Here is a 72,089-nt window from a genome sequence, read left to right as displayed (position 1 = left end):
AAACGAATTCACATATAACTGAAAGTTTCTTACCACAGGCTCAGGACCGGTGAGGATCCTTGAGGAGAAGTGTGCTACCCAAGTGCACCAGGAACTTGCTGTAGAAGATCGATCGCTGACAGAGGAAATGTTATGGAGCTGCCCACTGTTTATAGGTGACGGAAGGTTCTGCGCGCTGATGGATCGGATCTGAGAGTGCTCAAAAATAGAGTGAAAACGATCAGTTTCCATGATTACCATTTTGACATACTGATTGCAAGAGGTATGGACTTTGCTGTATACGCCCAGAGAGCCGGCCTTGGAAGGACAAGGAGTCACGCGGGCAGTTCGGACGCTGAGGGGTTTAGATGCCCGAGGTTGAGATGCTCCATCATTGAGCCGGAAAATGCAGAGAGATGCGACAAGGTGGCTCTGATGTCTGAGTTGACTACTCCCTTGGTATGGAACGACGGCTGGCTTGTGCTCACGGGATTTCCTTGGCATAGAATGAATTGTTTTCTCTGACCTGGCCGATCCTCCTTCTGACCGCTTGGTTAGCTTGCTGGTCAGCCTCCTTGTTGAAATTCCTGAGGATATGATTAAAATTGACTTCTCCTAACACTCTGACGTTCTCCATGATTCGATTCTTAATGTTGTTAAGGGCCAATTGTTTGAAGTCTCTACCTGAATTCATGGCAGCTATTATAATAGCTGAATCTCCTAAGATGAGCAGATTCTGAAGGCCTTTGCTCTTTGCAATGAGAGAGCCCAGAAGGAGGCTATAGGCCTCGGCTTTGTTGTTAGACATTTGGCCTAAGCCCCATTCAAAGGAGACCATAGTGTTCCCCTGCTCATCCTTAATGATCCCACCAGCCCCAGCTTGGCCTGGGTTCTTTTTTGAGGCTCCATCAAAATACAGGGTAGGCCTTTTTTGTTTCCTGATCCAGGTACTAATTTCTTCTTCGGTGCCGCGGAGCTTCCAATTCTGATTGCCATTCCTCTCTCTGTTGCCTACAAAAGGTCTTGGAGTAAGGTTGAATTTTCCCAGCCAGTCCTTGAGCCTTTCATCCTCGACCTCCAGGTCTTTCTCAGAAACTCCTGATGCTTCGAAAGACTCTGCAATGAGGGCAATGGATTTAGCCACGATACCTGTAATGGAAGGCTTTTGGTTGTTGAAGATGCATTTGTTACGTGCAATCCATATTTGCCAACTCAGATTTGCAGGGATGCTGTTCCAGATCCTATGCACTATGTGGTTACCTTTTTTGGGTTGATAGAGTCTTTTGTCCCAGTTTTTGTGGAGGGTCGAGATCTGAGGAGGGAGGGCTTCTGAAGAGATAGCGCCAGAGAGAAGGTACCAACAAGCTTTAGATGTCGGGCACTCAACAAAGAGATGAGTTATGGATTCTTCTGCTGACCTGCAAAGACAACACATAGATGGCCCCTGGATACCTCGCTTCCTGAGGTTCTCAGCAGTTAGAATTTTGCCGTGGAGAAGGGTCCAATTGAATAATTTGACCTTTGGGGGGCATTCAGGGCGCCATGCAGCTTTGTACAGGGGCCAATTGTTTACCACAGAGATGTCTTGGAGAGCTTTGTATCCTTCTTTAACTGAGTAATTGCCCCCATTTGGGTCCCAAACGAACTTGTCTTCATCCCTTCTGCTGGTGGGTGCTGAACCACTGAGGGAGCTTTTGAGCTCATCCCAGAGCTTGACTAAATTTAGAGGGAGATTGGGGAGGAACCAGCCAGCCCAGCTATCATGATCCCATAGAGAGATATCAGAGAGAGAGTTGAAATTCGAATCAGCCATCCATCTTTGAAGGGGGACCATGTGATGGAGGATTTCTCTAGCCTGAGACCCCATTATTTTATCTTTCCAGATGCTTATTTCTTTGCCATTCCCCGGAGCTCTAGAGATGAACGGCTTGCAAAGGGGGATCGTTTTCTTGATAAGGTTCCAAGTTGGAGTGCCTTGCCTTTCTATGATGTTTTCTGTTAGGATATTGCTGTTTGGGCCATTTAGGTATTTTTTCTTCATTATGGAAGTCCACCAAGCCCCTTTTTCATTTAAAATCCTCCAGATCAACTTGAAGCCCAATGCTAGATTTGCTAACCTAGGAACCCTTATTCCTAGCCCACCCTTTTCCACCGGAAGGATCACCTTATCCCACTTTACCAAGCTGAACTTCTTGGTATTCTGCTTACCACCTTGCCACAGAAAACTCCGAATTATCAACTCCATATGATTGTGAATGCTTGCCGGAGCAAGAGCGATAGCGAACTGATATATGGGAAGAGAGGCGAGGACTGACTTGATCAAAATCGATCTGCCTGCTAAATTCAACCAGTGCACTCCCCAACTTTGCAATTTGCCTCTGAGCTTTTCAATAATCTTGACCCAAATCCCTGAATTGATTTTCTCTTTAGCCAGTGGGAGCCCCAGATACATGAAATGGTTCCAATTCAGCTGCGCTGGAATTTCCATGATGAGGGATATGCGCTGTAAGATATGGTTAGGGATGTTCCAGGCATACAACATGCATTTGTTATTGTTGAGTTTGCCTCCTGAGGCAAGAAGAAAGAGGTCCAAGACTTTTTTAAATCTCCTCGCCATTATGCTAGATGCACCTCCTATGAGAAGGGTGTCATCCGCAAACAGAGAATGATTGATACCTTTCGATCCTCTGACAATTTCAATCCCTGTTATTTCTCTTTTCTTCCTCAGATTTTCCAGCTTCGAACTAAGAGCTTCCGCCATAAGAATGTAGAGGAAAGGAGAGAGCGGGCACCCTTGCCTCAGGCCCCTAGAGCTTTTAAAAGCTTTGCTGGGCCTTCCATTTATGAGGGGGGCGGTCCAATTGCCCGAAATGCACTCCCGGACCCTGCTTATAAAGAGCTCTGATATTCCCATCTTTTTAAGGACTGCCTGGAGGAAAGAGTGATTTACTCGGTCAAAAGCATTGGCCATGTCCAACTTCATTATCATACCCTTTTCATTCCTAGTGATGCTACTTTGAATTGCCTCCTGGATGAGAATTACATTGTCAGCAATTTGTCTCTTCGGGACAAAGCCCCCTTGGTTCTCAGAGATAAGGGTAGGAAGGATGGATTTGAGCCTGTTAGCAAGGATCTTAGTTACTATTTTGTAGGAGACGTTGCAGAGGGAGATAGGACGGAAACGATTAAAGGAGAGAGGGTTGGGATCTTTAGGAATTAAGGCAAGGAAGGAGGATTTTATTCCACTGCCCATCTTGCATCTTTGGAAGAAATTTCTAACAACTCTGATGTAATCCTTTTTGATGGTGTCCCAGTGTGTCTTGTAGAAGTCCACAGTGAAACCATCGGGTCCCGGGGCCTTGTCTGAGGCCATATTGCGCATTGTTTGCTCGATCTCTTCCTCAGTAATTTCCTTGTCCAGCTCAGAATTTTGATCTTCAGAGGTTTTACATTCCATCGTGTCAAGAATTTCCATGCCATCACTGCTTTGCTGGCCCGCGGTGAGGAGATCTTGGAAATGAGCAGACGCAGCCTCCATGATTTCCTTTTGCTCTTTTATTTCTACTCCATCAACAGAAATTTTATCTATATTATTACCTGCTCTCCTGATTTTCAAGTTGTTGTGGAAAAAGGAGGTGTTCCTATCTCCCGACTTGAGCCATAGACATCTTGACTTTTGTCTTTGTTCCTCTTCCTCTTTTCTGTTCAGCTTGTACAGTTCCTTTTGGAGTTCCATCTCTTGGATCTGCTCCTCTTCCGTGTCTTGTCTGCTGTCTTTCCCTTGATCCCACTGCATGAGTTTGGCTTGGAGTGCAGATTTGTTTCGATTTTCTTCTATTACCTTGGTTTTGACCCACTGTTTGATGGCCCAACGCAGAATCTTTATTTTGGATTCCCAGACATAGTGCGGGGACCCTCTGATCTCTGTTGACCAATGTTCTTTAATCAGAGTTCGGAAATCTTCCTGATCCTCCCACGCTTTGTTGTATCTGAATGGTAGCGGACCCAGATTTTCTCCTTTATCCAATTTAAGTGCTACAGGCTTATGGTCTGAGAAGCTCCCTTGGATAATGAGACTTTTGATGCATGCAAATTTAACCACTATTCTGTCTTGGACGAGAATTCGGTCCAGTCTTTCCTTAATATTGTTTCTACCTGCTCTCTTGTTGGACCAGGTGAATCTCCCATTCTGAGGAGGGAAGTCCACTAAATTGTGATTTAGAATGATTTCCTCAATGGCATCCCTAGAGGGATCAGCCAGGAAGTTTCCCCCCATCTTTTCATCAGCATTCCTTATTAAATTTAGGTCTCCCCCTAGAAAAAGGTTCCGTCCTTGAGTTTCTTGGAGGTCTGCTGCAATTGACTTCCAACAGGCATCCTTGTCTCGATAGTGTGGGGGGGCGTAGACATTATAGATAGTATATTCTTCTGTCTCTGTTATGTTTTGAATATCTGAGCGGATCCACCAGCTGCTTTGTTTTTTATTTAACAATTTCCATTTTTGTTTGTTCCAAATGGTCCCTATGCCCCCTGAGGCACCAGCTGCGCTAACTGCTATTCCTTCATAAGTTCTGTTATTCTTTAGGTAGTTTTTGAAGTCCTGTTCATTAATTTTGGTCTCCTGGAGGAGGAGGATGTCTGGGTGTTCTGATTTAAGAAGGTCACGGACTGCGTTGACTTTGAGGGAGGAGCCCATCCCCCTACAATTCCAAGAGACCAGATTCATTACTTAAATAATTTGTTTTGAGGACCTCCTTTCTCTTTCCCTTTCTCGCCATTTCCTTTCATCTTATCCAGATAAGTATCCATTGGCTGTTGAATCCCTGTTGTCATTTCTTTTGCTGCCGCCTCATCCCTTACTTCCTTATTTGTTTTCCTTCCGACTTTCCTTGGTGGTTCTACGGAAGTGTTGCTTTCCTTAGACTTGTTCCGGGTTAATATTCTCTCTATAGTGTGTGGGGGGGAGGAGGGAGGGGGGGAGGAAGGCGGGGGGGAGGCGGGGGTGACAGGAGGGACTCTAGGGGAGGGGGGGGGGGAAGGAGGGTCAGCTTCTGATAAGGTTTCAAATGGGTTGGAGGATGCGGGCATGGTCGGCCTTGACGGAGAAGGGGGGAGAGGGGGGGCTGTAGGGTTGATGAGTTTTCCTTTAGGAGGGTTGGGCCTCTTCTTTTTGACGGTTTCCCAGGCTTCCTCTGTTGTTTCAGGGTTAGAATCAGAAACATTTGCATTTGCTTTACTACATCTATTGGCAAAATGTCCATACTCGTGACATACCTTGCACTTGAAGGGGAGCTGTTCGTAATCGACTTGCTGAAGGTGCGTCCATTGGTCAACTCTGAGCTTGATGGCTTCTGGTAGTCCCTTCCCGAGGTCCACTTCTACACAGATTCTTGCGCATGCGTGCATGTTCTCCTTTGGTTCCGATCTGTCAATATACTTCCCTATTCCGTTTCCAATTGCCTTCACTGATTCATCTCCCCAGCAATGTAGAGGGAGATGCGGGAGCCGGACCCAGACGGGAACTGCATTGGGGACATCCATCTCCGGGTCAAAATCCGGTGTCCATCTGTTCAGGTAAAGGCCTCTAGTATCCATGAAATATGGGCCGTTCCGGAAGATTAGGTTTCTGTCTTCCACTGTTTCGAATAGGAACGTAAAAAACCCTCTTCCGCAGAAGCGGATCGCTATCTTGCCTTGCACGATTGAGTTCCAGTTTCTTTCCACCCATCGCTGAATAGTGCGTGGGGAGGGCCATAAACCTGTGAACTGACCAACCAAACCTCTATCAGCTAGAGCAACTGCCGTTCTCCGGGGAAGGGCAGGGGGGAGCGGAATTTCTGGGATCTCATCCATTTTTTTGACGAAGCGAGAAGTAACTGGTCTGATCCTCTCCGAGGAGTTCTCCTGGGTGAGGGAGGCAAAAGATTTCATAAGATCGACCTGATCCGGTCCAGAAGGGCCCAAGGCCGCCATGGTCGGGGAACAGCCAGAGGCAGGCGACCTAGCAGCAATAGCTGCTAGGCGCAGGAGCAAGGAGAGGCAGGGTCGAGGTCAGGAAAGGCGAGGGGGAGAGAGGAGACACGGGGAAGGGGGAGGGAGGGAGATGGCGGGCTCAGGGGCGGGAGGCCCGATCGCAGACAGACCTCGCAGCCAGGCTGCAAGGCACGGGGAGGCAGGAGGGGCTCAGGGCGCGGCCATGGCGAGGAGCGCGCGATCCTTTATTTATTTATTATTATTATTATTTTTTTAATTTTTATTTTTATTTTTATTTTTTTTTTAATTTTTATTTATTTATTTATTTTATTTTTATTTTTATTTTTCTATTTTATTTATTTATTTATTTATTTTTTTTTTTTTTTTTTTCTGAATTAGATTAATTCTATTAAGCAAAAATATGGTACAAGAGGATACATTCAAGAGAGACAAAAAACCGGCAACCGGAAATGATAGGACTATCAACCTCAGTTCTGGAGAAGGAGTAAAACAAACAAGGAGCTGCAACATGTGGCTTGGAGCCAAAAGAAGCACTGGCTTCTACCCTGAAAGGGTAGAGGCCTCAACACGAAGCTTTTTCCCTTTCCTTTTTTTGACTTCGACCCAACCATTTTGGGGTGGATGAGCAATAACAACTCGAAGATTGGGGTCCTCCACAGGGGAGCCCTCCTTTTCTGAATCAGAGGAGGAGGACAAATGGACGCGTTTTTGAGCAGTGGCTGTATCGGAGGAAGGCGCTAAACCATCGGTGGAAGGGACCATGAAATGAGGGGCCTGATTCAGTTCTTCATCGCTATCTTCATCTTTAGAGCTGGAGGAATAAGAATCCATGACTGGAGGTGGAGAGCAAGGCGCCCATCGTTTGGACTTAGGCTTGGAGATGTTGGCCTTATTCTTTTTTGCCAGACGAGATGGGCAGGTATTCTGCAAATGCCCAGATTGGTGGCAATGGCGGCAACGAAATGCAGTATTCTCGTAATCCAGTGTCTGGGTCCAGACAAAGTCGTTTATCTTGAGATTGATTTGTTCTCGAAGTCCTTTGCTCAAGTCTAACTCCACACATACTCTTGCATATGAGTAGAGACCTGTAGCTCCTATTCCTCAATTCACTAGGAAAATTGATATTGTGAACAAATGTATAAAAGGATATATTTGTTTATTTTCATTTGTTAACTAGACTCAATTATCAAATGGTTTCCCTTCATAAAATGGTGATACAACACATCCTTCCATACTTCATAGAAAGAGTCCCCATTTATGGTACTTCATGGCTATCATCATCCATCCATCATACCAACCTTGAGAGGAAAAGTGAAGGTTCATGCAATGGATAGCCACATAGAGCACTAAGAAGATATTCTCCAAATATTAAAGGATAATTTGGTTTTGGCACAAAATAGGATGAAATAACAAGCATATCCACATTGTAGTGAATGGGAATTTGAAGTGGGAGACTCAACATTTTTAAGGCTACAACAATACAAATTGATGTCCATCAAGAAAAATAAGGATCTAAATTATCACCCTTGTAATATTATCACTAAGAGGTATTATAAAGGCTTGCTAGTATGTCTTACAATATGGAGCACGGTAGAAACTATATGATTAGTAGTAAATCAGGTATGTCATTAACAATTGTGAGGAGGCCCACAAATAATGAAAATGGACCCAAAATGGACACCAAGGAACCTAACAAAACCCACATAGTGCAAATAAATATGCTAACATTGAATAGTCATCGATTCAATTGATTAAGAGTCAATAAGGTAAACTCATTGTCGACTATGAGGAGGAAGATTGCCTTTGAGGTCTCCAAGCTCCAAGGTAATATTGGTTCCTAGATCAAACTCTTGGATAATGAGACGAAGTTGATAGGAGAAGACCCATAGAGGGAGGACCTTAACATATGTCAAATAAATTGACATGGAATAGAGAAAGAGATGATATGAATGGATGAAGTCACGAGGTATAGTTAACACAAGGATGGTTGAGACAAAAGATCAACAAGGACTACAAATGGTCAGCTAAGGTTTAGATTTCCCTTGAACATAAAATGGCATGAGACAAATTTAACCTAGTAGAAGTGACTAATGAGAACTACATGATATCATACAATAGCACACGAGGAAATGAAGCAGACTCCATAGTGACTCGAAGAGTAAGAATCGCGAGGTGTAAAAAGACTCATATGTTTGGTATGTCTTCTACGAAATATAAAACCCAATTTTAACATAATGATGTAAACAAGTTCCATGTTTAAGGGTGACTTGACTCATGCTATCATTTTGCCTAATATAATGGAAAAAAATGGTGTCCTCACCTTTTCTCTTTTTATTAGTTGGTATCTCTGTCATAGTTTAGCAAGTATGAAAGAGAAGACAAGTAATCTCAATGGTATATTTTTTGTTCAGTTTTAACAATCACTAAAAATATATAAAATGATACTCAATAAGGTGTGTTATTATTGGTTTAACTAGGTTGAGGAATAGATAGTGGTGTGCTCGATACATGGTTTATTTTTCATTATGTTTTAATGAGCTCGAAAAAGAGATAAAAGGATGCTCAATACACTTCATTGTTTAAAAACATTGATAAGGACACAAAGGAATCTCATCTTCGAGGAATGAGTTATACAAGGGGTAACAACTTATTTTGAGCTCAGAAAACCACCCTAATCAAAGTGAAAAAAAGAGGTTTGCATGTTACCACTCATTGCAGTGGTCCGTCCATGAAAGGAAAGAACACCTAGTGAAAGTAAATGAAATGGGAAATAGTAGCATAATTGTGATGATGAAATGGGGCCAAGGCATATCAACATGCTTAAGTGAGGCTAAATGTTGTAGAAATCACAAGGTAAAAGGAGTGTGGAATATTCCCAGGGTATGGTTGGAAGATGACAAAGAGGAGGATATGAGGCTCAAATTCAAAGTCAAAGTAGGTCAAAAGGAGGGATTTGGAAGTGATAAAAGGATTTAGCATGGAAGCAAACATGGAAAATAGGTGCTAAACTAGGGAATCCATGTGATGAAGGTTCTACCACACAAACTATAGTGTGCAAATATTTAGTGGTTAATGTCGTAACCTAAAAGGATTGGACCTAAGGCATAATGAAGATGGAAATGATGGCCATACCTACCATTATATGCCATGTTAAAGAAAAATGCATCTAGGGCCATTTAAGTATTAGAACCTCGAAAAATCTCCAAGTATGATGCTCAAAATGCTCCATAATACTAAAAATACAAATTAGTTAATGACAAAATGTGATAAAAACAGGATCATGATCATGGATAAATGACTTTAGAGGAGGTAAATAGCCAATGGATAAAGGGATTCTCCACATGTGTGAACTCATATTAGGTTAATATAGGGAAAATACACCAATGTGGGGCTCATTTGCATAGAATCTCAAGGATAATTTTAGGGGCGAATGTTCGCCCTTTGGCGAAATTAAGGGGTTTTAAATTTTTAGTGGGCGAATATTTTGTATCATAGTACATTTTTACAAATCACCTCAAATAGCCCACCTTATTTTAAGGGAGAGGGTAAAAAAGGAAAATTTAGCCCTTGAAATTAGGACTTACAACCTTCCATTCGCCCATTTTCAAGAATAGGTTTTATTTAAGTGAATCCTATGGGCCAAATACCATATTTATAAAAGAGGTATGGTAAATTAATAAAAATATAAATAAATGAGAGCTATGGTAAATAAATAAAACATTTTTTATATTTACTCCATAAGTCACCTTATATACATGTAAGGGTGTAAACAAATAAAAATATAAGTAAAGTGGAGGTATGGTAAATAAATAAAACGTCTTTTTATACTTACTCAAAAGGTATGGTAAATAAATAAAAATATAGATAAACTAGACGTATCGTAAATAAATAAAACCTATTTTTATATTTAGTCCATAACCCTCGTTCTATTTATGAAGGCTCAAGAAAGAGGTTTTATTTAATTGAATCCTATGGGCCAAATACCATATTTGTAAAAGAGGTATGGTAAATTAATAAAAATATAAATAAACGAGAGGTATGGTAAACAAATAAAACATTTTTTTATATTTACTCCATAAGTCACCTTATATTTACGAACACTCAAAAAATGGGTTATATTTAGGTGAAACCTATGGCCAAAATACTATGGGACAAATACCATGGACTAGATTGTTATTAATACCATGCAAAAAACCATTATTAACGCTAATATTAGAATTAATAAAAATAAAAATGGCACATGGTATTGACCCATGGTATTCACCAAAAGGGCACATGGTATTGACCCATGGTATTCACCTGGAATGTAGACTATTTAAATGGGGGAATTAAACCAACATGTAGCCTATGCTAAGATTCACTAGGACTTTACAAAGTTTTATTATTTAGTGAAAGACTCGCCAAGATCTTACAAGATTTTATAATTGAGTAAAATATTCGCCATGCCTGGTGAGAGATTCGCCAAACAATTATATATACATATTATATTGTTGATAAAATCGCCTTCCATTTTTCCTATATACCATGGAGATTCGCCCATTTATTATATTTATAAATCTAGGGGGGTTCTTAAAATTTTCCCTTGGCATAGATACAGTTGAAGAGTGAAAACTAGTGGAGGAAACTCTCATTTTCCCTCAAACTTTCAATTGTAATTTCATCATCCATAAGAAATTATTTTGGATTCTGCTTCCATCAAGTAAGTGCTCAAACTCTCTCCTCCATTATAATTCCTTTTTTATGCAACTTCATGGACTTTACACTTCACGGAGACCCTTCTTTAGGGATTTGTGTGTTGTTATTCCCACATAGGATCCTAATAGATTATAATGTAACTAATGTGATAAGTAATCAATGATTCTTATCTATTATGAGATAAGCATGACACCCCTATGCTTAGATATGTTGTTATGATTCATAGATTGCATATTTGTGACATGTTTGACAAAATGCATGTCATGGATAGTAGAGGTATAGTTAAGTCCTTGATCAATTATTTTCATTTATAGCATTATTTTGATGTTACTTTTCATTTCTCAAAGTTTCATGAAGTTATGTGTAGTGGCCTCACTCCTAGCCCTAAAAAATTTGTACAAAATCTGAGGTCACTCTCTCTGAATTAGCTGGAAAAAAAAACCCAAACTCTTGCATGCCCTTTCTATGAGAGTGAATGGAGGGTCATAGTCACATGCATGCCCATGTCATGGGAAAGACTGAGGCACTAGGTCAATAAAATGCTAATTTGTCTCAGGGGTTAACCACGTGGAAAGGTTGGTTGGCTCCTATAGGTCATATGACATGTGTAGAAGATCAAATTGGTTGTGTTTTGCTGGTTCCACTTCCATAACTATACATGGAGAGCTGAAACATATCACAGTGACCTCTCACCACATGTTTACCATGGTGGACTAGTTAGCTTGGGTAAATGTGGGAGGAGTGCGTTACAGAGTGGTATTAGAGCATGGTTTAACCCTTGGACTGGATGGGTGGTGTGTTGGTCATGCATACATGTTAGTTGCATATGTGCTCTTTATGCTTGTGGTATATTTGTTTTTTACATATGCATGGTGGTGGTCATTGTTTTCGTTGCATTTTCATGTGGAATTTGATGATATTGTTGTTGGGATTTGTTTGTGATGATTGCATGTCAGTTGTATATGCATTTGTTATGCTTGTCAATGTTTATATGTTGTTTTGTATGCATTGTCATTGTTATGGTTATGCATGTACTGTAGGACAGACATATATCATGAGGTCATTGTATGCAATTAGTTCATCATGTTGTTATTTGATGATCCCAAGTATTGCAATAAGAATGTTTCAACTCCCAAAGTTACCAACTTAGATTATCAACTCGGGGTTTGTACAAACTTAAGAGGTGTCAACACTATATGTGCATCATACAATGTGTCCTTATTTGATGGATCTGATGTAATGAAGTGAATTTCATGAAATCAAAACCTAAACTAATTGCAGAAATGGAAATGTTACTTTCAAAAGAAATTAATCCTAGGCAAGAACAATAATTTGTAATTGAAATCATAAGAGCATGAATTCAAATAATTAAGCCTAATATAGTTTGTGAAAAGACATGTCCTAATTGGTGTTTATTCTTCCTTAATCATGGATTTAGATCTTAGGGGTCATGATTCAAGCCTAAGAGACAAAAACCAAGCTTTTGGATAAAATCTGGTCAAGTTTACATGTGCTACACAAGGTTGCTACATGCTAAACAAAATTTCTATAGGCGAAACATAATTACTATAGGAGAAGATAATTCACCGAATGACAAAGTAAATCAAATACAAGTGGGATGAGACAATTTTTTATTATCAATTAGGATGTATTAAGACATCATTCTAGGTGGAATCACTCCAAAATACCTCTATTAACACATAGTAAAAAATAGGAAAAAATTACTATAAGAACTAGAAATTCAAGAACTAGTGAGCAAGTTAACCTATCAAATGCCTAACGTAATCAAGTGAAATACATTGGGGTAAATTTTTTATTAAATTGAATTTTCTTAAGACCTAATCCAAGTGGAATAAACTCAAATGAATCTCATTAACACCTTCTAAAAATAGCATAAAATTACTACTATTTTGCTACAAGGGACTTCTAGAAATTGTAGATTTATGAACTAGTAAACCACTCCAAGTAGCTCAATGATGAAAATGACTTTTCAAAGTTGTTATAAGGATGAATCATGCTTTTGACTCTATAAATACCCTGAAAAATAACTTACTTCAATCATTTAACCCAATCCTACACAAAAATAAGTATCTTGATTTTTTAATTATTTCTTTGATTTACATTTTTTTTAGCATTGAGTATTGTAAAAAAATTATTCTAGACCCTAAAATTTATTAATCATCCATATTCATGACATTATTAATGTGTAATTTGAAATATGAGAGAATATTTTTATAAGTATAGCTTCCTTAAATTTGATTTAATATCAAATATCAAATTTCAATTACAAAAATTAAGGAAGCTATAATTGAGTAATTATTGGTTGATTTACAAAAAGTAATCCTCATTACCAAGTTGGATCTTCATTCTTGATATCATAAAATCATAATAAGGCAAGAGAAAATCCAAAAAATGGTTTTCAAAATACACAAAGGTCATTAACTTTTGGTGATATCATTTAGCTTTACTAATTCACTTCAATATTTGGATCAAATTGTATCTCATGAAGGAATTGAAGTGAACCTAACAAAATTGAAGTGATGATGTAATGAGAAATATCCAAAACCTTTAAGGATTTTTAGGCTTGATAGGATACTACCATGGTCAACATGCTTCATAAATAATTTCCACAAAACATAATTATGGCTATCATCCTCCATGAGTCACACCATTATTTAGAGGCAAAGTAAAGTTTCAAGGAATGGATGGCCATAAATAGCACCAAAAGACACTTACAAGTATTAAAGAACAACTTTATCATAATACAAAATAATATGAAACATGTAGATAAACATTACACTAAAAGGGAATTTAAAATAGGGGATTGGACATTTTTAGCCTTACAGCCATACAAATAGATGGTCTTCCAATGTAACACCCCTCTATTGTATGTAACACTATGTTAAGAAAACCTAGGTCTGATGTGTAAAAATGAAAGTAAATACTTTATTATTGAATAAATAAAGATAAATTAATAACTTGGAAAATGATACACCAAGAGATGAGATTCTTGCCAAATGAAATCCGATTGGTGAATGGGAATGGATAATTCTTTCATGATAAGATTTCTAGAAAAAATTCTAGATAAGCTTAATGGATTGGGAGATAAATATCCATTAGGTTCCTTAGCAGGAAAAAGATGCTAAGTTTAACATAAAATATTTGCAATAGAGAAAGGAAATATTTTATAGGAAAAGCCTCGCGGGAGAGAAAGGCGAGCTTTTCCATGAAAAGACCAGGCAAATGGATAAAAATATCCACCTAAAATCGGGACACCGCTAAACGAAACCATATCATGAAAGAGGGTATTAAATACCCATTGAAGAGATCAATAGGAGGTAGTTGATCTATGGTAAGAAATCTCAGCTTGGGGGTGAATTGGAGGTAGTGAGTTCTAAGTTGGGTGGCATTGATCGATTTTCCAAGTGACGGTTCTTTCAGCTAATCTAGTTTTCTTCAATTTCTTGGGATGTTCTGTATGTGGCTCCTTACTCTTTATGTTGTCGCATCTTTAAACTTATGAGTATAATTTCATTGTGCTATCTTATGGTTCATAACTCTTGATGTTGTCGAATTTTTAAGTGTATGAGTGTACTTGCATGTATAATCTTTGTTCATGAGATGATGGAATAATTATGCATGTGACGACTATTGAATCTAAATTTAATCGAAGTTAAATTGGGGGATGGGAGCCTAGTAGATAATTGTTAATACTAGGTCACTGACATATGTGAAAAATGGTATCGGAGCTTTAAGTTCAAATATTGTGGCCTAAGTGCCAACCCACCTCTATAAGATATGAATGAGTGTAGGTCCTAAACTATGTCCTACACAAATAAGAAGTTTCAATTACGGGTTCGGTTATAAATTTTTATAAGAAAAAAATTCCAGAATCCATAAAGGTGAAATTAAATCTTAAAATAATTTGGAGGACTTTGAAGCCATAGAATGTCAATATTATATTGATTACTTGAAATCAAAGGTAAGTTTGAGCTAAGGTTGTTTGAAATTAAGGATTTTGAAAGAACTACGGGTTGTTATTTTAAAGAGGAGTGAAATATCCTATATTGCTTGTCAAGCATGTAACTATTTGTGTTTCCAATTGCATACAAGGATCAATTAGAAACAAAAGTAGTCCAATGGATCACTAGATAATTAATTCAAATGGATTTAGGAATTTGTTAAAATATTTTTACAAATAAAACCCCAATAACTATTACTATTGACTTGCAACGAACTTGGACATTTAAAATAAGAAAGCATGATTGATTGAACTACACATTGGGCGAATAAACAATTGTAATTTTGAATATTTATGTAGATACATAGCCATGCCATAAGTATAAATTGTAATTTATTATTTCAATCAAATTGAAATTTCATAGGAGAATTTAATAACATTCAGAAGGATTACGATAACCCAGTGTTACACGCTATCAATTTTGTGTACCAATTATAATTTATACAAAGTTGGCAAAGTTTTTTACTAAAAATAGTCGTCGTTAGTCATTTTCATCGAAGTTTCAACCGCTATAAAAAAATAAAATATTTCCTGATTTGAAATAGAAACAATGTCCCTTAAAAATTTGTGTCAAAAAGGGATCCATGAAGATCAGCACAAAATATTACTGAGGCACGTGATTTCACATGATCAGAGTAGATGAGATGCGACTCCAATCCTGTTTGTGTTGATGCCCCCTCTGCAAGGAAATTTCCCTTTCAATTATTGGCTCTTTCATATTCCACAGGATTGTCCATTAAATAGTAAGGTGGTTTCTTTTTTGTTAGTTCATTTCCTTGTCGAGTGAGTTCCTACCTACTCAATTGAACTCTCATCTGGTCGATTTCTTATTCAACGGAACTTATTCCTTCCTACATGCCATATGGGGCCATAGAGGCTCATACGTTGTAACTGTTTCTTTGCCTGGTCGAATTCCTCCATTTCATGGTCAATTTGAAGGGATGATTTGGAGTGAGTGAACGCAGACCATCACTCAGGAAAAGACGGGTTATACGCTCTCAAATACGAAGATTCGACAGGTTGCAGAGCTCCATGCCGAGAGCGAATTAGAGGAATGAGTTACTGCCTTAGTGAAGTTGGAGGTGAATGACGAAGGTGGAGCTGACGTCCATCTCAAGGCCATGATACTCCATATTATTAATTACATTAATAATATTATGAGTCCATATTTCTATTATTAATTTTTATTGATTATATTTAAATAACTTGAGTTTAAAAATACAAATGGTTTTTAGAGTGTGTGGGTTATTGGTAGGTTTAAAGCACAAACTGCACCTTGCCAATTTGAGTGGCGACTGAGGTTTTCCTTACCAATCTATAATGCCTCCCTCTCCACTTGCCTTATCCGTTGATCTGGAGGTGTTCACTTGCGGATTGAGTTGCCACAAAATAATTCAGTGGATAATGCTCATTTAGGTTGACATGCCTTCAAATAATTTAATGGGTAAGTATTATCCTTATTTTCATCCCACATACATGTCCCATTTAGATAATGGTTATATGCTTTTGTTATTCACTAATCTAGAGATGTTTCGATAATAAGCATAATCATGGATAATGATTATCCTTAATTTCATGTGGACAAGTCATAAAATCTCTTTAACCTCATCTCCTCCATGCGCGTAATGACAATGGACGTGGATGTTTAAAGAAAGAGCATGTGAAGACTAAAATCACAACTTACCTCATAACTATTTATATCTCGCAATTGAGCTCTTCTTCTATCAACATTCAATAATAGTCCTGATGATGGATCCCTGTTGGGATTTGAATCGTTGACAGGAAAATGGTTTTTACTGTGGGTTCTCCGGTTACGAAGTTAGAAAATCAATGCTACTACATTCACTATCATGATCATACTTTCATTTATACAAGCAAATTCTTTACATAATATTATATGTTTGCTCGTGATTCATCATCTGTGTAAGAAGCCACTGGATCATGACGTGCTCATGGTATTATTACATGTATTTTGTATTACAACGCTTACAACATGTAAAAGTTTTCATTTTTTTAATTGTGTGAGATAACCTAATGCATCAAATTATTGATTAGTTGAGCAAACCAAGGACAGTTGTGGATGGATAGGCCCTATATAATTAATGTTCAAACCACCCACGATCTATTGGGAAGATGTGGGCGCCTCATCCATAAATAAATCAATCACTACCAAGATCAACCACCTCCCTTCACTGACTATCACTACCTACACAAATGTGTTTGACATGCTCAAAGGAGGTGCATCATAAGTAATGCATGGTCACGACATCCATCCATTAGAGGTAGGTATGTTCCATAGCACTAAGTGAGTTCCATATCGAGGGTAGGGTTTGAAGACAATGGGATGTTTTGCTCCTGTCCTTCTAGACCTTAGGAATATAGAATATGATATTGTCTTTGGGATTACCCATGACCAAGCATAAACATGATTGTGTACTTTTATTGTTTCTCATTTTTCCAAAATGAAGATCTTCATTCTACATAAGAGAAAAACCACCGCCCTTGACACAACGCGATTGTACTTCATTCATGGTTGGTCCCATTTTGATTTACTAGCATCCCAAAGATTAAAATACCTAGAGTTTCCCAATAAAGACCTGCTCAAGGATTCCAAGACCTTCAAAAATTGTTCGGCTCTGCAATGGTTGAATGTGTTCAAACCATTGAGAGAACGGGCAAGGCCATAGTTATAACCAACCCATTTTTTCAGAGGCATAATTTCTCCTCTTGGTGGGACACTAGAATTGTCACCAATTCTCACGTTATTTTTATTGCATTTTGTTACAAGTGATGCCTCTGCTCTTCCCGCCGAGTTTCTCAAAGATGCAGAAAGAAAATGTGGATCAAATTCAATGCCTAATCAATATTTAAATCTCTCTACACGACATAAATTTTGGTTAAAAATGCAATCTGGTTCTTGTGATGTTCAAGTGAAAGTCGGTCATAGTTAAAAGGAGTTCTCTAGATTCCATGCACCTAGATCAAGTTCGATTCTCATGATGGGTTTCTGAGTTTAGTTAGAAATTTGTTCTCTAGTAGTGTGAGGTTTGTTTGTTTCAAGAAAGATTTCCAGTAAAGACATTCATAACGAAGGAGCCTAAGAAGTTATGTTTTGGAAATTTGTGACGAACGAAACTAGTGGTTGATGGGAGTCTTCAATTTCGATCGGTAAAGTTAAATGCTTTCCATATTAGTATATGAATTAGAATATACATTTATACACGATGGGAAGACATTAGAAATTTTTCTCGTGAAGGTTAGTTTTAATTGTAGCGCAACTAAATAACTTATGTATGTGTGTCTGCATAATTATGTGAGCTATTTTTTATGCATAAAGCATCTCATAAGTATATGAATACTTTCTTCTTGGAGTTAATAATTTAAATTATGCCTGAAGGATGTATGTTATCCTTCATGTTTCATACGATGAATGGATATTGTCCTAAACACATGATGTGTTTACCTGTAGGTGCTTACATATATGTATGGTTTGCATGTACGGCTCATGTTTGTAGTTACAATGAGTTGCATTGGTATGCTTACATGCGTGGATGGATCAAATTTTTCACAAATTGCCATGATTTAAAAATTGATTTAAGATACCTTACAATGGGTATAGTTGAGCTTGATGAATAAACCAAATTTGATTTAATCTCTGCACTTTAACTTGAATTTCTCAAATTCTAAGTATGGTAGTTCATATACCATGGTGGATAGTTATAGTAGCATTGTGAGGAGAAAGGAACTGTGAAAGGTTATATGGGAACAAATAATTATGAAATACATTATATAACATACAACCTTGCAAGGTTGTAGTAGAATAAAGAGTAATGCAAAGAAATGACAACAAATGACATGATGATTATTCTAATAAGTAGGAATGGTCAACCATAAGTAGGTTGCCTTTTTAGTTATGCCTACTTATTGAATGTTAAGAATTATGTGAAGATTAAATTTGTAATTCATCATCTATGTTGTAGAAAGATCTCCAACACTTAAGTTATTATCGAATGCACTTGTGAGGGAAAGAGGCCCTATACACATGATGGACCTAGTTTTAAATGTTCATAGTAGAGCAGGAGGAATGAACAAATTTGTAGTAATTGTAAAGTATGATTATTGCAGTGAAATTTTGGATGATGGGTTTTTGTAGCATGGTCATCATGTTTTATAAATATGAATGCAAGTGTAGAGAATGGTGGATAAGGAAAGTGAATTATTCCATACTATCATCATACTACTTTAAATTATGAGTTGTATGATTACTACACAAGGGCATAGCTTAATAAAATTCCAACTAATGTCAGTAAGGATAGTCTAGTCAAGGACATAACTTAATGGAATAAATTTTATGCTTATAGAGATCCTAAGAAAGGATGATATATGAAAGAGGAAATGTTGAACTCATATAAGGTAACTCACAAACAAAAATAGATAAAATGTCAAGTTTTTTTTCTTTCCATAGATCATGGCCAACATGAGGAAAAATAAAAAATAAAAGTATATAAATGGAAACTATATACATCATCAGGAAAGAAGTTCATGACATACTATCAACATTAACAACAGTTGATGGTTAATTAAGTGGGTTTCATCCTAGAACAAATTCTGAAGGTTTTATTTAATCTATTCATGAAGGTTCCCATGAAATATCATTAAACACATGAGACTATGTATTTTTAAAATTGTCTTTCGATTTAATATGGTTGTGTTGATTGGTGCATCTACATGTAATGATGCAATCCATTTTAAATGTGGTTTTTCCATTGGTTGATCCATTAATTCGCCTTATTTGGAAAATGCTTCAAATATACATTATTGAAGGGAACTAAACCTTACCATGTTATTATTCAATATGAATATGTAATTAGAAATGCCTAGTTGGGAACCTACAAGTTTCGTTTGAGTAAAGAAATCTCATAATAATCGTAACTAAAGTAGATAGGAGACACTTGAATTATATTCCAATCTAGATGAAACTGAGGTCAGAGTTGATAAGTAAATGCACAAATGTAATACAACTCATTGTATGCATGTTGGAGAAGACATCATAAAAATTATGACTCTAATAAGAAAGTCAATGGGACTCACACCAAAAGTACATCTAGTGTAAATACATAATGGGAGTGTAAAAGAAACTCTTGGAGTTTCTCGATTAATAGTAGTAAGAAAGTATTAAATACAAACTCAAATTCCAATGTGTAAATTATTTCAACTAAAAGTATGCAACCTCAACATTCACAACATTGATGGGCATATCCATCCAGGTATACATGGGGTTCTACTAATATCTCACAAATATGAACGTTTCAAATATGTAGCAAGAAGAAGATACCTTCAGTAGAAGAATGGTAGATCCTACAAATGTACTTCTTGTGGGAAGTGATAAGATAAAAATGGTCTATGGTCTTCTACTACATATACACAAAGGATACCTGCTTTATGAAATGACAAGCAAATTAGATATGGTGGAGCTTGATGCATTTGAAAAGGAAAAACAAATAGAATAATCCAGAGCAACATTATTACACACTAGATTTGGAACATGACTGATCCGAATTAATAAAAAAATCTTGGGTAAAACAAAAAGTTTCACATTAATGCAACTCATGATGATCAAAGGATCTTAGGCTGGTAGTAAAATAATGCATGCATCAAGTGAAATGGAACATATAAAATATTCTAGATGAGGAAGAAAGAGGATAACAAATCATGCAACAACTTGTTACTAAATTAAGAAGATGATGGCTAAGTGGCACTAGTAATCAGGATTGTGGTGCACAAAGATATTGGGTATCTAGCAATCTATTCAAATAAATGGACAACCATACAATCTGAAATGCATATTTTGTACCACTACTTCCTATCAAGCAATATGGGAGAAGTCTACCTGTCAAATTGCATTGGTAGTTTTGTCGGGTTTTGAATATAACAGCATAACAATTATTTCATAAACAATTTATGAATTGTATTCTACCAGGTCATGATTTGCTGTTAAGTGGGGTATCAACATTCTAATGACTTAGGTTCACACCCTCAGTCACATAGTGACTAAAAACTTAATGGGTGTGGAATTGATAATATTGCAACCTCATTTATAACTCATGTATGGGAAATGTATGTATTTTCATACTCATTTTTCAATTGGTTTTGGACATACACTGAATTATTCATGGCCAATGAGGTGTTGGAAGAAGTGTAAAAAGAGAAACAACAAATCATATGACATGATTAGTTTAATTATGGAGTACTTTTGGGTACCAAACGATTATTTTCTTGGCTAAAGACAAAGTTAAGATTGTTATTAGAATTCAAATATAACATTGAAGTCCATACTAGACTAATTATCATATTCAATAGTCCGCTATTATTAAGACCTTGTCTAGTGACTCATTAAATTCCAAAACTCAGTTATTGATAAAATTGTATTATGCACGATTACCTCGATGGTACTATTTTTCTGAAATTATCCTGCAACCACAAGACACATGAAAAGGATTAGCTAAATAAAATCACTTGAATACTTTGACATAAAAATTATTTACTTATGCTCTGGTTTCATAAATTGAACAGGTCCATGAAATTCTTTATTCTCCAATCGATAAATTGAACACAATTTGATTATACTTTATTAAAGGTAATTTTAATAATTGAAGCAATTTTTAGCATAATACTAACATGGTTATGAAGTATATCTCATGTAGGTGATGTTGTGGACATTTTTTATTGTGTATACATTGTACAAGTGGTACTGTGTACAAATGGTATTGGTATGGATGCATGTATTGCATGATGATATATGACATGTATAATTTTATGTGTGTGATGCACACTATATGCATGGTTGGGGAGAAGGCACTCGGTGATTTCTTGGTGTGGCGATCGACCGAGAGTGCGTACCGAAAAAAAGACAAAGGTGGAAGCTAAGGAGTAATTCAAGGATAAGTATCAATGTTCTATTTCTATTTTATTTACATGTGATTTATGGTTCTTATCTATGGTTGATGGTTACATATGGTTTATGATTTTGATGGTTATGAGTTAACCTGATGTAATATTTTATACATTTTGATTGGTTAAAAGTGCTAGTTTGACTTGTTGTGACTAATGCAAGGAGATTGTAGGAAGTAAGTGTTCGGCAAGAACACAAATACATTGGAAGAACATGAAATTTCTTCATATTATAATAAAATGAAAATAAGGAATCATAGTTAAATGGCGAGAAACATTAACCCATATTTACTGAAATAGTAGTATTTTTATATCAAGTTATGACATTAATTGTGGTAAACAAAGTTGAGTTTTGTTTTTATGGCATCTAAAGTCTCTCACAGAATTGACTCAACAAATGTTGTAAGTAGCAATTGAAGGATAATTGTGGTACAAATCCTTTGTAACCTATATATCAGAAGATTTTTTTCAAGTGGCAAGGCCATGGGAACATGGAAATTTAGAAACAACTATGTGTGAATGAGGAAATAAATTGTAAAATGGAGTAATACACCAATGATGGTGTAAATTTAAAGGGGGAGTATGTAACACCCCTATGTTGTATGTATGTTAAGAAAAGTTAGGTGTGATGTGTAACAAAGAAAGTAAATACTTTATTATTAAATAAATAAAGATAAATTGATCACTTGAAAACGAGACACCAAGAGATAATATTCTTGCCAAATGAAATCCCATTGGTGAATGGGAATGGATAATTATTTCATGATAAGATTTCTAGAAAAAATTCTAAATAATATTAATGAATTCGTAGATAAATATCCATTAGGTTTCATAGCTCGAAAAAAGATGTTAATTTAACATTAAAGACTTGCAGGATAGAAAGGCAAACTTTTATGGGAAAAGCCTCATGGGAGAGAAAGGCAAACTTTTCCATGAAAAGCCTAGGAAAATAGATAAAAGTATCCACCTAAAAGCGGAACCCCACTAAAGGAAACCATATCATGAAAGAGGGTATTAAATATCCATTGAAGAGATCAACAGTAGATAGTTGATACATGGCAAGAACTCTTAGCTCGGGGTGAAGTGGAGGTAGTCATTTCTAGGTTGGGTGGTGGTGCTCTATTTTCCAAGTGATGGTTCTTTGAGCTAATATAGTTTGCTTCAATCACTTGGGATGTCTTGTATGTGGCTCCTTACTCTTATGTTGTCACATTTTTAAACTTATGAGTACAATTGCATTGTGCTATCTTATGGTTCATAACTCTTGCTTTTGTCAAATTTTTAAGTGTATGAGTGTACTTGCATGTATAATCTTTGTTCATGAGATAATGGAATAATTATGCATGTGACAACTATTGAATCTAAATTTAATCGAAGTTAAATTGGGGATGGGAGCCTAGTAGGTAATTGTAAATATTGGGGCACAGAGGTATGCGACATCCAAAAACAATACTACAACAACAAATGAAGTGCGAGTTATTTATTTTAGTTTCTATTGCAACACTAGCTTTTTCTTTCAAGTTACATTAGGTATATTCAACATTTATTATATGATTTCATATTCTAGATATGAATAACTATTTTTAAAACATATATTTGTTTTAATAAAAACATATGTCTGTTTTAATAAAAACAAATAATAGTTTATAATTCAAATTATATATGATTTGAATGATAAATACTCAATAGTAGTAAAATATAAAAAAAAAATCAACAATTAAATTATCATGGTAATCATCAATTTACATAATTTAAATCATAAACCAATTATATGTTTGTAAAATAACCAAAATATAAAAATAAACTATTTTAAAATTTAAAATTATATGTTTTAATAGATATATATATAACATTATCTTGATATTCATAATTATGTTCATCATCATTGTTGCCCTGCTCGTCATCATTATCTTCTTCCTGATCACAATGACAATTATCATCCCATGGAGTTCCACATTTATAGCAAAATTCATGACCATAACTGAAAATAAACCACTTTAATATTAGAACATAAAACACTATATAAAAAAATAAAAAACATAAACACTTTCTCATTAAGTTATGATTAAATTCTAATAAACAAAAACTCCATGGCTCAGAAATCGTGTACTTGCAAATTATTTGCATGCAACCTTCGATGCGTTCAATCATATGTTTGCAGTTCGGACACCACTTCCACTTGTTGTTCTGTGCAAGAAAATTCAACTCTACATTTACAACGCCCAACTAAGGAGCATATTCAATGTAAAACAAGCGGTAACATTTCTGACATTTTGTTCCTCATGTTGTTGTTAGGGAAGAAAAAGAAGGAACTTGTGGGAATTTATCTAATTTTGATAAAGTCATGAAAAATGAGAAATTAGGATATGGGCAATATACTTTCTCTGAATCTATAACTTGTTCCTGTTCAAACCTTTTCATAAAAATCTCAAGCCATTTAGATGACAAGAATTTCTCACAATCATATTTAGTGAGTTTGGTATTACACCTGGAATGTGGGCATTTAGGCACACCACCATAATCATCCATCCTGGACTCGACGATGACAATATCTATGATGGAAAAACATATTTTGGTGCATCTCATTCACATTCACATCCTCAAAGCACATATTACATCCCTGCTTCACGTCATCACCTATCAAGTCACACAGTGCCTATTGAAAATCTCTTTGATATTAATATTCTCTATAAACAATTTATTATATTTTATGGTTCATCTTGCCAATACAAGTCATAAATTTAGATCTATGGTTATGAATATATAAATCTTTTCTTTATTGTGTATTTACTATTTTTTTGTTTTATAGTGATTTAGTAGGAAAATAAACACACTATACAAATTTTTTAACCGAATGGAACTATAGTAAAAAGGAATCACCATAAAAATAATAATTACATTAAGAAACCAAATATGTGAAACCCTACAATAATATGGAGTATATGTTTCTTCTTAAACAAAGGAGTGTAGAAGGAAAAATATAGAAATCATCAAATATTATAGAGTTATGAGACACTCTATTCTCCTATAATCTCCCACTAAATGAGTGTTCTTCTTTGCTTTGTTCTGTCTCTACTCTTTTTAGTGATAGAGTTGCTATAATAGGAGATGAACTATTGTTCCCTCTTTCGGCTAAAGTATTCACACCCATTCTTCATCATTAGGTTTATATGTTTTTAATTCTCTAATGCTTATATAACACTAGTGTGTTCTCATATGTTACTAACTCCACATAGGACATTGATGATGAGTAGATGGAATTGCCAGTTCAACATGCAAGATATAATTAATTGTTACTTTCTAGAGGCATAACCTTATGATACTACAACTCCTTTCGAGGAAAAGAAACCCTATATTAAATATATAGGAGGGTGGGATAAGTTATTTCCATTTTTTTTAAATAAATAGATGGATAGATAGAGATACAAAAGGGTTAGGTTAATAAGCTGCATAGTATATTGAAAGCATGTTGCTGATGGAAAGGTTATGGGTTCCAAATTAGTGGAGTCCCTTGGGGCTACTAACCACTCATTTAACTAGTGGTTGTCACTAACCTCCTTTTAGATATTTTAGATAGAGGGGAGGGATCCCACAAGAGAATTTCAAGGAAACCTATATGCTAGTAATTAATTTCTTTATATCCATGCCAAATATCCTTATGGATCTCTCAAATATAGGGAAAGAAAATATAATTTTATAAAGGACAGTGCAACCTCATCATTTCCATTTCTATGTAAAGTGAATATTTTCTCAAGGCCATAACTATATAGATTGGTTCCTAAATAATATTGCAATAAGCATCCTAAATAGTTCTCGAAATATCTTGTAAACATATTGCTAACCAAACATGCCCTCAAAATAGAAAACAAGATTAACAATACTACCAACCATATCCATACAAGTGAATCCATGAAAATTAGCTCTGTCTTTTCGCGAAGGGTTATCTAAAAATAGTAAAAGTATGACCATAATATGGGTAATTTTTAAGTTGATAATCGAGGTATACAAAATTGATAGCTAATATAAAATATCACTCAATCAATGTCCTTCACACACTTTTAAAACCTTTATCAAGGTACTGGTTGAGTTAAACAAACCCTTAATCAAGATATAATCTTGATCAAGGGTTCCATGCTTGATCAATCTATTAACTCAATTGAAGGCACAAATTTTATTGAGTAGGTAGAGAGAGAGAGAAGGGGGTGGGACACTCACACATGGACCTTTTCCAACATTTCATGGATCACAAATAGTTTAAATGGATCAATCTAGCATTTAACCACCTACCTCCCTAACCAATAGAATGGAATTTGACATAAAAGTATGTAGTATTTCTAGAATTATATATATATGTATGTATGTATGTATGTATGTATGTATGTATATGCATATATTCATCATGGAAACATTAAATGTGTTGTTACATTTTAATTTTTTATTTAAGTTGTGGTAGCTAATAATGTTTGTGTTATTAGATTTATTTCCAATTATGTATTAGAAGGCATAAATATTGACATTTTTTAAATGCTTAGGTGATGCACAAATTATTGAAAACAATCCATTGATAAATGGTTGAAAATAAATCAATGGTGATACAAATTGGATCATTATATTAATTTTAATCTATATTGATGCTTTTAGAGTGGAAAATGTGTAGGGATTAGCTCATAAAACCAAATTTACTAGAGGGTACCAATTTGGCAAATTACCATCTAAAACCTTGTAGAAATAGTTTGAGGGTTAAAATGTATTTTTTTGGGTATGAACACTTTGGCACCTTTCCAAATTCCTAAGAATCACCTCAATCACAGTTCATATGCCAAATGTTTGCCACCCGTTCCTGTTTTGACCACCATGATTCAAGAAGATTCCATGTCAAGCCCCATTATGCATCGAATAGGGTCTATCGAAGTGACCAAGATGAAGAAACTATAGAAGAGTCAATATTTTAACTCTATTTAATAGTTAAAGGAATCAAACTTAACCACTAGTAGGCTATTGAGTTTTGCTATAACTGAGTCACTAGGAGCAAAAGGGGTTTCACTCTATTCAAGTGAATTTTGTTCCATAGATTAGTAGAGTAGTTAAGAGTGGATAAAGAGAGAGAAAAGAGAGAAATTTTGTGCACTATAGCATCCCAAGGGGCATAGGTCTCAATTTTTTGTACTTGTAACCATTTCTCATCAAAGAGAGAGAGTTGTGTAGTCTTACCTTCTAGCTCGATTTTCTTCATAAGGGTTTCCTATGTCATATCTTTTGTTATTGTGGTTTCTGAGTGATTGTTGTATTTTTTTCTCTTTTTTACATGTTTATGTCTTGCATGTATACACAATAAACAATAGCTTAATAATTCCATAAATCTAAGGAAAAATTAACCTTCATAGTATTGATTTTTTATTTTAAGCATAATATTATTAGATCTATTGTGAAGAATTATCTAGTTGAATATACAGGTAAGTTTAGATAATGTAAACATTTTCATTTTTTTCTTTGATTTATTTAGTTTCAAGTAAATAACTAGAAAAAAAATTAGAACCATGCAGTGGTAAGATGAAATGTTGTCAAACAAAATTTCAATCCTTTGCAAACATTAGAGGATTGAAAATTGTTAACCCCTATAAATCGTTGAAAACTAGCACTTGTGACACACTAAAATGGACATGTTATTGAGAAAAGGAAAATTAAAAAGTTGAAAACAAATATCCCTACCAATGACCATAAATTTAATGTGGAGAAAACCAACAATCAACTTTTTTATCACCAATAGTCACATAAAATGATACTTTCCTAAGAAAACAAATTATAATTGTAGTATATTGTAGTCATTGTAGCTAGAAACATCAATACATTAATAGAGACACACTAACCAAGACATTAAATAAGAGAATATTAGATATGACCCTACTCCACCTTTTATCCAAGGATTTTCCTTCTTGTCTTGCCACTGCTTTTGTAATCCCGAGTTTTCCATATGTGGAAGGATGGTGTTTAATTTACTTTCAACTTGTGCCAAGTAAGATTGGAAACCTATATTTCATTTTGTATCGTCATATATTTCTTGTAAATAGGCGGGATTTCCAATTTTGTCTCCTAGTTCTCAAAAAAGTTAAGTGATGACCAATGCTTCTCTTTATTTGAAAATATTTTTTTTCATTTTACTGATCTCTCCCTTGTTTGGGCATTCCCTCTTCTTTTCCACTCAGTTTCATCTTCCTTTTGTTGTTTTTCTTGTTCTTTTCTTAAGGTTTAATTTGAGTATCCTTTTTCTTGTTGTGCAACTTTTCTAGGCAACCCCAAGTTTTTGGTATGTTGAAGGATGGTTTTTCATTTAATATATCTCACTCATGCTAAGGAAGGTGGGAAACCCAAAATATTTTTGGTCTCCTAACATATTTGTTGTGCATGGGTAAACTTGTTAGTTTTAGCTTCCAAATCTTCTCAATAAAGTTAAGTGATGACTAATGATTCTCTTTACTTGATAATTTTGTTTTCTTATTGAGCTCACCCTTGTGTTTTCATTCTATCTTCCTTTCTGCTCACTACAATGTTTCTCCTATCATTTTTTTCCTTTTTCCATAACATTTAGTTAAGGCCTCTAGATTCTTAGAACATTTTTTTAAAAATCCTAAGTTTTTAGGAAGTTGAAGGATGGAATTTCTTTTAATTCGTGAGAAAAATTCTAAGAAAGGTAGGAAAATAAAAAATTCTTTATCTCCTCACATGTTTCCTATGCATGGCTAGGCTTAATAGTTTTGGCTACCAATTTGTCTCAAAAACTTTAAGTAGTGATCAATGCTTCTCCTTATTGGATATTACTTTTTATTCTCATGGATCCCTTCCCTACGTGGCTATAACACCCTCCTCCCACATCTACCCAAGAAACCAGCCAGTCGGGTTAAACATGTGACGAGATGCCTCTATGATATGATTCAAACTCATAAGTCATGTTAAGGAAGTGGAACCGAGAGAAACACACCATACAGACATCCAACATCAACATTAGGACCGTCAGGAACCAACCCAACCTTTATGGAAATCAACCCTTGGGTCCCACTCACATTTTGGACTACTTGACCTCTGGAGACTCTCATGTAATGGGCATGCTAGCTTCAAGGGACTTCTATATGTTATCACGGGCATGCAAGCCAACATCTAGGGACTCTTTTTGTCAGTGCTATGTTAGTGTCCCCGAGATTTGAGACACTTTTTCAGGCCCAAAGGCTAGGTTACTTATGAGAATTGAGTCACATCTTCATAACAATAAAATAACAAGTAAATGACAATATAAATGCAATCACTTGAATGAGACCTTGACTGCATCCCGACTATGACAGGAATTTTGTCAAACATATCACAAATATGTAATCTATAGGTGTAAATAACATATCTGAGCATAAGGGTCTCTTACTTACCTAAGAATTGCTAGAGACATTGATGCATCAACATATTAACTTCCATTTCATCCATTAAGTCATAGATACATTGAACATTCATTTACAAGTGAAAGCATGATGAGAGACATACATAGCTACTGTCATAAAACACATATATAACCAACATAATAGCACCAGTAATACCAATGAAATCACATCCATACAAACTACATATAATCCAATATAATACTCATAGAAATATAAGGAGAAATAACCTCATATTTTTGATGCAAAATCTAAACCTAGGATGAGACTTCCATGTTCCACCTTACCGTAGAATGGCTGAGCCAAATCTATCTTCAGGCATTCACTCCCCTGCAATATTCTAAGCATAAATGTGGGATCTCATAGAACACATCAATCAAAAACCATCCAGGGCTTCCAGAGGCCATCCACCTCAACCCATCAAACCGTGATTCCACCTCATGATCGGACATCACAAAACCATCATCAGATTGGTCTGTATCCAAGCATTCCTAGGTTTCCATAGCATTTGTCCAACCAAGGCTTATAGGACTAGTAACTCAACCCACAACTTTTATTGGGCTTCTAGAGCGTTTCTCCAACTAGGGCTTGCAGGACTAGTAACTCAACCCACCAAGGGCTTCCAAAGCGGTTTTCCAACAAAGGATTCCAAGATTAGTAACTCAACCCAAGTATTTATAGATCTTCCAAAGCGTTGTCCAATGAGGGTTTCTAGGACTAATAACTCAACCCAAGCTAAGGAAACATGAGAACCAATGAAAATAAAACAAGGAATCTAAATCCACAATTACCATGGCTATCTAGGAAATGGAAAGGCTAGGAAATCGATTGTCAATCATGGCCATCCTCCATGCCCATGACAAATCATAATCAACAAACCACATGCATATGTAATGCATTCCAAAACTAGTGAGAAAAACATACATGCAAATTGGTACCTGTAATCAAAATCTGATGTAGTTATTGATCGTGATTTACTCTCACACTTTCCTTCTCTTCCTTTGCCTTCTTGCTCCAACAATCCACGTATGCCACACCCTCCAAGAGTGCTCCATGAAAACTCTAAGTCTCTAAGAATATGAGAGAGAGAGAGAGAGAGAGAGAGAGAGAGAGAGAGAGAGAGAGAGAGAGAGAGAGAGAGAGAGAGAGAATAATGAGAGAACTCCAAAACTAAACTGACAAAAGGTTACCAACTGATCCCCAAAAGAATTTTTCTTAATGAGGCCTCTATTTTCTTCATTTTCCTCCTCACATGCAACTTGTGACCTTTCACCTTCCTTTTCTCCTAATTTCCTTTGTTTTCATAAATAAATGTGCCAAAAGTTCCACTTTGCCTTTCCAAAGCCTTAGCCATTTCCTTTACCAATTTGCTTAGCGATTAAACAATCACAAGTGATCCCCATCACTAGGATTTCCCCCAGAAATTAGCTTGGAATAAGTGTCCCATCAACCGTAATTATTATTTTTCCTTTATTAACTTTTTTACATCAAATTTTAACTAGGGCTATACAGAACCCTCCCCCTTGTGGGAACACCATCCTCAATGTTCAACGACATCTATAACCAACAATTTGTAAGAAAAACATAATGTTGATGGAGCTTTATAACATAGCTCGTTGCATTATTTGCAATGATCAACCAGCTAAGAAGTAAACCAACATGAAAACATAACAACATAACATCATAATGACATGCCACCCATACCTCTTATTGAAACTTTATAACATAGCCCATGGTGGAATTTACATCCATACACATATCTAGATATACCAAAATAACCAAAAATATATCAAAACATATACCAAGACATATACAAAAACACCATACAAAAACTTCTTTGCCTCAACTGGAAAACAAGGATACATTGCCCACATTTGATCTGCCATCTCCCATGTAACATCATAGTGACATGCCACCCATACCTCTTATTGAAGCTTTATAACATAGCTCATGGCGACATTTACATCCATATACATATGTACATATACCAAAATCACCAAACATATACCAAAACATATACCAAGACATATACCAAAACACCATAGCAAAACACCATGCCAAAAATTCTTTGCCTCAACGAGAAAACAAGGAAGGATACATAACCCACATCTGATCCACCATCTCCCATGTAGCTTCATCAAGCCCAAAGTGATTCCATTGGACCTTAACTTGCTCAATTGCTAGGTTCTAGAGCATGAGCATCTTTTTCTGTAATATACACTGATGCTTTAGATGGAATTCTCCATCTAGTTCCACCTACAATACAGACCAATCAATCACATGATCAACATCTTTAACATACTTCTTAAGAAATGACAAATGGAAAAAATCATGGAATTGCATTGTCAAAGGCAGAGCAAATCGATAGGCTACTGGCCCAATCCTCTCAATGATGTTGAAGGGTCCACAAAATCGTGGTGCTAGCTTGGCACATGATCCAATCTATAAGAAGATCTTCTTTAGTTTGATGTGCAAGTACACTTGTTCCCCAACCTAGAACTCCTTGAACAACCTGTTCCGATCTACATAGCTCTTCTACCTATCTCGTGTTGCCTTTAGATTTTTGTTGATTACCTACATTTCCTGTTCCATGTCTACCAACATGTCTAGTCCAATCAACACCTTGTTAGCTAGATCACTCCAACTGACAAGAGTATTGCAACTCCACCCATACAATGCCTCAAGAAAACTCCTCTTCAAATATTCGTGATACCCGTTGTTGTAAGTGAACTCTACCATTGGAAGGTACTCTTCCCACTTTCGTTTTTGATGCATCACATACATCCTCAACATGTCTTCTAATATCCTATTGACCCTCTTTGTATGTCCATCTATATGTGAATTATAAGTTGTACTAAAGGCCAACTATGTGCCCAAACCTACAAATAACTCCTTCCAAAACTTGGAAGTGAAATTTTCATCCCTATATGACACAATCTCCTTTGGAACACCATGCAATCTAGCCATATCTCTATTTAATACCTGTGCTACATTGCTAACTGGGAATTTAGACTTCACTGGAATGAAATGTGCAACATTTGTCAACCCGTCCACAATAACCATGTTAGAGTCATGTTTTTTCACTATCCTCGGAAAGCTTGTGATGAAGTCCATGGAAATGACTTCCCATTTCCACTCTGGATTGTGATCAGTTTTAGCAGTCCACCTAGATGTTTACACTCTGCCTTCACACATTGACAATCAAAACACCTAGCCACAAACTCTGCTACATCCCTCTTCAGGTTTGGCCAATAATAAATCTCTTCACTTTTTTAGTGTCTTTTGATAACTTAGGTGACCCTAATATTGTTTCACATGAAACTCTCTCAAGATCACCTTCTTTATCTCACTACTATCCGTCACATATATCTTGTCTCTGAATCTGATCAATTGTCTGTTATAAGGAAATAGTGCACATCATGTGCACCTGAACCTGTACCTATACCTATACTTATACTTATACCTTTACATGTATTGTCACTTATATATGTACTTGTCCCTGTACTCTACTGCAACCTGTGCATAATGTCCATATATCTGACATCCTGTTGACTTGCTTGCAAGATCCTATGCTGTAAGTATGTCCCATAGGAGCTCATAGATGCTAAGTGATTTACCTATAACTGCCTGCTAAGAGCATCTTCTAATTTGTTCTCTTTAACTTTGATGTATCTAATCTCAAAATCGAACTCACTGATCATATCCAACCACCGAGCCTACCTACCATTCAGATTCTGTTGGTCAAATAGATACTACAAAGCATTGTGGTAACTCATCAATGTAAACCTCCTGCCCAGAAGATAATATCTCCACATATTCAACACATATATAATCGCTGCCAACTCAAGATCATGTGTGGGGTAGTTTTGCATATGCTCATTCATTTTTCACGACTCATAACATACCACCTATCCATCCTACATAAGGACTCCACCAAGTCCTTTCTTGAAAGTATTTGTGCATACTACAAACTCTTTATCCGAATCTACGATATTTAACACTGGTGCATGTGCCAGCAACTGCTTGAGCTTCTCAAAACTAGCTGCACGCTCCCCTGTCCATTCAAAATTCTTACCTTTCCTTTGCAATGATGTGATATGATAAGAAATCTATGAGGAGTTCCTGATGAACCTCCTATAATAGCCTCCCAACCCCATGAAAGATCTCACCTCATCTACATTCTTAGGAGCTACCCACTCCATGATGACCCTTATCTTTTTTGGATCTACTGCAATTCCCTCCTTGGAGACAACATGTCCCAATTAATGTACGCCAGTTTGAAATAAATTACAGCTGTTGAGCTTAGCATACAATTGATGCTATCGAGCAATAGCCTCAACACTGCTACTAAATTCTCAACATGCTCTTCCTCATTTTTAGAATATACCAATATGTCCTCAATGAACACAATAATAAATTTATCCATGTACGGATGCAACACACTATTCATCAAGCATATAAAGGTAGTTGGAGAATTAGTTAAGCTAAATGGAACTACAACAAACTCATAATTCCCATACCTGATCTATAAAGTTGTCTTGTAAATGTCCTCTTTGATGTGTACTTGATGATATCCAGATCTCTGATCAATCTTTGATAACATTGTTTCTCCCTTCAACTGATTGAACAAGTCATCAATCCTCGGTAATGGATACTTGTTCTTGATGGTCACTTTGTTCAGCTGCTTGTAGTCAATGCATAATCTAAGAGTACCATATTTCTTCTTCACAACCAGTACTGGTGCACCTCATAGTGATACACTTGGACTAATGTATCCCTTGTCCAACATTTCCTTCAACCCTAGCTGCAATTCCACCAACTCAGGTGTGCTCATCCTGTAAGATGCTTTTGATGTCGGAGCTGCCCCTAGCACCAACTTAATAAAAAATTATACCTCCCTGCGAGGTGGAAACTTTGTAATATCCTTAAGAAATACATCCATGAACTATTGTAAAATTGGGTACCTACTCAACACATCTGCATTCTCAACTTCCTTACCTTTGTCACTAGAAATGTGCACTGAATATAACACACACCTTTTCCTACGACTGCTCCTTTCTTTCATAGTTGTTACCATCCTAGTTGATGTGGCTTTCTTCTTACCCTGTAAGACTCTTGGTTCCCTGTTGTCATCCAAGAACTCAATACCTTTTCCATAAAAATCTACCTTGGTTCTATGAAGGTACAACCAATGAATTCCCAACAACATATTGTGTGATCCAAATGGAAATACATTCAAATGTGTTGCGATAGACATACCATTCAAGTCAAATGCACAAACTATTATCCAATTATGCACTCGCTTCTTTGTACATGTATCCAACTACACTAACTAAGATTTTTCATGCAATTCCTTACTCAAACCACACTTATTGACCAAGTCACGACTAACATAGATATATTAGATCCAGGGTTAATCAAAATAGAATTAACTTGATCACAAATCATACTATCCATCTCAATGATAAATGCATGATGGTTTGCTTGTTTGTTATCCAATGTTGCACAAATACGAGGAACTCTCTAAACAACATCCCCAACGGTCTTTGCATCCTCCACACTATATATATGAGGCCTACCACCTTGATTCTGTGGACAATCTCTCCTATGATGATCTTTTCCACAAGTCCAACACTCTACAGGATTCGAACCTACATCCTTATTCTTCTCCTAAGATCGATGTCCATGTCATCTATTCGATGCATCGAACCTCTTAGGTGGTGTAACATTCTCTTTATCACCTAAATCATATGGTGTTACTCTCTTCTTGTCCCATTTTCCTTTGTTCTTGGAATTACCTTTCAATTCTGGTTTAGTCTTAGACTTGCACTTCAATTTTTCATACCAATGCTTTAGTTTTCAAATTTCCTCCTCCAATGATCTAGGCTCATCAAACTCAATCCTATCTTTGAATGCCATTGGTAACCCACTAGTAAAACTCTGAATCTTGGCCTTCTCCTCCTTGAGGTAAGGCACATACCTTAGTAGCTCCAAGAACTTGCTAGTGTATGCATCATCTGTCATAGATCCCATATTTAGCTCATAGAATTATTTTTCCCTGTCATCAAAGTATATCTTTGAAAAATACTTCTTGAATAGCCGCTCTAACTCACTCCAAGTCAATTCTTCCTCATGTATACCTTTGACATTCTTCACACCTTCCCACCAAATGTATGCTTTACCCTTGAGACTAAATGTCACTACCTTGGCTTTCATGTTCTCTAAATAATCATGCAACCTAAATAACTTCTTCATACCAAGCAACCATGCCTCTGCATCCTGTGATTTATTCACCTCTCCATCAAATGTAGGTAGCTTTTCTTTCTTAAAATCATCCGGAAAATACCCCTTATCGCTCCTCTTATAAGGATGATAACGATATCGATCATCATGCTTTTCATAGCCATAACTAGAATGTTATATGTATTTATCCCCTATCATATTTAGAGTGTTCAACAATCTGCCATCTCTAATTGTGTCACCACCATCTGACCTATGACCACCATGTGACCTACTACCATATGCCCCATTAGTTTTTTCCTCTTGCTCATGGTTGATCCCAAGTGGTCCCTGTCGCTGCAAATATGAAAAACTCTGAAGTATCACTACATTTACATCTACTAGCTTCTCTCATGCCTGTATAATTTGGTCATTATCTGCCTCACAACTCCTTATTTCTTCCTTTAAGCTTCTTAGTGTATCTTCCAAATCAGAAGAGTTCCCAACACCATACTACTCTTATGATTCATAGGGAGAGTCTTTGTAGTTTACCATCTTGCTATCCATTTGATATTTCTTCCTGCAAGGTATATTATGTTAGCTAAACCAAATCACAATAAGCCAACATACCTTAGTATATCTCGGGGGGGGGGGGGGGAGGATACCTTGTCTGCAAGATCAGTGTGATACATGTATAACATAATCAATGTGATACATGTTGATGAGCCCCAAAAATGGACAATTATTTGGGCTCATTCAACCTCCTAAGTTGACTTAATCCACCATTCTCATTGGTTTATTGCATGTTTTTGATTATTTTTATGTTAATAGAGTGAATTTGGTTAGTCATTATGCCAACAAGTCTAATGGGTGCTTTGTGTAGCCTTTTTGGTCCACTTGGAGACAAAATTGAAGGTCTTAATGAGCACTTGGCAGCCAAATTCGTGGGAGAACAAGCTAGAGGATTTGTAGGAAGGTGTCCCCCTCATTCATGGGCCCTTACCTCGAATTCTCCACCATTAGCTCGGAGTTCAAAGGTCACCAAATCAATGAGCACAAGGGCAGCCAAGCAACTCAAGTAGGACTGCTGTTAACTACAAGTCTTGGGCAGCCAAGTCCCTAAATTTTAGGAGGACTGTTGGGTCCTCAAATTGTATAAATAAGAAGGCTTAGGGCCTCATTTTGGTTAGCCAGTTAGTCATTTTGTTAGCCAGTGGATGTTAGCTAGTTAGCCAGTAGATAGTAGCTAGTAGTTAGTCATTTCATAGCCTTGTTGTAGTCATTTTCTAATTCGATTTGTATGCAATAGATTAGCTTTGCTTTCAGCTCATTCTCAAGCTCTCCTTGTGGACAATTTTGATGTAACTCTTCATTCTTGATTAATAAAGATGAATTCAGCTTTGCACCAGCTCTAAATCTCTCTTGGGAGGCTATAGCTCTTGGGGTTGGGCCCATCTCAAGCGCCCAGTACCTCCCTTGTTTATCTTTATGTGTGTTTGCTGCGTTCTTAAAATAAAATCTGCTCTTTAGATCTTGCTTTGTTATTTTGGTTGGTTAAAGTAGCTTTTTATGTTTGGGAATCCATTGGTAGGAGTTTGTCATGCATTTAGATCTTTCGGAATGTTCTTTCTCACGTGATGTACATGGGTCTCTTTCCAAACGAGGCTGTTGTTTATTCATTTCATTGACAGTTAGATTAAGTTAGCTAGGACTTAGTTTGTTTGCAAGCATTCATTGATTCGGTTGAATGTGCATTGTGCAGGGCATCTCTATCACTCACTCACATGGTCAAGCTTCATCAGAGCCATCTGATTCATCCCATATCTAGGCTTCTCGCTTCAAACCCATCCTCTTGCCCACGTAACCCTACCTTCTTCTCCATTGTTGTCTCAACTACCTTAAAGCCAAATCAGCCTTCCACATATCATCTCACCACTCCATCCATCATTTCTTGGGTCACTTCAGACCCCCATCCTACCTCCATAACCATCCATGCATCTTCCATCAATCACCCATCCTCAAAAATCCCATTTCGAAACATCCTGTAGAAGAATTACAGAACATCCTGTAGAAACCCCTGCAGACTTCCTGTAGAAGTTCATACACACGGTTGCATGGCATCCAGACTTTGTGAAACTCTCAGAAAGAATGTTAGGGATCCCTTAGACCCTCTCTGTACCATCCCAACCTTTCCCAAAGCATTTCATCCCTTGATCCATCCTTGCACAGTGGAAAACTAGTTAGAAGCACATGCATGATAATTTCAACAACTTAAGCAAAAATACAAAAAGATGTTTTCTTCAGATAGTGATAACGTAGACACATGCATTTTACCTTCCTAGAAGTAATGGCATCTCTTTTCGTAGTTTGCATTCTTTCCTTTGCATCAGTAGGACTAGTTGGTAGAATTAGGGTTTTCTAGGGTTTGCGTTTCTTTTTGGCTTTCATTTTCTTTCCGCAAGTAGATTAGCTTCCTTTGAGTTAGCTTTCATCCATCAGTTAAAAAGCTTCTTCTAAGAGCTCATAGAAGTTGGCTTGAGCCCCTAGCGGACTTGTGCCAGCTGACCAAGTGACAGCTGCGGCAAGAGCTAGTACTTGTGCATACATCACCGTTGCTTCCAAGTTTGTTACGAACTATCGGGTTGATAAAATTAAAGAAGGGAGTTCCAGGAGTCGTAGCATTATTGCTACAATACTGGGGCCCACCATCTTTTTGGCACCGTTGCCGGGGAAGCGTCAGAGTATTGGTGATTGCCGCTTTTCTTCTATTTTCCACTACAATCTTCTTCTAAGTAGTTTATTTCGTTTCCATTATGCAATTTCGTTTATGCAAAAGTAGATTAGCATTTCCCGCTTTCATAGATTAACATTTCAATTCCGCAAGCGTAGATTAGCATTTCAATTCCGCAATTTCAATTCTGCAAGCGTAGATTAGCATTTCAATTCTGCAAGCGTAGACTAGCATTTCATTCCTGCAATTTCATTTGAGCAAAATAGATTAGTCCTTTCCTGCTTTCATTTCAATTCCGCATTTTCATTTTAGAAAGATAGTTAGTTGCAGTTCAATCTATTTCAGTTTTGCAAGTAGAAGTAGAAAAAAGCAAAAAATCAACCAAAAAGATTTCATTACATGCCTTGTAGGAGTAGAGATAAGTTAGAAAAATGATTGCACAACACCCCCACTGCTTCACACAACCAATGTTCTCTCTTCTTCGATGGCTGTGATTAAAGAACCCCTGGGTGGACATCAAGGCATATTTAAAGAACCTCTAGGGGAGAAGAAGAAGAAAACATTCCTCTGGAGCAAATGGCTACAAGTAGAAATGTTGGGAGCAACATCTTGTCCAAAGATGAATTTGAAAATCAGATCAAAGATTTCAAGAGTGATATGAGGCAGTTTCTTGCCATGCAACTGGATACCTTGCGGATCCAACAGAAGCAAGAGGAAGCCAAGAGGGCTTTGGTCATTTTTTTTCCTAGGTGCACTAGAAAGCATCCTAGGAACGAATGTCCATTGTACTCCATAGAAGTGTGTTTTGTCTGTGAAGAATACCATCCTACAGATCAGTGCCCTTCCTTACCCAGATTCAAAGCTGCATATCAGAGAGCCAAAGGAGCCACTGAATCACTCTATTACATGAACCAAAGTTGGCCGCATAGACCTAGATCTCATCAGTGGGAACTGCAAGGGACATCCGAGACCTATTATGACCCCTATCAAGCCACTTTCATGCCTTCTTGGGGACCACCTGCTCATCCTTCTTGGTTCACACCTCCTCCTTGTTCCTTCCCAGATCCATATTATGCCCAACTAGTTGCTCATTCATTTCACTCTTATGCTCAGCCACAGCCTCAGTGGAATGCACCTCATCAGGGGTGGAGGCCCCAATACAACACTCCTCCTGCTTCGTTTCCTCCACCACCTGCTCATCCACAACCATCGACTCCTCCTCCACCAAGGCAACCCCAAATGCCTACCCAACCACAATGCCATCCATCTCCATCTCAATTTCACACCTCCACTCAACTACCCGTACCATTCCCAAAGCAATACCATGGAGCAGCTCAACCCAATTGCAAAGCTGAGGCACAACATATCCAAATGACTCCTCTTGAGCTCAATGATCTTCACCATAGCTCAGGAAAAGCATTGCAAAAAAGAGATCATCTTGAAAGCATTGAAGGATCACATCTAGCAAAAGAAGATTCAAAAGAGGAGATCAAAGAACCATGGGCTGCACTTGATGAAGAGAAGAGATTAGAATCAGAGATCGAGAGAGTTCCTTCATGGTTACCATCGAATCCTCCATGTACTCAAGAGAAAGATCAGCAAAAAGAGGAAGATGAGAAGGTCATGATAGAAGGTGACATGAAGAATGATCCAGATCAACAAAGGGACCAAAGATATCAAAGCTATATTGAGACATGGTTCCAAACAGTCACTAAGTTGCAGCAGTACTCTCTTCCTCAGCTATGTTTGATCCATTCAAAGTCAGATCATTTTGTCTCTGAAATCTGGATCGTTGTCAAAGCATGTATTTCGAGCCTTCACATCATCTTGTCTCTAATCTTGATGTGCACATGGCTCCATTGGAAGTATTCTTATACTTGAGAATGAGTTTGTTTTTCAAGTAGGGTAGGGTAGAAAAAAAAAAGAAAAAAGAAAAAAAAGAGAAAAAAGAAAAAGAAAAAATGAAAAAAGAGGAAAATAGAAATCTAAGGTGAAAACCTCCTCGGAGGCGCCTTAGATTGGCTCATTGATTGAAAACCTCCATGAGGCGGTCAATGGGTTGAAAAAAAAAGAGAAAAGAGAATAAGATCTTTGGGTGAAAACCTCCCTTGGAGGCGCCCAAGGCAGGCAATTAGGGTGAAAACCTCCATGAGGCGCCCTAGTTGTTTTTCAAAAAAAAAAAAAAGAGCAAAAGAAAAAGAAAAATAAAGCTAATCTCCATTGAATAATTTCATGTTGCAGCAATGACATTGCGGGTTGCAAGAAGGATGTTTCATGACAGTAGGAGCACTCAAATCAAGGTTAAAGGAATTTTCCTTGTGCCTTCTACAGGAAGCTCTGTATTTCTACAGGAAACATCCTGTAGAACCTTTGGACGAACCAAATTCAAGTCTAAAATGGAATCTGATGGTGGGAATCTGTTGATTAGGCCTACAAGCACTTGTGTGTCCATCCCTTGCCTTTCTCCATCAGTTTTTCCACCTCATTGTGCTTCTCATTGTGCTTCTACAGGAACTTCCTGTAGAAATTGTGGGAAACTAGACATGGATTTCAAAAAGTGGTTTGGTGAACATTGTAGCTTCCTCAAGGGTTCAGAAGCCCTCATGCAATCTTCCAACTCCTCCTCCATCATCTCCATACCTGCATCACAGCCCAAGCTCAGTTTTCCCTTCCATGCAAACACATGCAAAGTGCCTTGAAGCAAAAACACATAGGACAAAATTTGTTTTTGCCATAACTTGAAAACCATGCATCCATTTGACAAACCGTTTTATGGGGAATTGTACAAGGGTGATGGCAACATGCTTGAGCAGTTTCATGCCGTTCCGGTGCATGGTTTCCAAGAAATCAACCTCCATCACCATCAGCCATTTTTGCATTTTCTCCATATCTGTGCTTCTGTTTTAAAACCTGTTTCATGGGGAGATGCACATGGGTGATAGTAGCCTACACAAGCAGTTTCAGCCGATTCCGATGCACGGTTTCTGAGAAATCAAGCTCTGAAATCTTCAGCCATTTTCCATTTTTCTCGAAATCCATGCATCCATTGATCACGATTTTTCTATGGGAGATGCATCAAGATGATAGAAACATGCTCAGCAAGTTTCAGATCAATCCGCTTTACCGTTTGGGAGAAATGGCGAAAACAAGTTCTGGTTTTGTGACCATGCAGCAGCAGCAGCTTGAAGGTGCAGATCTGAACGTGGAAACAATTGCCTGGAGCTTAGATCTGGCCAGAGGACACCTGCACAAGAAAAAAACAATCAAAGATTAGCAGCCAAGCCACATGCAATCAGAAAAACCAATGCATGCAACAATGACAGGCCACAGCAGCTCACGACAGCCATTCAACTTCGAGGTATGTGACTGAAACTCATCCTTCTATTGCATAAATTTAATTTAAAAACTGCATGAATGAATGGAATGGTGGGATTAAGTCATGAATATAGCAAGGTTAAGTCAATTGCCTCCTCTAGCACTCAGCTGGAAGTCACGCAGTACACATGGACAACTGACTTACGTGAAAATTAAAGCAACTAGGAGTGTTGGCCGTTTAAACTTCAGTTCAATTCACGGCAGTTATTACAGGGGTAAAACATGCAGTTTTGGAACAACACTTCCAGTTGCATGTGGCCACGTACACTTGGCCACTTCACTCTCTCCCGTGAACCACACAACAATTAACGAACGCTCAGTTGAAACTCACAGACTGCTGTTAACTTGCACTTGCAACATTTTCAACTGAAGTATGCATCCTATGCTTCGACAAAATGATTAACCCATCGTCCTCCATTGAGCTTTGTGGCCTGGTTCACAATTCTCCAGCGTATCGGGCTCACTCAGAGGCGCAGGGGCACTCTACAGGCGTTTCTACAGGAAGACGTCCTACATGAAAGTATAGCAAAGTCGTCCAGAGCAGAAAAGCCCGAGTTTTTCTCCATCCAGTTTGGAGATTGAAGAAAGGTAGGCTGGAAAACACCATTCCCCTGCATAATTTTCGGAAGGTGGTGAATTAAACTGTTTTGAATAAGAATGTATGAAACAAGTCTGCTTGTGAATCTAGAATAGTAGTTTTCCTGTGTGTTACATGGAATGTTTTAGTTGGTTCTGCGTCAAATTCTCTTCCACAGTTCCTGTTAAGAAATTCCTCTGCTAGAAACGATAAACCACTATGAGGGTTAACCGATGCATGAAGAATATGAATTTTATGTGATTGTATGCATGCTGAAAATGAAGCTCTGCACTCTGTCTGTGGGAGCCTGATTCCCTTTTGACAGTCGGGTTTGGGCAGCAAAAGCATTATAACCAGGGAATTGGTGCAAAGTTGAAATACAAACACCTGAGAAATCTTGTCCTGAGGATCAAAAGAGGAAAGCATAAAAAAAAGCAGTCCCTTTCTGCTCAGAGCATTGAGACAGGGCACTCTCACCAAACCAGACCAACCAGCCTACATCCTTTTTGTAGCAAGGTCAGCCTTCAAATTGTGAAATATATTACCTGTGAAGGGCGATTAAGCATTGTGTATGGTTATCACTTCCGCTTGTTAACAGAGCTCAGGCACACGATGGATTTGCCCTCAAAACAAAAATTGAGCATTACATACTTCCTCATATAGTCATTGGTTAAGTGTAGCATGAAACTGAAGGAGGAAACACCAGACCAGCTGGCCCATCATGGGCTTATCAAGCTCCTTGTAGAAGATGCTCTCCATACTTATACTCTCCCTATTTCTTGGGAGTTTTTCCACAATATGTCTAAGGGTGATGACATCCAGACCCTGGCCGAAGAGTTCACCTCATCCAGCAGCAAGGACCTGGAGCACATCGAGGCAGAGAGGAAAATAGAGGGGAAGAAAGCTAAGGGTAAGAAAACCTAGGGAAGACCCTCATAGGAAAAATCACAGGAGAAGCCACAGGAAAAGCAAGAAACAGGACAAGCTGTTGAGGCCAAAGCTGCAGGTGAGATAAAGACACAAACACCCCGGAAGAAACAATTGCAAAGCGGGGCAGTAATCCAAAGCTCGAACAAGAAGTTATTGACATACCTCCAACTCCAACAGGAGAAGGAAAATATGGTGCATTTCCTGTGTCCCAGACTATTACAACAACTCTCATTATTGCAGCTTGGTACTCTTCCAATATTGGTGTGCTATTGCTTAACAAATGCCTACTTAGTTTTTTGGATGCAGATACCCAATATTCCTCACAATGTTGCACATGTGTGCCTGTTCATTTTATGGTTTTCTGGCAATTTCATGGTTAGAGATTGTACCAATGCAGTTCATCGTCTCCAGGAGACAGTTTCTTGAGATATTGGCACTGAGCTTCATTTTCTCCTTCTCAGTTGTTTGTGGCAATATTTCTCTGCGCTATTTGCCAGTCTCCTTCAATCAAGCTATTGGGGCAACAACTCCCTTCTTCACAACAATATTTTGCATTTATAATAACATGTAAGAGGGAGTCTTCTGTGGTTTATATGGCCTTGGTGCCTGTGGTTTTTGGCATTGTTATTGCAAGCAACAATGAGCCATTATTCCACCTTTTTGGCTTTTTGGTTTGCCTAGGATCAACTGCTGCCAGAGCATTGAAATCAGTTGTTCAGGGGCTCCTGCTTACCTCTGAGGCAGAGAAGCTTCACTCTATGAATTTGCTCATGTACATGGCACCAATTGCTGCGCTGTTATTGCTTCCTGTTACTCTTTTTGTGGAGGGTAATGTATTAGCTATTGCTATTGAAAAAGCCAGAGAAAACACCTTAATCATATTCCTGTTGCTTGGAAACATGACCATGGCTTATCTTGTGAATTTAACCAACTTCCTTGTTACAAAACATACGAGTGCCCTCACGTTGCAGGTTTTAGGAAATGCCAAGGCCACCATTTCTTCCATATGATTGCATATACTTGTGCACTCATAACAAGGCTGAGGATTCACTAAGAAAAGCAGCAGACAGTGAGGAAGAAGAGCAGAAGGGCGAGAAGACAAAGGCTGCCACAACCAAGCTGAAAGGAAAAGCACCCTCAGCCAAGCAGGCTAAGACAGTGCCGACTGTTTCTACAGGAAGACAAAGAACTGTTAGCAGACTGTTTCTACAGGAAGACAGAGAACTGTTAGTAGACTGTTTCTACAGGAAGACAGAGAACTGTTAGCAAACTGTTTCTACTGGAAGTTTGAAAAGAGGGAAGCCAAAGGAGAAATCAACCGAGATGTTAGCCAAAGAAGCCACCAGGTCCATCAAAGACGAGGAGGGAGATTGGTTGCTCAGAGGATGAGCAACACTTTCAGTAGGGGGGTGATGATGAGCCCCAAAAATGGACAATTATTTGGGCTCATTCAACCTCCTAAGTTGACTTAATCCACCATTCTCATTTGTTTATTGCATGTTTTTGATTATTTTTATGTTAATAGAGTGAATTTGGTTAGTCATTATGCCAACAAGTCTAATGGGTGCTTTGTGTAGCCTTTTTGGTCCACTTGGAGACAAAATTGAAGGTATTAATGAGCCAAATTCGTGGGAGAACAAGCTAGAGGATTTGTAGGAAGGTGTCCCCCTCATTCATGGGCCCTTACCTCGAATTCTCCACCATCAGCTCGGAGTTCAAAGGTCACCAAATCAATGAGCAGAAGGGCAGCCAAGCAAGTCAAGTAGGACTGCTGTTAACTACAAGTCTTGGGCAGCCAAGTCCCTAAATTTTAGGAGGACTGTTGGGTCCTCAAATTGTATAAATAAGAAGGCTTAGGGCCTCATTTTGGTTAGCCAGTTAGTCATTTTGTTAGCCAGTGGATGTTAGCTAGTTAGCCAGTAGATAGTAGCTAGTAGTTAGTCATTTCATAGCCTTGTTGTAGTCATTTTGTAATTCGATTTGTATGCAATAGATTAGCTTTGCTTTCAGCTCATTCTCAAGCTCTCCTTGTGGACAGTTTTGATGTAACTCTTCATTATTGATTAATAAAGATGAATTCAGCTTTGCACCAGCTCTAAATCTCTCTTGGGAGGCTGTAGCTCTTGGGGTTGGGCCCATCTCAAGCGCCCAATACCTCCCTTGTTTATCTTTATGTGTGTTTGCTGCGTTCTTAAAATAAAATCTGCTCTTTAGATCTTGCTTTGTTATTTTGGTTGTTTTTGTTGGTTAAAGTAGCTTTTTATTTTTGGGAATCGATTGGTAGGAGTTTGTCATGCATTTAGATCTTTCGGAATGTTCTTGCTCACGTGATGTACATGGTTCTCTTTCCAAACGAGGCTGCTGTTTATTCATTTCATTGACAGTTAGATTAAGTTAGCTAGGACTTAGTTTGTTTGCAAGCATTCATTGATTCGGTTGAATGTGCATTGTGCAGGGCATCTCTATCACTCACTCACATGGTCAAGCTTCATCAGAGCCATCTGATTCATCCCATATCTAGGCTTCTCGCTTCAAACCCATCCTCTTGCCCACGTAACCCTACCTTCTTCTCCATTGTTGTCTCAACTACCTTAAAGCCAAATCAGCCTTCCACATATCATCTCACCACTCCATCCATCAGTTCCTGGGTCACTTCAGACCCCCATCCTACCTCCATAACCATCCATGCATCTTCCATCAATCACTCATCCTAAAAAATCCCATTTCGAAACATCCTGTAGAAGAATTACAGAACATCCTGTAGAAACCCCTGCAGACTTCCTGTAGAAGTTCATACACACGGTTGCATGGCATCCAGACTTTGTGAAACTCTCAGAAAGAATGTTAGGGATCCCTTAGACCCTCTCTGTACCATCCCAACCTTTCCCAAAGCATTTCATCCCTTGATCCATCCCTGCACAGTGGAAAACTAGTTAGAAGCACATGCATGATAATTTCAACAACTTAAGCAAAAATACAAAAAGATGTTTTCTTCAGATAGTGATAACGTAGACACATGCATTTTACCTTCCTAGAAGTAATGGCATCTCTTTTCGTAGTTTGCATTCTTTCCTTTGCATCAGTAGGACTAGTTGGTAGAATTAGGGTTTTCTAGGGTTTGCATTTCTTTTTGGCTTTCAGTTTCTTTCCGCAAGTAGAGGGTGGCTTTAGGCATGGTTGAGAAGAAGAAGAAGATAACAGAGTGATGCAATGCAGTGTAAAGGAACCAAATCTGCACAAAACCGAGAATTCATCAACCTATCCTGAATGTGTTATTAAATCAACGAACAACAATGTAAAATTCAGAGAAAAATCGTGCATGGAGTTGGAATGAAGAAGTACTGCTCAAGATCAGAATGCATGGATGGATCTACAATTGAAATGACTGTGTTGCAGCTTGAATGAAAGTGTAAGACTGCGTTTTTTTGTGGTTGGTACGGTCTACACCCCCAATCTCTAAACAGAGATGGCAGTGAGTGCACTGTCAACCTTTTCTTGGAGCTCTAATGAATGCTGATCCTCCTACTCTAATCTAAGCGACTAAAAGCTCTTGAACTGTAAACTAATCCTATTCAATCACATAAAAGAAATCAAATCAGCAGACTGTAATTTCTAAATGCATGTCAAAACAGAGGAATAAAGTGCTGAAAAGAAAGACAAGTAACAATACAAGGAAGAGGAGGTCTATTGCTCTCAGGTTGGGCCCTAACCTGAGAGCTATAGCTCCCTTAAAAACTCAGAATGGAATCCAAAGCTGCCTGCCTTTATTGAATAATCATGAGTCTAATGTCATGCCAAAACTGGCTTAATAAAATCAAAAGCCGAGCTGTATCTCGTGCTTAGAAATTGCAACAGTAGTTCAAAAGTTCAAAAAAACTCCTATCAAAGGCCACGACCTTAATATTTATACATGATGAGGATCAAGCTGGCTTCCTCAATTAATGGAGCTCGGCTGTCCAACTAAAAGTAAACTGTTGTAGACTGCTGTTCCTGTAGAATCTGTTGGCTGCCTCTAAGCTCGGTGGGGAAAGCTGTTGGAGCTCGGAGTTAGGGTGGAGATCACGAGGGAGGTCATTTAAGGCTGTAGACAACCTCCCTATAAACCTGCAATGCCACCTTTGCTGTCTCCTTGTCTCCTTCTGCGTGGTCTTTGCTCCCTTTAATGCCAAAAAACCTGAAATCATCATGTATTAGCCACATAGATATAATGCCTGCCCTTCTTCCTACAAATAACACGAATATACCAAGAAATGAATGCATAAGTGATAAAAGATGAAGGGTTGAGCAAGGTCAGTAGGCCAAATGAGCCCAAATTGTTACCAAAAATTGGGGCTCATCATCACCCCCTAGCTAAAATATTTGCTCATCCTTGAGAAATTTTGCCCCAGCTCCTTGTCCTTGGCCGAGAACTAGGCTCCGGAATACGCTCTTTCTTCCCTACTCTTGGTGGCTCTGCCTGTTCTGCCCTTGGTGGCGATGAGGGTGCCGCTCCTTCCCTCTTCTCTGTTTCCTTGACCTTGAGCCGGGATTTTGAAGCCGATTGGTCTATCCTTCTTTTCCAAGTATTTGCTTTTGGGCTCCCCTTCTCGTAGGTGACCGATATCTTCGAGGGGGACCTCTCACTGGGTGAAGTAGGGGCATCCCCTGTAGTAACTTGGCTGTTGGATGGGGGCTGTGGCTTGCCCGTCTTTATTCTCGAACTTCTTTGAACTTCAGAGTATAGGGGGGTCTCCCTCTTTCTCTTTTCTTTTGGCTTAGGGGGCGTGCTGAGGCCAGCCAGTACAGCTGCTGCCTCCATTGCTAGAATGTCCGCCTTCTTCTCCTTGGGTTTCTCCTTTCCAGGGCTTCCTGTAGAAGACCCTGTTTTAGCCAATTTCAGGCTTCCTGTAGAAGACCCAGTTTTGGTAATTTTCGGGCTTCCTGTAGAAGCCCCTTTTTCAATAATTTTCGGGCTTCCTGTAGAAGACCCTTTTTCTATTTTCGGGCTTCCTGTAGAAGCCTGTTTCTGCTTTCCTGTAGACACAGGTGTCGCCACCTTGGCTTGCTTTGCTGCATGGGTTTTGCTTTTTGGTTTGGTTGCGGGTGCTGATGAGGTACTTGTGCTGATGTGGACCTTCTCAGCTTTGTCCGTTCTGCTCTGCAAACTTTTCTCTCTTGCTGATAAGATGGGTGTGTCACCTTTTTCCTCAGCATCCTTTTTCTCGTGCTTCCTCCTTTGTTCTTTCTTCTGCACTGTGGTCGGGGTCTTCTGGCCTGTTTCTTTCTTTTCCGCGACCACTGCTTATTTTTCCTCACCGCTGGAGGAACCAGTTTCTTCAGTCAACATCCTTATGTCTCCATCTCTTGTCAAATTTCTGAATGCTTCCCATGAGATGGGAACCTTATATGAATGAAGCGCATCCTCCACGAGAAGTTTGATCAATCCATGGTGGGCTACCTGATCTGGTATGCCTTATTTTAACTTTGTGGCACACTCAATTAGAGACTGTAGCAAGAAATAAGGAATGCTCAGTTTGTTTTCTACAGGAAGATCAATCTGGTGTCTCAATTCAGTGAGCAACCTGAAGTGATACACGTATACGATGCTAAAACGGCCTTCACAGGTTATATACTTCATGATTTGCAGGCTAACTTCATTCCATGGTGACAGCAAGTTGGTTCTTCGCACCCCATTTTTGTCCTTCGTGAATTCCTCCTCAGGTGGAAAGAATTCTTTCTTTGCCTGCTGGCTCAACTTCCTTTCTTCCTTATCCCATGGCAAACCCATCGGAAGTTCAGTAATTCGACTAATATATTGCGGGATGAGCTTGAGGCTTAGGCCCCTGAAGTTCATGGTGGCTAATGTTTTGGATTTCGACCTCAAAGCTTGTAAAAATTCTTCTGCCACTTCGTCGTCATAACCCTGCAACTTGTCACAAAAGGACATCCATTGCGCCCGTGTGAAGAGCTCCACCACCTCCTGGTTTTCCCTTAATTTTGATGAATCAGTGGGTTCCCGTCTAATAAACCCACCCGACATGATAAAAACTATTGCTAGAGGTGGCGAATGCGGAAGAAGTTTAGCTTATTGGGACAGAGCGTAGAATTACACTTCCGTCGTGCAAATAATCCAGAAAACTTATCCCTGAGGACCTTAACATAGTTTAATTCACTGACATCCTGTAGAATGACAGTCTATGCACAGCAGACAACACTTGCAACAACTTTCTACGACCAGACTGTAGATGATGATCCTGCCACCTTTAAAAACCAATTGCATGGGGAGTTCAGGGTTACCTTTTTATCTACCACCTTTTTTACGTGAGGAACCCGCCTTCCTGTAGAAACATCTTTCATGTAGGAGCAGCGCGTGATTCCTGGGGAAGACTGCAGTTGGTCTGCGCTCTCGGTGGTGCTTCTCAGCCGTTCTGATAGCCAAAGGCTCGGAGTTTCGAACTGCAGAGGGATCCGAATGTTCACTCAAGGTTCAAATGGCGAATGATAAATGCATGCGGCCAATCTAGCCGATAAGATTTGAATCGGCGGAATCCGTGGCGCGGGGGTGAGCTGTCCCCGCCGGATCGTTGGATGACGTTGTCCCATCATTTGTCTGCGAGTTCACTTACTACCGCGTCATCCCTCCAGCAGATCCGCCGCCGTTTCTTCTGCTAAATCCGTTTTTTCCGACGGGGATTGTTCTCACGTGTGTGCTGATCATTCATTTTGTCACGGCTGCCACCCAAACATCTGACTGGACCATTAACCGGTCGACGTGGCCAGTCAACTGGCCATACAGCCGCTCAACCCATTCACTTTACACTTTGCAAACAATTCAAAGTAAAATTCATGCGATCTGACGGAAGAGAGGGTCGAGACACTTACCTGCGCGGTTGCAACACGATTTTTCAGGTTTTGGACGATGATGAATGGATCTATCTGCTGCTGGTGAATTTGCACAGGCCCGGAGGTTCACGTTTACAGGCTGCCGACGATGGAGTTGATGCTTGGCTGCATGCGTCCGCGTTCATTGCATATGGCCAGCGTTGTGAATAGTATACACTCTAGCGGGCTTAACTGTTACAAGACTCCCGCGGGATGTCTTGTAACAGTTCTTCCTCCTTGGGTGCATGCTGCACGACGAAGGATCTGGCCTCCTGATCACGCTCCCAGGGCTTCTGGATGACTGAGATGGATATGGTATGAGATCTCAGAGTTTTTTCATTTTAAAAAATTGCTTTTTTCTTGAGAACTCATCGATCTGCTTTGCTGGTGCAGGTAACTTCGTTGCATGTCGACAAGGATGGCAGGACGAGGTGACAACAATGTGCAAGGGAGATAACAATAGCTTGCATGCGTCCAAACCGATCCTTAGTCGTTAGATCTCCTCAAAAAATGGATTCTGGGCCGTCCTGAACTTCTACAGGAAGTTTCCTATAGAAATACAGAGCTTCCTGTAGAAAGTTTGCGTTTCCTGTAGAGAGTCTGCACCTTCCTGTAGAAAATCTGCATCTTCCTGTAGAAAATCTGCGTCTTCCTGTAGAAGACTCAAGCTGTGATAAAATTGCACATACCTTGGAGAAAATGAGTATTCTTGGAGGAGGTGCTGGTGAGGTCTCCTGACAACATGATAAGGACCCTTAGCTTTGAGTTGAGAGGCTTCCTCTCCTCCATAGAACACCTGCAACCTGCATGCAACTTTACATTATGAATTATGCTACCCTAATATGATCTAGCTAACAGAAACGAGAATGGACAACAACTTTATTTGCAAGTAAACCATGTATTTTAGCTATGCAATGAAGCATTCAAAGATCTGAACATTTAACCAACTTCTGCAAATGAAAACCAAACACTAATGATTTCATGGCAAAGCAAAGTCAGTGTTTTTGTGGGCAGCAAAGTCATCCTAGTCACAGCTCCTGATCCCACTGAGGGAGAGGTGAAACCACAGATGTTTGTTGGCCCTTTTCTTGAAGCTTTTTCTGTTAACAACCTATCAACTAAATCTGAGCATGAAAAGCTATTTTACTCATCAAAAAAACAAACTAAATAACAAAACAAGATTTAGATCTAAATAGCAGATTTTATTCTAAGAATGCAGCAAAAACACATAAAGATAATCAAAGGAGGTATTGGGTGCTTGAGATGGGCCCAACCCCAAGAGCTATAGCCTCCTAAGAGAGATTTAGAGCTGGTGCAAAGCTGGATTCATCTTTATTGAGCAAGAAAAGAAGAGTTACATCAAAACTGTCCACAAGGGAAACTTGAAAATGTGCTGAAAGCAAAGCTAATCTACTGCCTAAAAATCGAACTACAGACTAGCTAACTTCTGCCTACAAAATGACTAACCATTGGCTACAAAATGACTAACCACTAGCTAACCAAAATGAGGCCCTAAGCCTTCTTATTTATACAAATTGAGGACCCCAACAGTCCTCCTAAACTTTAGGGACTCGGCTGCCCAAAACTTGTAGTTAACAGCAGTCCTACTTGACTTGCTTGGCTGCCCTTGTGATAATTGATTTGGTGGCCCTTGAACTCCGAGCTGATGGTGGAGAATTCAAGGTAAGGGCCCATAAATGAAGGGGACACCTTCCTACAAATCCTCTCCCTTGTTCTCCCACGAATTTGGCTGCCAAGTGCTCATTAAAACCTTCAATTTTGTCTCCAAGTTGACCAAAAAGGCTACACAAAGCACGCATTAGACTTGTTGGCATAATGACTAACCCAATCACTCTATTAGCATAAATATAATCAAAAACATGCAATAAACTAATGAGAATGGTGGATTAAGTCGAATTATGAGGTTGAATGAGCCCCAGTAATCATCCATTTTTGGGGCTCATCATCACCCCCCTACTGAAAGTGTTGCTCATCCTCTGAGCAACCAATCTATCTCCTCATCTTTGATGGCCCTGGTGGCCTCCTTGTCATGCCAAGCTTCTGAAGTGATGTCCTCTTCTCTGTCATGAAACCATGCTTTTCTCTTTGCTTCTTCCCACTACTTGCTCCTTTTCCTAGAGAATTCTCAGCTTTGGTATGATTGTGCAAGTATATTCAATCTGATGGTGGCAATGGTGGTGAAAGGAGATGAAACCAGTGGAGGATGCAAGAAAAGAGTGGTTGCATGCCTCCTCAACAAACTTCAAGCTTCAAATCCCTCTCCATAATTGATTCTGGCCTGCCCAAAGGCTTCTACAGGATGTTTCTGGTAAAAATACAGAACTTCCTGTAGAAAGTCCTGTAGCTTCCTGTAGAAGGTTGAACCATGACTAAATTGTGTCCGAACCCTGAAAAAAATGAGTGTTCATGGAGGGGATGGATGTGCTTAGGGTGGCCAGCACAGGTGTTGCCTCCCTAGCTAAAATCTTGGCCAATTTCTCCTTCTGCTACCCCTTCCCCAAACTTCCTATAGAAAGTCTTGTAGTGTCCGTTTTCTGGCTTCCTGTAGAAACTGTTTCGATCTACTGTCACTGATATCTCATGGTGTGTCTCTTCCTCCTTTTTTCCTCTTCTTTGGTCTTTTCTGCCTCTGTTAGCTTGCTTCCTCATGCTCTGTTTTGGCTTTCTTCTCATCTTGTTTAGCTTATGCCTTCTCTACTATAGCCTTTTTTTTTCTCTGTTCTGCCTTTGTTTTGCCCTCTGCTTGAATGATTTGTGCTCCCTCATCATTGGTTTTTTCACATTCTCCAGGCCTGATTCTTCCCTAGAATTGCATCGCTGCTTTTGCATAAACATGCAACAAATAAAACTATTTGTTTTCTTCTTCTCTTGAAGCCAAGAATTTTGCAAAAATCTGTGTTTTCTTCTAAAAGATAGCTCATTGCCCCTCTTGTAAACTTGTTATTGCTCCTGGAATTTTCATGTTTTTCACAACAACAACTTCCAGTTTTTTCTCTCTTCAAACTTTTCCAACCTGAATTTGCTACTTAGTTTTTGAAAAGAAATCAATTTTTTTTTTTTTGACAAAACAGAGACCAAATAACATAGTTTTTTTCCTTCTAGAAAGTGGTCAGTCTTGCAAATTCATTCTTTCACACAAGCCTAGTTCCTATGGTTGCATCTCTCTTGTCAGAAGAAGGTGAGAAGGAAGAAGCCAGGCTTCGAATGTAGAGGAAAAAAGTACTGTGTAGAACTCAGAAAATATGCAAGCAGACTTTTCACATTTTTTCAATGTGCAGGCAGACTTTTCCTCTCATTTTTAAAATTTAATTCCATTTTCAATTCACCATTTTACACCAACAAATCATGCACAACGAAGCTTCCCCACTCCTACCTTGTTTGGAGCTTGAAATTCGCCGAAAATTTTAGGTTTTCTTTTTGCATGGTTGTTTTCTGCATTTCCTGTAGAAGACTTCCTGTAGAAACGCCTGTAGGGTGTCTCTGTGCCTTTAAATGATCTTGGTATGCGGGAGAATTTTTAACAAGCTGAAAAACATGGTGAAGGAAGTCAGTTTAACAGAATTCAGAGGCAGAGGATTCAGCTGAAGAGGTTTGCAAGTGTAAATGAATCAGCAGTTAACGTGAGTCTTCAGCCGAGCATTCCTTTAATTACTGTGTGATTTGTGGTGAGGTGGCAGAGACGTGCGCTGCTCATGCAAACTGTTGGTCCACTGTAGTGCCATCTGCCTGTAATCCCTTACCATTAGTTGCACTGGAGTTTAAAATATCCACAACTGTCTGTGTTTTTTCAAATTTCACATGAGTTGTCTAACACATACGTTGCATGATTCTTGGCTGATTGATAGAGAATTGGACAAGGAATTATCGGCTTAATCCTGCTATATTCGTGGCTCAATTCCACCATTACATTTATTCATGCAGTTTTTAAATTAGATTTGTGCAATAGAAGAACGAGTTTCAGTCACGTACCTGAAGTCAAATGGCTGCTGTGAGGTGCTGAGGCTAGTCATTGCTGCATGCACTGGTTTCTTTGGTTGCATGAGGGCTTGGCTGATGATTTTTTGGTTGTTTTCCTTGTGCAGGTGTCCTTTGGCCGGATGCATGCTACAGGAGTTCATTTCCACGCTCAGATCTGCACCTTCAAGCTGCTGCTGCTGAAGTTTCACCGGACCATTACCTCCTGCTCCTCCAAGGCAACCTCAAATACCTGCTCAACCAAACCCAAACCCCAACAATAGACAGGCCCAGCTGGTATACACTGGGGAAACATCATGCCCTACTTATGCTGTGGAGATCCAGGAGATCAATCTTCGATCTGGCAAGACTCTTCCAGATCGCCAACCTCCTCCCCCAGAGGATGAGGAAGATAAACAGGAAAGTGAACCAAAGGCTATTCCACCCTTTCCTGAGAGACTAACAGCCACCACACAACCCAACCCAGAGGAGGATGAGCTCCTGGGTGAGCTTAAGCAGTTGTGTGTGAAAATACCACTTCTCCAAGCCATCAAGGATGTGCCAATATACAACAAACTGGTTAAGGAAAAGTGTTTTAAACACCCAGGCAGGCGAAAGAGAGATGCTTCAACCATCAATGTCTTAGGACAACTGTCTGACCTTATGTTAGGACAAGTCATCTGCCCAAAGTATCTAGATCCTGGGAGTCCTGTAGTAGATGTCCACATCAATGGCATCATCATACCCCACACTTTGATTGATTTGGGGGCTGCCATTAATGTGATGACCAGGGATACCATGCTCAAACTCAATCTTCAGGGTTCCTTGAGGAAGACCTCGATAGTTCTGCAACTTGTAGATCGCTCCACTGTGACTCCCGAAGGGATTGTGGAGGATGTCTTGGTCTCTGTCGACTCTTGGGAATACCCTGCAGATTTCTTGGTTCTGCAACCCAAGGCAAAGCTTACCGGATATCCTCTTATTTTGGGAAGGCCTTGGTTAGCCACTGCAGATGCTTACATAAGTTGTCGTGCAGGAAATATGACCATAAAAAATGGTCCTATGTCCAAGCAGCTAGTCCTATATCCTCCTGCCCAACCTTCCTTAGAGCATGACTTACCACTTTGGTTGGAGGAAGGAGAAGAGGATGAAGTGTACTCAGCACCTTTGTGCACCCTAGATACCACCAGAAGAGACCCCCCAACTGAGGATGACTTGATTGAGACCTTGATCCAGAATCCACCTTCTAGTTTACTATCCTTAGAAAAATTGGTGGAGGATGCCCAAGCCAGCACCTTAGTGGATCTTTGTACGACCAACCCTGTCACTCCCAGAGTAAAAAATGTGGAGTTCGGCCCTGAGAGAACGTTAAAGATCAGCTCCTCCCTATCTCCTTCGCAGGAAAAGGAGCTGTGTAGCCTGTTGGCCAGTCACCTAGATGCTTTTGCTTGGAGCTATAAGGAGATGAAAGGAGTCCATCCCTCGGTCTGTACCCATCGCATATACATCAAAGAGGGTTGTAAACCGGTTAGGCAACCTCAGAGGAGAATGAATCCAGCCCTTAAGGACATTGTCAAGGAAGAATTGCAAAAACTGTTGGATGTCGGATTCATTTACCCCATCTCAGATAGTGAATGGGTGTCCCCTTTGGTGTTGGTTCCCAAGAAGAATGGGAAGTGGAGAATCTGTGTGGACTACTGAGAACTGAACAAAGCTACCAAGAAAGACCATTTCCCTCTACCTTTCATAGATCAAGTGTTGGATGGACTGGCAGGAAAGAAGTTCTTCTCTTTCCTGGATGGGTTTAGCAGGTACAACCAGATTCAAATCAGCCCGCAAGACCAAGATAAGACCACCTTCACTTGTCCTTGGGGTACCTTTGCCTACCGAGTTCTTCCCTTTGGGCTATGCAATGCTCCTGCTACCTTCCAGAGAGCTGTCTTGAGCATCTTCTCGGAGCTGGTCCATGATGCAGTGGAAATCTATATGGATGACTTCACTCCTTATGGGGCCAATTTCCAGGAAGCATTGTCCAATCTGGGAAAAGTCCTAACCAAATGCATTGAAATGAACCTGTCCCTTAGTCCTGAAAAATGTGAATTCCTGATGACTGAAGGGACCGTGTTAGGCCATACCATTTCTTGCCAAGGGTTATAGGTGGATCCTAACAAAATTGCTCTCATCAAGAAGGTTCCACCTCCTCAAAAGGTAAGGGATGTTCGGAGTTTCTTAGGATTAGCAGGGTATTACAGGAGATTCATTAAGGACTTCAGCAAGCTAGCCTCGCCATTGTTTGGCCTATTGGCAAAAGATGTGGAGTTTAAGTGGACTGATGATTGTCAGAGGGCTTTGAATGAATTAAAGGACAAGTTGGTGTCAGCCCCAATCTTGAGAGGTCCAAACTGGGCCCTACCTTTCCACATCCACACTGATGCCTCGAACAAAGCCATAGGTGCAGCTTTAGGACAAGTTGAACAAAAACTTCCATATGCCATTTACTTTGTTAGTAAAAACTTGTCCAAAGCTGAACTGAATTACACTGTAACTGAGAAAGAGTTTTTGGCTGTGGTCCATGCACTAAACAAGTTCCGACATTATATCACTGGCTATCAAACATTTGTACATACTGGCCATGCTGCAATTAGATATTTAATGAATAAACCAGATGTGAATGCTCGTATTATTAGATGGTTACTTTTGTTGCAGCAGTTTGATTTGACCATTGTTAACAAACCAGGTAAAGAAAATGTTGTTGCTGACTTTTTATCTAGATTGGATTTGTCTGCAGATGAGGATGGAACAGTGGATGACCAGATGCCTGATGAACATCTATTTGCTATCTCAGCACTCTCTCCATGGTTTGCTGATATAGCAAACTACCTTGTTTCAGCACAGTTCCCTCCGCACCTATCTTCAAGAGAGAAGAGCAGAATCATCAGAAAAAGTGCCTCATTTACTTGGATCGGGGGCAATCTGTTCAAGCTTGGCCCTGATAAGATCTTAAGGCGTTGTGTAAGGGAGGAGGAAGTCCTTGATATCCTCCTCACCTGTCATGATGGGCCTTGTGGAGGACATTTTGCAGCAAAGAGGATTGCCTTCAAGATCCTCCAGGCAGGCTACTATTGGCCCACACTTCATCAAGATGTCATAAGATATATCAGCCAATGTGACCAATGCCAAAGAATGGGGAAACTGACTCAAAGGGATGAGATGCCTCTCCAACCTCAAGTGACTCTTGAGCCATTTGAGAAGTGGGGCATGGACCTTGTGGGTCCAATCAACCCTCCTTCGAGGCAAAGGTCTTACATCATTGTGTGTACTGACTACCTGACAAAGTGGGCAGAGACTAAAGCAATCAAAGCAGCAACAAAAGAAAAGGTGGCCGAGTTATTAAGAGAAAACATCTTCTACAAGTTTGGCTACCCAAGAGAGCTAGTCACCGATCAAGGGAGCCAGTTCACATCCAACCTGGTTGAAGACCTACTAGCTCACCACAAGATCAAGCATAGGACTTCCACCCCCTATCACCCTCAAGCAAATGGGCAGGTGGAAGTCACCAATAGAGCATTAGAAGGGATCTTGACTAAGGTGGTGAGCAGCAGCAGAAGGGACTGGGCAGATCGCTTGCTTGAGGCCACATGGGCTTACAACACCACCTGGAAGACCACCACCGGCTTCACACCTTATGAGCTGGTTTATGGGAAGAAAGCTTTGCTGTCCATTGAGTTTGAATACAACACTTTGAGGATGGCAGCTCAGCTAGATCTAGATCTCAGCCATGCACAACAAGAAAGGTTATTGCAGCTGAATGGACTCGATGAGCACCAAATGCAGGCCCTCCTTCACTCAGAAGTGGTTCAACTTTAGAGAAAGGTGTGGCATGACCAACATCTCCATGACAAGCAATTTCAGCCGGGAGATTGGGCTTTATTGTATGACTCCAGATACAAAGATTTCAAGGGGAAGCTGAGAACCAGATGGCTAGGACCGTATGCAGTGGAAAAATGTCATGACAATGGATCTGTTCTTATTCGGACCATTGATGAGGAAGCCATCCCCATGCTTGTCAATGGGCATCGATTGAAGATCTACAGGAAGCCTCTCTCAAGACAAGAGTTCATCAAAACTATGGAGAAATCAGTACTGGTCATAGAGAAGGGTTCTGCCTCTCCTTTGGGAATACCCTGAAAGATCTAAAAAAAGAAAAAGAAAAAATAATTAATAAAGATCCTTGGGTGAAAACCTCTCCGAGGCGCCCAAGGCAGGTGGTAGGGGTGAAAACCTCATTGAGGCGCCCCTATTGTCTTTCAAAAAAAAAAAAAAAAAAAAAAGAGATTGGAAAAAGATCCTTGAGTGAAAACCTCTCTGAGGCGCTTAAGGCATATGGCAAGGGTGAAAACCTCATTGAGGCGCCCCTGTTTTTTTTTTGACTTTAACGGTTAGATTTTTATTTAAAAGGCGGCAAAACAGCTGCCGCTTGCATTTACCTTGGATTGAGTTTCTCAATTTCATTTCTCTCTGAGTTCATGAGGTCCACGAATCCATGATCAATCTTTGATTCAGGGTCGTCTTTTGGAGAAGCAACGCTGTATCTCTGCCGGATGGTTCTTTACCTTGATGTTACCAGCTGATTCTGACAACCTGAGTATGCCTTTCTGGAGCCTTCCTCTAACTCTGTTGCCAGAGAAGCTAATCGGATATGAGCTATTTCCACTTGGGAGTATGAAAATCGTTTTCCATCTCTAGTCTTCATTCTAACCTTCCAACGCCTTGATTTTTGTCAAAGCAATTTCCCCTGGAGCAGAAAGAGCCGTGCGAAATGGGCAGCTGTCCGATTGAATGTACAGAGCCTGACGTCAAAATTTTGCATTGCTGAAACACCACGATCGGCGTTGCTGAAACACCAGTTTCAGCAACTGATAAAATAACTGTGTTGCTGAAACACCATTTCCAGCAAGCAAATTTCTGGGTTTTCTGTGTTAAAACAGAATTACTGGTTAATCCGATTATGGGATGATGCAGAGAGAATCTTCCAAATTGACTGATAGGGTTCTTTGGCTTCTGGCAGCTCCAAGGTTGGCTTCAAAATCAGCTTGAGTATTTTGTCAAAGCAATTTCCCCTGGAGCAGAAAGAGCCGTGCGAAATGGGCAGCTGTCCGATTGAATGTACAGAGCCTGACGTCAAAATTTTGCGTTGCTGAAACACCACGAGCGGCGTTGCTGAAACACCAGTTTCAGCAACTGATAAAATAACTGTGTTGCTGAAACACCATTTCCAGCAAGCAAATTTCTGGGTTTTCTGTGTTAAAACAGAATTACTGGTTAATCCGATTATGGGATGAAGCAGAGAGAATCTTCCAAATTGACTGATAGGGTTCTTTGGCTTCTGGCAGCTCCAAGGTTGGCTTCAAAATCAGCTTGAGAATTAAGCTGCCTCATAATGTGGTAGAAGGAGATTTTCTGAAACTTAGCCAGCATGGGTCTTATTTTCTTTAGAATTCGGCCTAAATGAATCTGCCACTGATTCGAAGGAGAATTCATTGCTTGAATGATGAGCCGAGAGTCTCCGAAGACCGTCAATGTTTGAATGTTCCGTTTTAGAGCCAGAGTCAGCCCCTGCCACAAAGCTAGAGCCTCAGCTCTATTATTTGATTCGATTCCCAGACCCCAATGGTACTTGAGTAAAGTAGACCCATCGGGTTTCAGCAGCACTCCACCTCCACCCGCAGCTCCTGGATTGCCTTTAGAGGCCCCGTCGAAGAAAAGACAATGGTCATCTAGTGCCGATCTCCACTTTAGAAATTCCTGTTCTTCCATACGGATTTCCCACTTAGCATGGCAAGTGGTTGGAATAGTAGGGATGGGTTGATTATTTGGAACGATTTCTTTTAGCCACAGCTCCTCCTCATTGTCCAGCTTTACTTCATTCCTTAGGGTTGGCTTAGCTTCCAAAGTCTCTCCCAATAAAGCTTTAATTTTGGATATAACATTGTTTACAGTGCAGATTTCTCCTCTGAAGATTCTGTTGTTCCTTTCCAGCCATAATTTCCAACATATGTATTTAGGGGTCCACATCCAAGCAGTCCTAAGGAGGTTTTTATTGTTGGTGCAGATTGGAGGAAGCTTGGCCCACTCGTAGAACAGGGATGGCACACTTCTTGGTAGCTCAATCTTGTCCGCCCTTGAACTCAGGACCCCTTTCCAGACTGCCTTGGCAAAGGGGCACAGCAGCAACAGGTGATCAGCTGTTTCTTCCTCTGATATACATAATGGACATCTGGAGGGCCCTTCCATTCCCCGTTTTCTCAGATTGTCTCCTGTGAGAATACTATTATGAGCAAGTGTCCAGCAGAAAAAGTCTATTTTAGGGAGAGAAGGAAAGTTCCATATGAATTTCCATTGCGTTGGGTCTGGAGGGACATTCGGGACAGCAATTAAACTTTTGTATCCTTCAGCTACCGAGTAGGAGCCAGTATGGGAGCCCCACCCTCTTTTATCCTTGGCTGTTGCTGATAATGGTGATTTCCCTTGCAGATTGTCTAACAGTAAAGAAGCTTCAGATTGCAAATGGTGTGGTACCTCCCCGAGATTCCAGCTGTCCCATCTTCTTTCAGCATCCTCCGTCCAGTTGGTTATGTCCCATAGAGTTTCCTTGTTGTTGGAATGCAACCATAGCTTAATATTTGCCAGGCCTTTTATATGATGAAGAGGCTGGTCTCCAAGAATCTGATCATTCCAAATTCTTATTTTTTTCCCATTACCTGGGATCCAATAGAGGTTGAGGCTGAAGTTGTCCAGAGCAGCGATACAAAGTTTGGATATTGGGGAGCCTTTGGAATTTTTTGGAGGAAGATCAAGACATCTCAATCGTTGACCTTGAAAGGATTTCTTCCACAGCACTTTCTTGCTCCAGCTTATTTTTCCTGCCACAATATTCCACAATATTTTTGAGCCAAGAGCGAGATTTTGGGCAGCCGAGTCTCTAATTTGCAGACCTCCTTCTATGAAAGGTTTCTTAATGGTATCCCAATTTACTAAATGAAGCCTTCTTTCGTTGTTTTTTCCCCCTTCCCACAGAAATCTTCTCAGCATACCATCCATTTTACTGAGAAAGGTTTTGGGGGCGAGGAGAATGGAATGCTGAAACAGAGGCATGCTTGTTAAGACAGATTTTATAAGGATAATTTTCCCAGCAGTGTTCAGCCAGGAGGCTCCCCAGGCATTAATTCTGAGTTTGAGCTTGTCCAAAAGGGGCATCCAATGGGAAACTTTGGGGATGGATCTGAAAATTGGGATCCCAAGATATTTGAAAGAATCCTAGTCTTGACAGATTTTCATTTCAAGAAGCCTAGCTATATCAGCAAGGTTTTTAGCTGAGCAATTCCAGCCATAGATTATACTTTTTGAGTAGTTAATCTTGCTGCCGGATGCTTCCTTATAGATGTCCAGTTCCTTTTTGAAAGAATTGGCCGAAATAATACTCGCTCCACCTAGTAGCAGAGTATCGTCGGCAAATTGAGCATGGTTTATTTCTTTGACATTTTGCACCATTCTGAGACCTGGCAGAATTTGGATTTGCTGACAGTAGTCAAGCTGGAAACTCAACACTGAGGCTTGAATGGCATAGAGAAGCAGGGACAGCGGACAGCCTTGCCTTAATCCCCTTGAAGCTGTAAAAAATTCAGTTGATCTTCCATTTACCAGCGGAGCAATCCAAGGAGAGGCGATGCAGGCTTTCACCCAATTTGTGAATTTTGTTGAAAAGCCCATTTTTGTCATAACTGCAAACAGGAAGTCATGCCTCACCCTGTCAAAGGCATTAACCAGATCTAGTTTTATTACCATTCCTTTCTCTTTTCTCTGGACACTTGAATGTACTGCCTCTTGAACCAGTACAATATTATCCAGTATCTTTCTCCCTTTGATGAAGCCTCCTTGGTTCTCCGGTATGATGTTCGGCAATATATTCTTGAGGCGCATGGATATTATTTTGGTAATAAGTTTATAGCTAGTATTACACAACGAAATGGGGCGGAATCTACTGAACTCAGAAGCTCCTTTTTCTTTCGGAAGCAAAGCCAGGAAGGCTGAATTGGTGCTGCCTCCTATCTTAGTACAAAATTGGGATTTCCTTACCATTCTCAGAAGGTCTTTGTTGATAATTGACCAGCAAGACTGAAAGAACCTGGCAGTGAACCCATCAGGCCCTGGCGCTTTATCCGGGTCCATGCAATCCAAAGCTTTCTTGAGCTCATCCATGCTGATCGGGGCAGTCAGCATATTATTGACGGGGTCTTGCACACAGAAGGGGATCAGATTGTACGGATATGCTTGGGGATCTATAGGCTGGTAATCAGGAACTGAATAGAGATCTTTAAAAAAGGAGAATGCTGCTCTCTTTATGCCCTCAAAATCATTAACCACTGTGTCTTGGAATCGGATTTCTGAAACATTTTTGTATTGCTTTTGGGCTTCGGCATGTTTGTGGAAGAAACTAGTATTTTTGTCGCCGGCTTGTAACCATAAGTTTCTAGATTTCTGTCTCCAATGCTCCTCTTCGTCCCTACTAGCTTTATGAAAGGCTTTTTGTAACTCAACTTCTTTTTGGAGCAGACTTTGAGTAATATCTGAATTCTCCATTGAGGATTGGAGGGCAGCAAGATTTTCTATAGACTCTTTTCGATTGGCAGCAGGAGTTTTCAAAGCTTTTGCCCATTCCTTGAGCTTTCTCTTAAGAGCCCGCAATTTTTCTTCCCACACGAAGAAAGGGGAACCCTGAATTTTCCGGTTCCAGACTTCAGCAACCACCTCATTGAACCCCTCTTGCTGAATCCATAACGGGCTAAATCTAAATGGAATGGGTCCAAGAAATCTATCCACGGAGAGTTCCAGACTTATGGTTTTGTGGTCAGAGGTGCAGTTGGGCAGAATTTTGGATGAGGTCATTAGGCCACTAGTGAGGAAGGAGGTTTGGACAAGGAATCTGTCCAAGCGAGCTGCTATATGGCTGGGACCTAGTCTTTTATTAGACCAAGTATATTTCCCGGCTGAAGGTTTGATGTCCTCCAAATCCCAATCGTTCATGATGTCTTCTACCCATTCTCTGGCAGGGTCCCTTACAGGTGAACCACCTTTTTTCTCTTCAGCAGCTAGAGTAACGTTCAGATCCCCTGCAATAATGATATTTCCTGGATTGTGCAAAACAAGAAAGGACTGGAGCGAGTCCCAGCAAATTTTTTTCTCCGATGGCAAGACTGGAGCATAAAGGTTAAATAAACTTACTTGTTGACCAGAATCTTTGTGAAGGAGTTGAGTGAAAATCCAGTGCTGGCCACTTTCTTCTTGAATCAAGTCGTATTTGGAGCTGTCCCAGAAGGAGGCGATCCCACCAGAGGCACCTCTAGCACTGACAGCTCTTCCAGGGCCTTTGCGCCAGAATGTTTTGCTGGATTGGAGGAGAAGAGAGTCCTCCATCTTTGTCTCCTGGATGAGAAGGATTACAGGCATATGCAACCTTACAATGTCTTTCAGGGCCTCTTCTTTCAGCCTGCTACCTAATCCTCTGCAATTCCAGGAGACGTATTTCATTATTTACTGGAGAGGGGGGGAGTGGCTCCTTTTGGAGCCTTGTTATTCTTGCGCCCGGATCTGGTATTCATCATTCCCTTGAGGGTTTTCTGGGAACCTTGGAGAACATCCATGTAGGTTTTCTCCTCTCTTTGTTTCTTCTTGGATTTTCGGCCCCTGGATGTTTTGATAGGAGAGATTTGAGAACTGTCTGATTCAGATTCTCTTTCTTCTGATTCTTCTCCTGATTCGGAGGCAAGACTAATGTGTTCGTCATCGCCTGCTTTTCCCCCTTGATCTGCCTTGGTTAGTTGGGGATTTGATTCTTCTTCGGATTCTTTCCTTTCCTTCGGCTGACCTTCAGTTTCTTCATGTTTCTCTGAGGCCTCCCCCTTTTCAGCTGTGGATGGGCCTTCATTTGAGACTGGTTTGGTTTTGTCGTTGGGCTGGGGATTTCCCTTTGATTCTGTCTGCTTCTTCTCGTTTGGCTTTGAGACTACCTTTCCTTTTTTTATTTCCTTCCATCCTTCTTCTTCCTCTTTATCCCCTGATGGTGCTTTAGGGCAGTTTCGTTGAAAATGGCCATGTTCATGGCAGATCCTGCATTTAAATGGGAGTTGCTCGTAGTCTAGCTTCTGGTAGTGATGCCAATCTCCCACTGTCAACTTGATAGCTTCCGGTAGCCCAGCTTCGAGATCCACTTCCACGCATATTCTGGCGCAGGTGTATTGGCCCTTGTTATCAGCTTTGTCAATGAATCTTCCCAGTCCATTTCCTATCTTTTGCAGTGCTTGGTAGCTCCAGCAGTGTATTGGAAGATTGGGGAGCCGAACCCAAACAGGGACCTCCTTTGGGACATCGACTGAGGGGTCAAAGTCGGGTGTCCATTTATTCAGAAAGAGACCTTGGTTTCCCATGAAATATGGGCCATTTCTGAACACCAAATCTCGGTCTTCCTTGGTAGTGAATTCAAAGATGAAGTAGCCCCTTCCAATCGGGTAGCTGATTACATTGTTTGGGAGCAGGGGTCTCCAGTTTCTTTGCACCCATTCATCAGTCGATTTGGTTGTTGGCCATCGTCCCATAAACTGCCCTACTAAACCTCTGTCAGCCAGGGCAAGGGCGATTTTGATTGTCTGGTCTTCTGGCAGAGCAATTTCTGGGATTTCTTCTAATTTTTTGATAAACTTCGGAGCTTCAGGCTGCATTCGTTTTTTCCCTCTCTGCGTAAGGATCTTCTTGAAGGCTTCTGCAGGCGAAATCGGAGGGGTGGGAGAGGGCTCCGCACCCCCTGGAGCAGCCATGGCGGCGACAGTTGGTCGAAAACCTAGCAGAACGCATTCCCTATCGCGCGCGCGTTGGTTATTGCATTCAGCCCATCTTCTGGAAACCTATTCAGTGAAATTGAAAATTACATCTTGAGGCGCCCCTGTTATCTTTCAAAAAAAGAAAAAAAAAAGAAAAAAAAAAAAGAAAAAAAGAAGAAGAAAGAATAATAAGAAAAAACAAGGTCAACAAATTCATAATGTAAAGTTGCATGCAGGTTGCAGGTGTTCTATGGAGGAGAGGAAGCCTCTCAACTCAAAGCTAAGGGTCCTTATCATGCTGTCAGGAGACCTCACCAGCACCTCCTCCAAGAATACTCATTTTCTCCAAGGTATGTGCAATTTTATCACAGCTTGAGTCTTCTACAGGAAGACGCAGATTTTCTACAGGAAGATGCAGATTTTCTACAGGAAGGTGCAGACTCTCTACAGGAAACACAAACTTTCTACAGGAAGCTCTGTATTTCTACAGGAAACTTCCTGTAGAAGTTCAGGACGGCCCAGAATCCATTTTCTGAGGAGATCTAACGACTAAGGATCGGTTTGGACGCATGCAAGCTACTGTTATCTCCCTTGCACATTGTTGTCACCTCGTCCTGCCATCCTTGTCGACATGCAACGAAGTTACCTGCACCAACAAATCAGATCGATGAGTTCTCAAGAAAAAGCAATTTTTTAAAATGAAAAAACTCTGAGATCTCATACCATATCCATCTCAGTCATCCAGAAGCCCTGGGAGCGTGATCAGGAGGCCAGATCCTTCATCGTGCAGCATGAACCCAAGGAGGAAGAACTGTTACAAGACATCCCGCGGGAGTCCTGTAACAGTTAAGCCCGCTAGAGTGTATACTATTCACAGCGCTGGCCATATGCAATGAACGCGGACGCATGCAACCAAGCATCAACTCCATCGTTGGCAGCCTGTAAACGTGAACCTCTGGGCCTGTGCAAATTCACCAGCAGCAGATAGATCCATTCATCATCGTCCAAAACCCGAAAAATCGTGTTGCCTCCGCGCAGGTAAGTGTCTCGACCCTCTCTTCCTTCAGATCGCATGAATTTTACTTTGAATTGTTTGCAAAGTGTAAAGTGAATGGGTTGAGCGACTGTATGGCCAGTTGACTGGCCACGTCGACCGGTTAATGGTCCAGTCAGATGTTTGGGTGGCAGCCGTGACAAAAGGAATGATCAGCACACACGTGAGAACAATCCCCGTCGGAAAAAACAGATTTAGCAGAAGAAACGGCGGCGGATCTGCTGGAGGGATGATGCGGTAGTAAGTGAACTCGCAGACAAATGATGGGACGACGTCATCCAACGGTCCGGCGGGGACAGCTCACCCCCGCGCCACGGATTCCGCCGATTCAAATCTAATCGGCTAGATTGGCCGCATGCATTTATCATTCGCCGTTTGAACCTCGAGTGAACATTCGGATCCCTCTGCAGTTCGAAACTCCGAGCCTTTGGCTATCAGAACGGCTGAGAAGCACCACCGAGAGCGCAGACCAACTGCAGTCTTCCCCAGGAATCACACGCTGCTCCTACAGGAAAGCTGTTTCTACAGGAAGGCGGGTTCCTCACGTAAAAAAGGTGGCAGATAAAAAGGTAACCCTGAACTCCCCATGCAATTGGTTTTTAAAGGTGGCAGGATCGTCGTCTACAGTCTGGTCGTAGAAAGTTGTGGCAAGTGTTGTCTGCTGTGCATAGACTGTCGTTCTACAGGATGTCAGTGAATTAAACTGTGTTAAGGTCCTCAGGGATAAGTTTTGTGGATTATTTGCACGACGGAAGCGTAATTCTACACTCTGTCCCAATAAGCTAAACTTCTTCCGCATTCGCCACCTCTGGCAACAGTTTTTATCATGCCGGGTGGGTTTATTAGACGGGAACCCACTGATTCACCAAAATTAAGGGAAAACCAGGAGGTGGTGGAGCTCTTCACACGAGCGCAATGGATGTCCTTTTGTGACAAGTTGCAGGGTTATGACGATGAAGTGGCAGAAGAATTTTTACAAGCTTTGAGGCCGAAATCCAAAACATTGGCCACCGTGAACTTCAGGGGCCTAAGCCTCAAGCTCACCCCGCAATATATCAGTCGAATTACTGAAGTTCCGATGGGTTTGCCATGGGATAAGGAAGAAAGGAAGTTGAGCCAGCAGGCAAAGAAAGAATTCTTTCCACCTGAGGAGGAATTCACAGAGGACAAAAATGGGGTGCGAAGAACTAGCTTGCTGCCACCATGGAATGAAGTTAGCCTGCAAATCATGAAGTATATAACCTGTGAAGGCCGTTTTAGCATCGTATACACGTATCACTTCAGGTTGCTCACTGAATTGAAATACCAGATTGATCTTCCTGTAGAAAACAAACTGAGCATTCCTTATTTCTTGCTACAGTCTCTAATTGAGTGTGCCACAAAGTTAAAAGAAGGCATACCAGATCAGGTAGCCCACCATGGATTGATCAAATTTCTTGTGGAGGATGCGCTTCATTCATATAAGATTCCCCTCTCATGGGAAGCATTCAGAAATTTGACAAGAGATGGAGACATAAGAATGTTGACTGAAGAAAGTGGTTCCTCCAGCAGTGAGGAAAGAGAAGCAGTGGCCGCGGGAAAGAAAGAAACAGGCCAGAAGACCCCGACCACAGTGCAGAAGAAAGAACAAAGGAGGAAGCACGAGAAAAAGGATGCTGAGGAAAAAGGTGACACACCCATCTTGTCAGCAAGAGAGAAAAGGTTGCAGAGCAGAACGGACAAAGCTGAGAAGGTCCACATCAGCACAAGTACCTCATCAGCACCCGCAACCAAACCAAAAAGCAAAACCCATGCAGCAAAGCAAGCTAAGGTGGCGACACCTGTGTCTATAGGAAAGCAGAAACAGGCTTCTACAGGAAGCCCGAAAACAGAAAAAGGGTCTTCTACAGGAAGCCCGAAAATTATTGAAAAAGGGGCTTCTACAGGAAGCCCGAAAATTACCAAAACAGGGTCTTCTACAGGAAGCCCGAAACTGGCTAAAACAGGGTGTTCTACAGGAAGCCCTGGAAAGGAGAAACCCAAGGAGAAGAAGGCGGACATTCTAGCAAGGGAGGCAGCAGCTGTACTGGCTGGCCTCAACACGCCACCTAAGCCAAAAGAAAAGAGAAAGAGGGAGACCCCCCTATACTCTGAAGTTCGAAGAAGTTCGAGAATAAAGACGGGCAAGCCACAGCCCCCATCCAGCAGCCAAGTTACTACAGGGGATGCCCCTACTTCACCCAGTGAGAGGTCCCCCTCGAAGATATCGGTCACCTACGAGAAGGGGAGCCCAAAAGCAACTACTTGGAAAATAAGGATAGACCAATTGGCTTCAAAAGCCCGGTTCAAGGTCAAGGAAACAGAGAAGAGGGAAGGAGCGGCACCCTCATCGCCACCAAGGGCAGAACAGGCAGAGCCACCAAGTGTAGGGAAGAAAGAGCGTATTCCGGAGCCTAGTTCTCGGCCAAGGACAAGGAGCTGGGGCAAAATTGCTCAAGGATGAGCAAATATTTTAGCTGGGGGGTGATGATGAGCCCCAATTTTTGGTAACAATTTGGGCTCATTTGGCCTACTGACCTTGCTCAACCCTTCATCTTTTATCACTTATGCATTCATTTCTTGGTATATTCGTGTTATTTGTAGGAAGAAGGGCATGCATTATATCTATGTGGCTAATACATGATGATTTCAGGTTTTTTGGCATTAAAGGGAGTAAAGACCACGCAGAAGGAGACAAGGAGACAACAAAGGTGGCATTGCAGTTTTATAGGGAGGTTGTCTACAGCCTTAAATGACCTCCCTCGTGATCTCCACCCTAACTCTGAGCTCCAACAGCTTTCCCCACCGAGCTTAGAGGCAGCCAACGGATTCTACAGGAACAACAGTGTACAGCAGTTTACTTTTAGTTGGACAACCGAGCTCCATTAATTGAGGAAGCCAACTTGATCCTCATCATGTATAAATATTAAGGCCGTGGCCTTTGATAGGAGCTTTTTGAACTTTTGAACTACTGTTGCAATTTCTAAGCACGAGCTACAGCTCGGTTTTTTCTTTTTGTAAGCCAGTTTTGGCATGACATTAGACTCATGATTATTCAATAAAGGCAGGTAGCTTTGGATTCAATTCTGAGTTTTTAAGGGAGCTATAGCTCTCAGGTTAGGGCCCAACCTGAGAGCAATAGACCTCCTCTTCCTTGTATTGTTACTTGTCTTTCTTTTCAGCACTTTATTCCTCTGTTTTGACATGCATTTAGAAATTACAGTCTGCTGATTTGATTTCTTTTATGTGATTGAATAGGATTAGTTTACAGTTCAAGAGCTTTTAGTCACTTAGATTAGAGTAGGAGGATCAGCATTCATTAGAGCTCCAAGAAAAGGTTGACAGTGCACTCACTGCCATCTCTGTTTAGAGATTGGGGGTGTAGACCGTACCATCCACAAAAAAACGCAGTCTTACACTTTCATTCAAGCTGTAACACAGTCATTTCAATTGTAGATCCATCCATGCATTCTGATCTTGAGCAGTACTTCTTCATTTCAACTCCATGCACGATTTTTCTCTGAAGTTTACATTGCTGTTCGTTGATTTAATAACACATTCAGGATAGGTTGATGAATTCTCGGTTTTGTGCAGATTTGGTTCCTTTACACTGTGTTGCATCACTCTGTTATCTTCTTCTTCTTCTCAACCACACCTAAAGCCACCTACCCAACCTCTGTTCAGCTCGTTTGCCTTCCAACGCTTCCACTGTTCACGTAGCTCCATCTTTTTGGACTTTTCATTGCTTCCACCCTTCTATCCACCAACCAACTTTACCCACTCTTTCCTCGTCTCATATTTCTGTCCCTGAGCCATCATAAGCTCCCTTTCCATCCTACCTATCCACCCATACAACTCCTCCACTCCTCCAACACCCAAAACTCCAACCACAAAACATCTTGTAGAAGTTAGCAGACTTCCTGTAGAAATCCCGAGCTTCCTGTAGGATCCCCTGCAGACATCCTGTTGAAGCCTGCAAACTCAGTTGCCGAGCACCTGAACATTGTGGACTTCTGTGGAATGATGTTTTGGATCCTCTGGAACCTCTCCTAGTCCTCTTGATCTTTCCCAAGCTTTCTTTCCCTTCGAACTACCCCTGCACAGTCAAACCCTAATAAGAAACAAAATCATAATAACTCCAACCACTTAAGCAAAAATACAAAAACAATGTTCTTTTCAGTAGAAGTAGCTTAAATCCATGCATCTCATATCACTAGAAGTAATGGCATCATTTCTAGAAGTTTGCACTCCCACCATTGCATCATAGAGATTAGACTAGTCAGATTAGGGTTTACTAGGGTTTCCCTGTTTTGTTGGCTTTCAGTTCATTATTGCAAAGTAGGTTAATTTCCTTTGAGATAGCCTTCGTCCATCATTTAGAAAGCTTCTTCTGAGAACATATAGAAGTTGGCTTGAGCCCTAGCGGACTTGTGCCAGCTGACCAAGTTACAGCTGCGACAAGAGCTAGTACTTGTGCATACAACACCGTCGCTTCCAAGTGTGTTACGAACTACCGGGTTGATAAAATTAGAGATAGGAAGCTCCAGGAGTTGTAGCATTATTGCTACAATACTGGAGCCCACCACATGTATAACATAATTATTGTAGCATATAGAAACATAACACATAAGTATATAACCATGCATCGATCATTCTAGCTAGGGTCCAATCATCAATGCATGACCTTATCAACAACACATACCACAACCTCATGCATGACAACAACCACTACACCATTGTACACTTAACCACATGCAAATATTAACATGCATAAGTAATTTGTAAACAACCACACGCACGCATAAACACATGTAATCAAGAAAAAACGAATGATACTTGAAACCAAACCCACAAGAATGATACATGTAACCAAACATACAAGAATGTAACCAAGAGACATATAACAACATGTAACCAGTCATACACTCATGATGATGCACTCCACAATAACAACATCAAGTTCCTCATGATGACATCACTAAAACCATGATTAACATTATGCAAATGCAACAAGCACATGGAATGGAAGTGTAAGAGACACATGCAATTGACATGAATGCATGACCAACACACAACCCATCTAGTTTGAGCGGTGAACAATGTTCTGATATCACTTTGTAACACCCTCCTCCCATATCTACCCAAGAAACCATCTAACTGGGGTAAAAATGTGACGAGAGGCCACTATGATATGATTCTACCTCCTCAGTCACGTTAAGGAAGTGGAACCGATGGAAACACACCATACAGACATCCAACATCATCATTAGAACCCTCAGGAACCAACCCAACCTTTCTGCCAACCAGCCCCTGGATCCCACTAACATTTTTGACTACTTGACCTGTGGATGCTCTTATGCTATGGGTATTCCAGTGTCCAAGGACCTATGGATGCTCTCACAGGCCTACAAGCTAGCATCCAAGGACTCTTTTTATCAATGTTGTTCCAGCATCCCTAGGATTTGAGCCACTTTTTCAAGCCCATAGCCCAGGTCACTGCCCATAACTGAGTCACATATTCATAGCCATAAAACAACAAGGAAATGAAAGTATAAATGTAATCACTTGAATGAGACCTTGACTGGACCCTTACTAGCCATGACATGCATTTCATCAAACATATCACAAATATGTAATCTACAAGTGTAAATAACATATATGAGCATAGGGGTCTCATACTTAGCTGAGAATCTCTAAGAGACATTGATTCCTCAACATATTAACTTTTGTTTCATCCATTAGGTCATAGGTACATTGATTATTCATTTACAAGTAAAAACATGATGGGTGTCATGCATTGCTACTGTCATAAAACACATATAAAACTAGCATAATAGCAACAGAATTACCAATGAAATCACATCTATATAAACCACATATAATCTAGTGTAATACTCATAGAAATACAAGGAGAAATAACCTCATATTGATGATGAAAAATCGAAACCCAGGATGGGACTTCCACGTTCCACCTGACTGTAGAATGGTTGAGCCAAATCTCTCTTCATCCATTAACCCCCATGCCATATTCTAAGCATGAAAGTGGGATCTTATAGAACACATCAATAAAAAACTATCCAGAGCTTGCAGATGTTATCCACCTCAACCCATGAAACATTGATTCCACCTCACGGTGAGACATCATAAAACTATCAACCGATTGGTCTCTATCCAAGCCTTCTAGAGTGTTTTTCCAACCAAGGCTTCCAGGAGTAGTATCTCAACCCACATATTTTATCGGGCTTCCAGATCATTTATCCAACTAGGGATTCTAGGACTAGTAACTCAACCCACCAAATTCCTTTTCTCCTAATTTCCTTTATTTTCATAAATAAATGTGCCAAAATGCCACTTTTCCTTGCATGAAAGTGTCTAACAACCTCTGGACACTCTCATAGGCCTGCAAGCTAGCATCCA

General features: G+C 39.9%; 1 protein-coding gene and 1 pseudogene across 1 annotated transcript; one reads left to right on the top strand and one right to left on the bottom strand.

The window, feature by feature from the left end:
• Positions 1-42,641: 42,641 nt before the first annotated feature.
• On the top strand, positions 42,642-43,900 carry LOC149227919 (putative sugar phosphate/phosphate translocator At3g11320 pseudogene; annotated as a pseudogene).
• Positions 43,901-59,057: 15,157 nt separating this feature from the next.
• LOC149227918 (uncharacterized) lies at positions 59,058-62,672 on the bottom strand. Its single transcript, XM_089380620.1, has 3 exons — positions 61,912-62,672; positions 61,127-61,533; positions 59,058-60,487 (listed from the first exon to the last, which is right to left on the bottom strand). The coding sequence occupies exons 1-3, from the start codon at positions 62,670-62,672 to the stop codon at positions 59,058-59,060; spliced, it is 2,598 nt and encodes an 865-aa protein (XP_089236746.1).
• Between the last annotated feature and the right edge of the window lie 9,417 nt (positions 62,673-72,089).

The sequence above is a fragment of the Pinus tabuliformis genome, chromosome J (genome assembly GCF_031772625.1).
Source record: "Pinus tabuliformis cultivar Carrire ecotype Pingquan chromosome J, CPIR1, whole genome shotgun sequence".
NCBI lineage: Eukaryota > Viridiplantae > Streptophyta > Pinopsida > Pinales > Pinaceae > Pinus > Pinus tabuliformis.
Note: the sequence above shows the minus strand (reverse complement) of the source record. Positions and strands in the feature narration are given on the sequence as shown.

Coding starts and splice junctions, on each gene's coding strand:
- LOC149227918 (XM_089380620.1), bottom strand. CDS start 62,672: ATGACCTCATCCAAAATTCTGCCCAACTGCACCTCTGACCACAAAACC. Junction 61,534..61,911: donor CCTGATGGGTTCACTGCCAG/GTTCTTTCAGTC, acceptor TGCCTTTGACAG/GGTGAGGCATGACTTCCTGT. Junction 60,488..61,126: donor CAAGATTAACTACTCAAAAA/GTATAATCTATG, acceptor ATTGGATCCCAG/GTAATGGGAAAAAAATAAGA.